The sequence below is a fragment of the Chelonia mydas genome, chromosome 15 (genome assembly GCF_015237465.2).
Source record: "Chelonia mydas isolate rCheMyd1 chromosome 15, rCheMyd1.pri.v2, whole genome shotgun sequence".
NCBI lineage: Eukaryota > Metazoa > Chordata > Testudines > Cheloniidae > Chelonia > Chelonia mydas.
Genome location: NC_057856.1, coordinates 31647527 through 31719615, shown reverse-complemented (window position 1 = coordinate 31719615; position 72089 = coordinate 31647527). Strand labels below are relative to the sequence as shown.

General features: G+C 47.6%; 1 long non-coding RNA gene across 2 annotated transcripts; it reads left to right on the top strand.

The window, feature by feature from the left end:
- The first annotated feature begins 14021 nt into the window (after nucleotides 1–14021).
- Nucleotides 14022–42903, top strand: LOC122463061. 2 transcript variants are annotated; one of them, XR_006286038.1, is made up of 5 exons: nucleotides 14022–24773; nucleotides 25176–25457; nucleotides 27542–27634; nucleotides 29804–29979; nucleotides 42413–42903. It is a non-coding gene; the product is annotated as an uncharacterized LOC122463061 (long non-coding RNA). The 2 variants fall into 2 exon arrangements; XR_006286037.1 differs by lacking the exon at nucleotides 42413–42903 and having other exon boundaries at nucleotides 29804–30748.
- Nucleotides 42904–72089: the final 29186 nt, after the last annotated feature.

Sequence of the window (72089 nt, the reverse complement as noted above, 5' to 3'; positions counted from 1 at the left end):
AGATTGGCTGTATACAACGGATCGTGTGGTGTGTCCTGGATTGAAGCTGGAGGCATGTAGGTAGGAATAGTGGTCAGTAGGTTTCCGGTATAGGGTGGTGTTTATGTGACCATCGCTTATTAGCACAGGAGTGTCCAGGAAATGGACTGCTTGTGTGGATTGGTCTAGGCTGAGGTTGATGGTGGGATGGAAACTAACTAGAGCCACACATAAGCAAAGGACTCTGGTTTGGGGTTTGAGGAGTTCCGTGAGGTTGGGATTTTCGGGTGTGGGGTGGCTGGGCGCAGGAACTGGCTGCCTCTTTGTTTGTGTTTATCAGAGGAGACTCCTTCCCCCTTTCATTTGCCTGTTTTAGTCTTGGGGATGAGTCCTCTGAGCAAAGCAAAGACAGATATAACATTGAAACAGTTTTTAGGGGTAGAACAAGCAGTGGCGGACATTTGGTGACATTTGAGCCACATTCAAGAGGGCTCAGGGACTCGCTGAATTTTGTTAGATCTGTAAAGATCTTTTCTTTCCTATCTGTCTCATTTCTTTTTCACTCTCTGTCCAAACTCTCTTCATCCTGCTGATTCGGGTCAACAGGTGGACATGTGCCTCAGCAACTGGAATGTACCCTTTGCCCTTCACCTCTTTCCCCAGCTCGGGATAACAGGAAAAGGTGGTTCCCTTTCCCCAAAACTGGGAGAAAGGAACTGTTCCCCGCAGTGTTTTTCCCTGTAGAAAAGTCGTTTTTGTTGCTTTTCCCAGGAGCTGCTGGGATCCCAGCTTTCGCAGCCCTGTTAGCGCAGTAAGTGCCTGGTGCAGAGCGATACTAGTGCTGGGAGAAGAGACCGGCAAAGGAACATGGAGTGCACTGAAAACCCTGCCCCAATTATCCAGCTGAGACTGTACCTCCATCTACAGGGCACAAGTCCTGACGTAGATTCTGTGGGGACAAGTTGAACTGACATCAGGCCGTCTCCTTATCACAGTGCCAGCTTTTCAGGGGCAGATCAGCAGTGGGGTCTGGAAGTGCAGTCAAAGCTGCAGAGAATATCAGGGGAGTCCCTGCACAGCTCTGGTGTGCTGTCTCATTGGTTTAGCACCAGCCTCCCCCACCACAAACCTCACCCCATCCTATTTCCTATGACATAGAATACCTCTCCCTGATTTCAGCCGAGGGAGATTAACATGCCACAAAATAGCCAGCTCTTAAAACAGGCATTGATCTGTACTGATCCTATTGTTTTACTTAATTTCTTACCTATTTTATCTCCTAATGGGGGTAGGTGTCAGAAGGTGGGGAGCCCGCTGTCCTGGAATAGACTCATACAATCATAGACTTTAAGGTCAGAAGGGACCATCATGATCATCTCGTCTGACCTCCTGCACAATGCAGGCCACAGAATCTCACCCACCCATTCCTGCGAAAAACCTCACACCTATGTCTGAGCTATTGAAATCCCCAAATAGAGATAAGTCGGTATCTTAAATAAAGGATTTTTGGAAGGGACAACACTCAGTCCAGACACCCCTAGGTAGATTATTAATTATTATTATTTTCAAAATGAAGGCATTTTTTCAGCAGTCAGAACAGAGCAGTTTTGCTATCAAAGCCAATCTTTCTCCATTAAAATCACAGATTTTCAACTAGGGTAAATTTCTGTTTTTTCCAGTGGGCTGCATTTCACCATATTTACTGTGAAAAGCCATGCTGGCTGGGCAAAATGGGCAAACTAACTGTGGGTGAAATGTTCCAAGAGAAAATGGGTAGTTTTGCAGAATTCTTTCTCCATTTACGAGCAGGGTGTAGACTGTATTAAAGACTCAACTCTGCTCTGATAAGAATCTCTGAGGATGTTCATGTTTGCATTGTTTTTGGCAAGAAGCTCATCCAAATGACCTATATTTATTACATAAAATTAATTTTTTTTGGCATACACACTATTTTTCATGGATTTTGGCTTCTTACCAACACAAACACAGTGATCTTGAGCAAAGCCATGCATTTGAAAGTCTTTATTTAGAGAATTTTCAGAGGAATCTGAGGTCATGAATTTATCTGCGCATTCACTCTTGCTGCATATAGCGAAGTGTTGGAAAGCCATATTTCCAACATGGCTGCAAGGTGCCAGTTGTTGGAATGATTGTATAGAATCATAGACTTTAAGGTCAGAGGGACCATTATGATCGTCTAATCTGACCTCCTGCACAACGCAGGCCACAGAATCTCACCCACCCACTCTTTTAACAAACCCCTAACCTATGTCTGAGCTATTGAAGTCCTCAAATTATAGTTTAAAGACTTTGAGGTGCAGAGAATCCTCCAGCAAGTGACCCGTGCCCCACGCTGCAGAGGAAGGCGAAAAACCCCGAGGGCCTTTGCCAATCTGCCCTGGAGGAAAATTCCTTCCGGACCCCAAATATGGTGATCAGCTGAACCCTGAGCATGTGGGCAAGACTCACCAGCCAGATACCCAGGAAAGAATTCTCTGTAGTAACTCAGATCCCACCCCATCTGACATCCCATCACAGGCCACTGGGCATATCTACCGCTAATAGGCGAAGATCAATTAATTGCCAGAATTAGACTATCCCATCATATCATCCCTTCCATAAACTTATCAAGCGTAGTCTTGACGCCAGATATGTCTTTTGTCCCCACTGCTTCCCTTGGAAGGCTGTTCCAGAACTTCACTCTTCTGATGGTTAGAAACCTTCGTCTAATTTCAAGTCTAAATTTCCCGATGGCCAGTTTATATCCGTTTGTTCTTGTGTCCACATTGGTACAGAGCTTAAATAATTCCTCTCCCTATCTCGTATTTATCCCTCTGATATATTTATAGAGAGCAATCATCTCTCCCCTCAGCCTTCTTTTGGTTAGGCTAAACAAGCCAAACTCTTTGAGTCTCCTTTCATAAGGTAGATTTTCCATTCCTTGGATCATCCTAGTAGCCCTTCTCGGTACCTGTTCCAGTTTGAATTCATCCTTCCTAAACATGGGAGACCAGAACTGCACACAGTATTCCAGATGAGGTCTCACCAGTGCCTTGTATAACGGTACTAAAACCTCCTTATCTCTACTGGAAATACCTCGCCTGATGTATCCCAAGGCCTCATTCGCTTTTTTCACGGCCACATCACATTGTCGTGCTTTGTAGTTCTTCTTTACATGCAGAATTTTGAAGAATTTGAAATTCAAATCAAAAAGTCACAGAAAGGCAAAAAAGGTGAAGTCAAGCGCCTATAAAAGCTGGCAGGGCCCAGCTGCAAATGCTCCTTGCTGCCCACATACTGACTGGCTGCTCTGCAAGAATTTCCTCGTCACTAGGACTGGCAAGCAGCTCAGCCAGAGGCCAGAGGTGGTTCAATCCAGCCCATCAGTGGAGGTGAATTCTGACAGTCTGGGCGGTAGCTCAGCAGGTGTGAACTGGTGGCTCATAGTGACACTACCCCAGGTGCTTGTGGGAGAGAGTCCCCAAAACCCTTTTCCTTCCTTGCTGCTCTGCCCCATGCAAGCAGCAGAGGGGTCAGATTCTTCCTCCCTGGATAAGAGTGAGAAGGGCTGAGCAGTGTCTGGGGTGCAGGGAACCCTGCTGCATTTGGTTCCAGCCCCATGTGCAGAGCGCAGACCAGTGCTAAGGATGGGAGTGTTCATGCGGTGAGTAGGAAATATCTGAGCTGGGCCTGATCTAGCCGGCCAGGGTTTGCACCTGACCTACCCCCAAGGTCTTGGAGGCTGGTTGGAGCTGAGGCTTTGGCCTTACCTTGGTCAGGGCTGGCATGGTCTGTGTTGAACATTTGGCCCCCTAGACCCACCTGCCCATGCTGCCACTCCTGGGTGGTATATATTTATTCAAATCAGTCATGGAGTAAGCCTCCTTTATCTGCATCCTCTGTGTTTGCAGGAAACACCTATCCCAGCTTTCTTGGCTATTGTTATGCTAAGGTGTGAATCCAGCCCACTAATGAATGCAACAGGCAGCCTGTCCTCCTGCTGGGTCCACTTCCCTCATGGGGCTCTGGAAAGTGGGCGCGCTGGGCACAGGGGCATTCAGTACAGCACAAGCGATTTAAAAAGCACCTGTCTCACAGTGCCAGGAGCCTGTACATTACTCCCCCATCCAGCTCTCAAATCCATGCACAAATAGCCACTAAACTCCCCAGCCTCCAGACAGAGATGTTGTAAGAAATACGCAGCAGTCTCAGAAAATATACTTTCCCGGGAACGGCGAACCACGGCCACTGGGAGCTGCAGGTGGCAGAGCCTGCGGAAGGTCCATGTAACCAAACTGTCTTGCGGCCCGCCAGCGGATTGCCCTGACGGCTGCAGGTTGCCCACCGCTGCTCTAGATGGTATCCTGCAAGGGCCAGTCCTGCCCCAATGGAGAGATGAGCCACAAGGCATAAGAAAGCTTTTACTGTAGGCTCATGGGACTTGCAGAGGGGAAGACTACCTGGCAGCTCTGTTTTCTAGGATTCAGTACAACGGGAATCAGTTCTCACTAGAACAAGGTGATTCATTCGTCCACCTGATTTTCTTTAACTAGTTCGTCGCTTGGAGTCCTTCGCTGAATAATTCCTGAACATATTGCTTGGCTCTGGAGGTATGTCAGGGGCTTGAGCCCCCCTGCCCCTTCCCCACACACACACACTCTGCACCTTGCAAAAGTATGGAGGCAGGCATCCATTCCCCTGCAGGGCTCCTGAGCCCCTGGCCCCTGGCCCCTTTCCGCTGGCTCTGTGCATGGCAGCAGCTGCCCAGAAGAGCAGTCTGACCCAGCAGACAGGTCAATCACATACAAAAATAAATGATGTCAAGGCTGTGACAGCCCAGAAAAGCCGGAGGATAATGCCACAGGCAGGGGAGCCTCGCCTAGAGTCTAGCTGTGTTTGCAGCAAGGACCGCAGTACAGCTCTCACGCATGTCGGTGTGTGTCCTTAATGTCTAACTCCTAAGTGAGGGGCAATAAAAAAAATAAAAAAGCCAAGGAGGCTATATGCTACGTGACCCTTTCCCACTGTACCAACAGCATGGGGGAGTGTGTGCCACTGGGTTTCTGTGTTGTCTCTCTCACAGGCTCAGTATTACTGAAGCTTTGCTCTCTCAGGGCTGCTTATATGATTTTGCAATTTAATCACCAACACACAGATCAGAGAATCATAGAATATCAGGGTTGGAAGGGACCTCAGGAGGTCATCTAGTCCAACCCCCTACTCAAAGCAGGACCAACCCCAACTAAATCATCCCAGCCAGGGCTTTGTCAAGCCAGGCCTTAAAAACCTCCCAGGTAACGCATTCCAGTGCTTCACCACCCTCCTGGTGAAATAGTGTTTCCTAATATCCAACCTAGACCTCCCGCACTGCAACTTGAAACCATTACTCCTTGTTCTGTCATCTGCCACCACTGAGAACAGCCGAGCTCCATCCTCGTTTGAACCCCCTTCAGGTAGTTGAAGGCTGCTATCAAATCCCCCCTCACTCTTCTCTTCTGCAGACTAAATAATCCCAGTTCCCTCAGCCTTTCCTCGTAAGTCATGTGCCCCAGCCCCCTAATAATTTTCATTGCCCTCTGCTGGACTCTCTCCAATTTGTCCACATCCCTTCTGTAGTGGGGGGCCCAAAACTGGACACAATACTCCAGATGTGGCCTCACCAGTGCCCAATAGAGGGGAATAATCACTTCCCTCAATCTGCTGGCAATGCTCCTACTAATGCAGCCCAATATGGCTTTAGCCTTCTTGGCAACAAGGACACACTGTTGATTCATATCCAGCTTCTCGTCCACTGTAATCCCCAGGTCCTTTTCCACAGAATTGCCCTTAGCCAGTCGGTCCCCAGCCTGTAGCGGCGCATGGGATTCTTCTGTCCTAAGCACAGGACTCTGTATGTGCCCTTGTTGAACCTCATCAGATTTCTTTTGGCCCAATCCTCCAATTTGTCTAGGTCACTCTGGACGCCTACCGTCCAGCGCATCTACCTCTCCTCCCAGCTTAGTGTCATCTGTGAACTTGCTGAGGGTGCAATCCACACCATCCTCCAGATCATTAATGAAGATGTCATTGAACAAAACCGGCCCCAGGACTGACCCCTGGCGCACTCCACTTGATACTGGCTACCAACTAGACATCGAGCTGTTGATCACTACCCCTTGATCGTGACAATGCAGCCAGCTTTCTATCCACCTTATAGTCCATTCATCCAATCCATACTTTTTTAACTTGCTGGCAAGAATACTGTGGGAGACCCTATCAAAAGTTTGCTAAACTCAAGACATATCACATCCACTGCTTTCCCCATATCCACACAGCCAGTTATCTCATCATAGAAGGCAATCAGGTTGGTCAGGCATGACTTGCCCTTGGTGAATCCATGTGGACTGTTCCTGATCACCTTCCTCTCCTCCAAGTGCTTCAAAATGGATTCCTTGAGGATCTGCTCCATGTTTTTTTGAGGGACAAATGAGAAAAATACCAGCACTAGCATCCAACAGACACAAAATGAGAAGTGTAATGGCAATTATAGCATCATTAATGAAAAATAATTAACTGAAAAGGCCACGTGGGCATTCAACTCACAGGCTGTGGAGTCACAAATGGCCCGGACGGGAAGAGAGCTCAGGCTGTGAGAAATGTGTGCTGACAATGAGGCAACTGTCATAACACCTGTCACGTGCACAGCACACGATGTTTCTGGCCAGGCACTGGATGGTCCCTAGTTCTAAATGATGATATATCGTTCGGAGGTTTTCATGAAAAGTTTCCAAAAATTAAAAATAATTTTCATTCTGCAGCTTTTGAAAAGGGCCATTTTTTGTTAGTTTAAATGTGTTTGTGAAAACTTTGGTTTTAGAAAAATAGGCGATAGTTTAACAAAAAAATTCTTTGTCTGAAATATTCAGTAGGCGCCGATAATGTCAATCTCTTTGAATCCCCTGCCTCAGGACAACGAAGTTATAAACATATGATGGTGTTTGTTCCTAATATGACAACGGCAATGGGCCATTACGAGATGCAAATGGTAGAATTATATATAAGACCAAAAAAGCGGCAATAAATATTTCTGTTCTATATTTAGAGGAAAAACAGATGATACAGATTCTTCATATGGTAATAATACTCTCTCCGTTCCACTCATGTTTCTGGAGGATGTTAAACAGCAGCTATAAAGTTAGACATTTCTAAATCAGCAGGCTCACATAACTTGCATCCGTGAGTTTTAAAAGAGCTGGCTGAGGCGCTCATTGAACCATTAATCCTGATTTTCAGTAAGTCTTGAAACACTGTGGAAGTTCCAGAAGACTGGAAAAAAGCTAATGTTGTCTCAGTTTTCAAAGAGAGTAAACAGGATTACCCAGGTAATTATAGGCCTGTCATTGATCCTGGGCAAGATAATGGAGTGGCTAATACAGGACTTGATTGATAAAGAATTAAAGGAGGGTAAAGTAATTAATGCAAATCAACATGGGTTTATGGCATATAGATCCTGCCAAACTAACTTGATATCTTTTTTTTATGAGATTACAAGTTTGGTTGATAAAGGTAACAGTGTTGCCATAATATACTTAGCCAATTTTAAATGCATTTAATGTGTGCCATGTTAATTTTATATCATTCTAGTTTTTTTATCAAAATATTGTGAAGCACCAAGCCTTTACAGAAGGCTAACTGATAGGTCTCAAAATGTAATTGTAAACAGGGAATCATCATCAAGTGGGTCTGTTTCCAGTGAGGTCCTGCAGAGATCGGTTCTTGTCCCTACACTGTTTAACATTTTTATCAGTGACCTGAAAGAAAACATAGAACCATCATCACTGATATATCTTGCAGATGAAACAAAACTGGGGGAGTGGTAAATAATGAAGAAGACATGTCTCTGATTCAGAGCGATCTGGATTGCCTTGTGAACTGGGTGCAAGCAAACAATGTGTTTGAATGTGGCTAACAGTAAAGGTACACATCTTGTATTCTTTGTTCCTAGATGAGGGACTCTGTCCTGGGAAGCAGGGACTCTTCAGAAGATCTGGGAGTTGTGGTGGCTAACCAGCTGAATATGAGCTCCCTGTGTGATGCTGTGGCCAAAAGAGCTAATGCGATTCTGGGATGCATAAACAGGGGAATCTCAAGCTGGAGTATTTTGCCTTTGTATTGGGCACTGGGGCGACCGCTGCTGGAACATTGTGTCCATTTCTGGTGCCCACAATTCAAGATGGATGTTGATAAATTGGAGAGGGGTCAGAGAAGAGTGATGAGAGTGATTAAACGATTAGCAAACCTGCCTTACTCAGTCTATTTACCTTAACAAAGAGACAACTAAGGGTAACTTGATCGCCGTCTGTAAGTACCTACCCAGGGAACAAATATTTAATACTGGACTCTTCAATCTAGCAGACAAAGGTTGAACACGATCCGATGGCTGGAAGTTGAAGCTAGACAAATTCAGACTGACAATTTTAAAATCAAGATTTGTCTAAATGCTCTGCTCTAGGCATTATTTGGGGGCGGTTCTCTGGCCTGTGCTATGAAGGAGGTCAGACGAGATGATCACAATGGTCCCAGCTGGCCTTGGAATCTATGAACCCTTGAGTGTAAAGGGTATTTCTGTCTTAGAATTAACAAACACCCCGCAAACATTACAGTTCTTTGTTTATTTTTTCTCTTGAAGTTGCATTTTCCAGGGTGACTTTTTCACTGCCAGCCCCTACTGGAGCCTTGTGCTGGCGGCAGGGACTGTCGTGGGCAGTGGGGCTCACACACAGAAGGCTGGTTAATGTCCAGTCTTGGGGGCTAGAGAGAAGGTGGAGTGCACCCATATTTATGCAGGGACAGAGCCAGTGCCTAGAGTGGGGGTCCCTCCTGGAGCAGTCCAGTGTCTTATATCCCTTCTTAGCCAGCCTACGCTCTTCTCACCACCTCCATCCAGGATCAAGTGCCGTTGTTCCAAGGTATTGAAAGATGCCAAGCACCTCCTTGGAAACCCACTAAGGACTCCCGCTGCTGAGATGGGCCTGGAGTGTAAAGAGCTCTTCTAGGTCTCCGGCACCATTCCCACTCCTTTAAACTCGCTGGATTATAATATGCATCAAAGCAGAGAAAATGTCTATGATGCACTTGAACCAGCAGATCCTCAATGCTGAGACTGGGGGAAGAGAGCTGGAAGAGGCCTTGTGCTGGGCCTGGGTTAACACAGACCTGGGTTACAATCAGCTTTGTGCTACCAGCTGGCATGTGAGCTGCCGAGCCACTGGTGAGTTTGCACAAGGTCACAGAATGAGTTTGTTCTGAAACTTCTCATCCAGTGACACATGGCCAGAAGTCACTTTCTAACTGCAGGGGACATTTTTCAGACTGGGTCACTAATACAGGACCCTATTCTTGCAGCCTTTACTCAGGCAGATTTCACATTACTCCAGGATCAGACTCAAAACCAGAGCTTTCCCTACAATTGATTGTAATTTTAGCCTCACATATGTGACTTTTATACCTTCCCCTTTAAACACTTTCTGTTTCTTTGTACAGCTGATTAGAATGTAAATAACATTTCAGTTGTCATTGTTTAAAAAGTTCAATGTCTAGAATTAGCATCTGCATCTGGGGCTGGGGATTTCCCTTTCCCCATTGATCACAAGCTCTCGTGAATACCAGCTTCTTTCTTCAAACTCTAGGAGGTTATTGAAGACAGAGGGCCTTGCCAGTGGAAACATTGAATCTTTTTCATATTTGGAAAGACGCTGCAGGTAGAAGAGGCTGCCTTCCAGGTATGTTATAGCCAGACTGTCCCAGAAAACAGTCTGCCTCTGAGCGCTGGGACGCTAGGTAATAGTGCAGACATGTGAGTCAATAAACAGCACTGTCAGAGAGCTGGCTCGTGGGACCAGCTGGGATTAAGAGGCTTATTCATAACTTTTTCAAACTTTTGTAGACGGGATAAAATAAACAGCATATTTTAAAATTGACCCCCCCCCCATACTCTGCCCCCACCTCTTTGGGGTGGAATTTAGCAGATATAAGCCAATTAGAGGGAAGACTATCAAATGCAAAAGGACAGTTCTATCAGAGATGATCTGCTCCGCCCATCCAGGTAAAGTAACTCAAGATGGCTGCTGATCAGTCAGTGATTTCTGGCTCAGATTGACAGGGGCTCACCTCTCAATGCCGCAGCTCCTTTGCCTCTAGTGGTCGTTTCCCAGTCGAAGACACATCACATTTACGCTCTGTGCATTTGCCTCTCTTTGAGTTTTTGTTCTCATTCCATCTTGGAATCCAAGCTTTGCAGAAGCAAAGGGAGTGAGAACGTACAGATCACGCAGCTTTTAGGGATCCGCTTTTCTACATAAGGAACAACGAACGGAGAGCATTTAACGTGCATACAGATAGATGCTGCAGCTAACACACGCCCAAACACCCTGATCCTTAGCATGGCAGCACTCTATACATGCAAAGTGTTGAGAAAAAAACCGTAACACATGGGTACTCCCCACCCACAGTGCCTGCTTGTGTCAAGGTGTGATGCTGAAAGGGGTCCTTGTTTCCGAAGCTGCCAGCTAGCCACCTGCTTCTTGCTGAGTTGTCCACGGCTCTGCCCTCTGCCCAAGTCACACAAACCTCGGTCCCCTCCTGGGGCAATAATATCCAAACTGACAGGAACAAAACTCTTCTATCCTGCCCAGAATCAATCCCCTGCACATATTTTGCCCTTCCCCTGGGATTTGCAGAGTTCCTCCTCACTCCATCACAGAGGGCTGCCTCTCAGGGCCTTGTTCCTGGAGGCTCTGCTGACCCTCAGGGCGTCTTCTCTGGAGCCTCTCTTCCCAGCCTTCTCCAAGTTTGCTTAGGAACACTGGGCTTGCTCCTCACTCCCTCTCTGTTCCCTGCATCCCCTTTCTGCTACACACTTCCTGGCTTTCTACTAATCAGCCTGCTCCTGCCCAGCTGGCTTCATGATCAGTTAAGCCTGGCTCCTGCCCTCCAGGTACAGCCTGGTCTGTTAATTGCCTCGTAGGCCCACATTAGTCCATTCAGGGCCTGTGTGGGGCACGCCTCATCACTGCATGACTATCCTGAGTAGGGTGACCAGATGTCCCGATCTTATAGAGACAGTCCCAATACTCGGGGCTTTGTCTATTATAGAAGTCTAGCACCCGCCCTGGTCCCCGTCCCAATTGTTCTCACTTACTATCTGGTCACCCTAGTCCTGAGCCTTGATTTCTCATGAGTTGGTCAATGATGCATTGACTTATGGGCACTTGGAGAAGTGGTGATTAATGAAGAGGACAGGTCACTGATACAGAGTGATCCAGATTGCTTGGTAAGCAGAGCATAAGCAAACAATATGCTTTTTAACAAGGTCAAATGGAAAGTCATACATCTAGGAACAAAGAGTATAGGCCATACTTACAGGATGAGGACCTCTCTCCAGGGTATCAGGACTCTGAAAAGGATTTTGGGGTCATGGTGGCTAGTCAGTTAAACATGAACTCCCAGTGCAATGCTGTGGCCAAAAGGACTAATGCAATCCTTGGCTGTATAAACAAGGGAATCTTGAGTAGAGAGGTTATATTCCCTCTGTATTTAGCACAGGTGTGACAATGACTGGAATATTGTGTCCAGTTCTGGTGTCTGCACTTAAGTAAAGATGCTGAAAAATTGGAGAGGGTTCAGAGAAGAGTCACAAGAATGATTAAAGGTTTGGAAAATGCCGTATGGGACTTTAGGAGCTCAATCTATTTAGCTTCTCAAAGTCAAAGTTAAGGGGTGACTTGATCACAGTCTAGAAGTATCTACACAGGGAGCAGAATCTGATAATCGGGGGCTCTTTCATCTCACAGACAGAGACATAACAAGATCCAATGGTGTGAAGCTGAAGCTAGACAAAGTCAGACTAGAAATAAGGTGCAAGTCCGAACAGTGAGGGAATAACTTACAATTTTCCAGTGATGGAGAATCCACCCTAACCCTGGGTAAATTGTTCCAATGGTTAACATCAAGATGGGATATTTCTCTAAAGGAGATGCTTTAGTTCAAACAGGAATTAACTCAGGGGAATGCTCTGGCCTGCGTTACAGGAGACCACATTAGATGCTCACAGTGGTCCCTTCTGGCTTTGTATTCTATGACTCTGAGTTACATGCAACTCTGAATAAATAAAACAATACAGCTCCAAGCAGATCAGCTGGAAGCTCTCTGGAGTGCTGTGACCCAGGGATCATTCAGGGCTGGTGGGAAGTGCTTGGAGCGCCAATCACAGTTCTAAACACTGCTCTGGAAAGTCCTTCCCTTGGAATTCCTTATCATCAAAAAATGTAATTTGCAAGAGTTAAAGAACTCAGTGGCACCTGGAAGGCAGCCCTCATGGGGACTCCTGAGCACTCTCCTTTTACAGTATTGTTTGCAGAAAGAGAAACATTTCTGCCACACTTGTCACATGTATTTGAAAAACATATTAATCATTTAAACAAATATTAGCTCCAAAAGCCTATAAATACAATCACAGGGAGGAATATACCCTTTGTTATAATATTACAATGAAAAATATGCTAATATAGTCGCCTAATTGATTGTGTTTGAATAACTTCTTTTGTGACAGTAAATGTTTGTGGCAGCATCATTGAAATACGAAATGGAGAGCCGGGCGTCCGCAAGGATTGCGTGTGCCTTTGCAACCGCTCCCGACTGGACGGGGAAGTGCTTTTCCTCCAGGGCTTCTGAGTCTGAGTTCACACAGTACCGACGTCATGACAGATGTCATCATGCTGGCCCTGTTCCCAGTCCTTGTACTCATGCGGCGAGAGAACTGCTAGATGGTCTGCTGCTCTGGGCAGAGATATTCCTGGCCTAACTGTGCAAAGGAGAGAGAGGGCTGCTTTTGTAGAGACCCTGCACTCTGGGATGGTCTCTTGATGCACTAAATGAGCAACATGAGTCAAAGGGCAACGACTGCAAACCTGGAAGACGTGAAAGTGTGGCCAAGAGTGATGCACAAAGAAATGCCAAATAAGGGATAAATCATAAAGGGCCAGATTCAGGCTTGGTGCAGCAGCTGTCCCTGCTGTGGTTGCAACCGCTTATACCAGCTCTGGATTCGTCCCAAATAACGTGCACGTGGAGACAGGCCGAGTGCAGCATCATATCAGCTTTTGCTCTGTTGAGGAGGACAGAGAAAACCCTGCGCCCGCAAATGACTTTGCATTTTTAAAAACTTTCTTTTTGTTCCGTTGCCATGGGACTATACAGAGGGGCATTTGATTTAAAGCGAGGTCACCAAAGGGAGGTAAGTTAAAGGGATACAGCCCATAGAACTGAGCACGACCAGGCTAATAAGAACATAAGACTGGCCATAGTGGGGTTAGACCAATGCTCCATCAAGCCCAGAATCCTGTCTCTGACGCTGGCCGATGCCAGATGCTTCAGAGGGAATGAAGAGAATAGGGCAATTATTGAGTGATCCATCCCGTCCCAGCTTCTGGCAGTCAGTGTTTAGGGACACCCAAAGCATGGGCTTGTGTCCCTGAAGATCTTGGCTAATAGCCGTTGATGGATCTATCCACCATGAACTTATCTTGTTCTTTTTTGAACCCCGTTCTACTTTTGATCTTCACAGCATCCCCTGCCAATGAGTTCCAAAGGCTACTGTGCCTTGTGTGAAGAAATACTTCCTCTTGTTTGTTTTAAACCTGCAGCCTGTTAATTTCATTGGGTGACACCTGGTTATTGAGGAAGGTCAGTGACGGGCAGCAGTGGGAGGGAGCAGAGAGCCGGAGGTACCTGGAAGCACTGATTCGTTTGGCAGTGACAGAGGACTCAGGCCTGTGAGGGACCCCTGCCTGGTCCTTGGAGGGCTCTGCAGAGATTCCCAGACTGCATTGTCAGCAAATGCAGAATGCTATCCACGCACTGCCAGGAGCCAGGGTCTGTGCACGAATGCAGACCGGCACGCACTGGCCAGCTAGGCATTTTGCTGGGTTTGCGGGAGGAGGAAACAAATCTTGTTCGGTCCCATTCGCTTTGCTTGCATGCAGCTCACCAGAAAGAAGGTTTTTATCAATGCTGTCGTCTTGTGCCAAGTGAACCCAGAGGCTGACATCTGGTGGGCTGGGGCAGAGGAAGGGAGTGTTGCACAAAACTCTTGGGTTTTCTGCCTGTTTTCTCAGCCTGCCACACCTGTGAGACTCATGATCTTCTGCAACTTTAGTCATAGGCAAAACTTTACTCTTTCCATTCGCAGAGAAGACAGCAAACTCTCCCCTGCCCCTGTTCTGCGAGAGACCCACAACTCTTTGCCCCAGCTGAAACGGTGTCATGTTTACTGCATGCCCAGCGAGCATGGTGCAGAGGCCTGGAACTCCGGACGGTACAGGTGCTTGTGAGTCAGCGTCGGCTGCCGCGCGGGAGCTGCACGGGAACAATGCCCGACTCACAAAGCTCCCTTTATGCTGCCGCTTCCCACCGTTTCTGGTTTGCTGAGATAAGTATCTGGACTATCTGGTTACAGCTCAGGCTGTTAGGCTTTCAGAATTGATCTGAATACAGTGGTGGGGGGAATTTTTCTTCAAGGCTAAATGGTTTGCGCGGGGGGGGTGAGTTGCAAGATAATAGTTTAATTATGAATGGCTTGTGTTTTTCACCCTGTTGCTTTGCTTAAGCTGGTAGCAATATCTGAAGATGAGGGAAAATCCATTTGTTGAGCCTTTGCTCCAGCACATACAAAAGGTGGGTTTGTTCCAGGGACTCAGAATGTGAGAGAGAATGAACACTGGGAGAGCATACAAAGTGGGGCTCTTAAGCCGCTATCGACAAAGGAGGCACAAGGCTACCCCCAGCCGGTTACCTGGCGATAGTTGTGTGTAGTGGTACCTGCTGGGACAGGGAGCAGGAAGGAGCCGAGATGCCGTGATGGGAGGTGCAGTAGACAGGAGATAGCTAGACGGAGCAGACGGGTTCAGAGCACATTGGGGCGAAGGGGAGAGAACAGAATGAAAAGAGGAGACAGCAGCTGTGGAATGAGGCAGAAACCTTGGTTCCACAGGCGGGGGGTTTGGCTGGAGAGTGGTGTGTGTCCCCTTGGCTCCTCGTGTCCTGCCCCGCGTGGAGTCATTTACACCTAGGCAGAGTGGGTGTGAACTACGGCTGTTCTGGGTTGGCGGCATGTCACCCCACTCGGGGCTTGCTCTGCATGGGTTTAAATGGCGACCCAGGATGCAGGCCAGAGCCAGGCCCTGGTGCCTCTCTTTTCTAACACATCGTTTGTCAAATCATTTCCGAAAACAACAGAAAATCTCCCCACTGCTCCCTGATCGCAGCAGCTGGCGGCCAGGCACGAAGGGAAGGGAAACATGCAGGAAGGATTTCAGAGTAGCAGCCGTGTTAGTCTGTATCCGCAAAAAGAAAAGGAGTACTTGTGGCACCTTAGAGACTAACCAATTTATTTGAGCATAAGCTTTCGTGAGCTACAGCTCACTTCATCGGATCCAGGAAGGAGTTCAGCATAACAGCACTTAAGGAAAATACTGTAAACCCCTCTTGAAATACCCATCAAACACAATTAGCAGGGCACTGATATACCTAAACAACTGGCATGTGTCTCCTTTTATGCTTTGCTGGATACCTTCCAAGCTGATAATTACACTGTGCTGGGTTTCGAGATGAGTGGCTGCAAGTGTCTCTTCTGGAAGGGGTTCAGGAACGGATAGCCTAGCAATGCAGACCCTGCACTTCTCAGTATAGCTGTCCTTTGTGGCTGGACCCTCCTGGGGACTTTTCTAGAGATGGAACCTCCTGTCCAGTGGCTGGACCAGCTGTATGTGTGTGTCGGGACTGCTGCCAGCAGGATTTCATCTGGACCCACATGCCTGTAGGATGCTGCTCCACCAGGTGAGACCAGAGGGAGCCTTCTCTGGGCAAGATGGCAGCAGCTGGAAGCCACTGAAGCTGCAGCTCTAATATGGACTTGGCCATAGCTCCAAAGCAGTGAGATCACAAACAACAATGCGATTGATGGGGTGAAGTAACCCTGTGTGAGATCATGACTGTCCCTAGCGCGCTCCAGGCTCAGCGTCAGGGAGCATGCTGTGAACTGGAGCAAAGGCTCCAGGATTCTCCCTCCTCTCCCGTAGCGCGCGTGTGATGTCCTGACCTGCAGAACTGTCCTTGGTGGGGACAGCCTGGTACCCTTGCTCACAAATAGCGTTTTTCCTGGCTTGTACCTCTACGTGGCGGGGAGACTGATTGCCTTTGGGCTGGTGGAGGGCTCATGGTGCCTTCGCTTGTGGAGTGGCCTGGCTCACTCCCTGGGGTTCTGGGAGCGGATGGTCAGGTTTGGGCTCTGATCCAGCCCCTAGCAGTGGCAAAGATCTTGTGTGGTGGGTGAGTGCTGAGCTTGTGTAGAGTGGCGCACCCCAGCACCTGCTTTATTGCAGAGGTCCCTGCAGGTAGGGGTGCAAGGAATAAACGTCTGTCAGACAGGAGCCAATGAATCGCCGTCGGGAGCGCCTCTGCTGTGGCTTCTTGTGCCTGCTCATGCCGGTGCATGATGCTCGGGAGGAAGGAGCACCACCTGCTAGTGCTCCAGGCTACGTATGTGGGGTTCCTTCCTGATAACCGGAGGCAGGCAGTTTGTGGCCTGAAGCATGAAGGCTGGTAAAAGCCCGTGGAACATGCGCGCTTGCTCAGCGTAGCGGTTTCTCTGAAACATGGCAAGTGTCTCCTTCCCAGACTCTTTCAATCCTTCCAAACAGTTTGTCTCCATGAATCCCTTGCAGTGACTACGTGCTGCTGCAAGGACGTCCCCTTTGTGCTGCAGACAATGTTGTCGGTGCATCCTCGTCGCTTGCTGCCTTTCCATGGCTCGTTTGGCTCTTGCAGCTCCAAGACCCCCATCTATTATTCCTCCCACATCCCATTATCTCCTTCTTCCATTCTCTGAAGGCTGGAAGCTGCAGAGTTCAGCTGTGAGCTGTGGATGCCGTCTGAGTGCGGTGTCTCATCTTGCACATTTGGGTAAGTCAGCCATGGAATTATCCTATAATGTGGAAATCATACAATTTCTCTCTGATCTTCCCTGAGCTTAGCATTTCATCTCGCTTATACCAAATGCAGCATGACTAAGTAGGCAAGAAAGGGATTTGAGCCCTTTTGTTACTTAAAATGTGAATTAGACGTTCCTGAGGGAAGTTTGTGTTGCATTTGCAAGTTAAAAATGCATCAATTATCTGTACATGGACCCTTCTAACGTGATGGTGAGAGAGGTCGCGGTGGAGCTGGCGGCCGGGGACACGCTGCAAGGAGGGGTAACCTGCTCAGCACATTGCACATTCCCTGCTACTCTGGGCTAACGTGCGTCTGTCCATCCCTTATGAGCTGCACATGCCAGAGCACTGCAGACAGGCCAGGAACCCTGCCCAGCCTCCCTGCAGCCGCTGCGTCTCTCATGCTCAGCTTCTCCCAGGAGATTTATCCCTCTTGGGTCCTGGCAGATAAACGATGACGTAGGGACAGACAGGAAAAGCAGCAGTGGGAAGGCCGAGGTTCTAACGTAGGGCTCCGTCCCCATGCCGGGCAGCCTGCCCGTGGAGCGGCTATCCCAGATGACAGCTCACTGGGAGGATGGCACATGCAGGCAGGGAAGAGCCTTGGCGCCCTCCATGGGACTGTGCAACCCAGCTGTTAACCCCGCTGCATGCAGCAGCACTGGGAGTTTGGAGGAGACGCACAAATGCTGTCCCAGCCGTTGGCATTAAACTACAGTGGAACACGGTCTATGTCGGTGAATATTTCTCTCTCACACACTGATTTACCTCTTCAGGCAGCTGTACAAATATTAACTAACTCTCACATCTCGGTCAGCTAAGCAGGGCGTTAGTCCTATTTTAGGGAAGGGGAAACTGAGGTAGCAGGGGAAGTGACTTGTCTAGCGCAAGAGAACAAGTCAGTGTCAGAGGCAGGACTGGAACCCAGGAGTCCTAGCTCCCAGGGCTGTGGCCAGGCCACATGTGGCTCTGCCAGAAGAGTGGCACAATCCAGGTAAACTGCTTCCCTCCCTCATGCCTCCTCCTTTCCCTGCGCTTGTCCTGTGTGCTGTGAGTCCCCATATTCAGAGGACACTGACCCAGCAGCGGGGCTGAGATGTGAACAAGTGGCACGTCTCCTCAGGTGCATTGGTGTGTATGCTCCGTTTTGTGCAAACCCTAGAGGAGATTGGGGCAAGGCCTGGCTGGAAATCTGGGCTACCACCACAGCAGAGAGCAGTTCTGAAGTAATGGCTGCAATGTAGAATCATTCCGATGTTCGGGTTTATCAGTAACGGCCAGGGCCTGCTTTCCCCCCATGTGCTGCTCCTGCCAGTGCCCCCAGACTGTTTGGTTGATTTACGAAGAAAAAGAAAACTCTTGTAAAGAAGGTATTAAAGGGGAAGCCATCTATCTGCTTTATGTAGTCGGTTCTAATCTGAGAATCTAAATGGATTATGAACATGAGATGCCCGACGTGGTCTGAGGAGATAAGGCCAGATAAGACCACACACATAAAGAGGCAATTAGTTATTGGATTACGGGTTTTTTCATGTACATAACTTGGTAGGTAGGGAAAAACTCCACCACTTTTTCTGTCTGCTGATTGGCAATGGCCGATGGGACCGAGGTGTGTGCCATGAGCCGTAAGAGCGGGCACCTGGAGATGTTCATGTAAAGCAGAGTCCGTGCTGGGCCGGGCTGCATGGGTAAGGCATAGCCCGGAGGAGCTGTGCTGCTGGTTGAGGTTGGCTGAGCCTCTGGTGCTACCAGGCCCCAGGGGCTGGTGTTCAGGTGACATCGATGGGGAGCCCTGACTCCAAAACACGTGGTCCCCTTGCGAGCCCAAGGCTGCTGGCATTTTCTGCGCAGAGCCTGGCTTGCTCCTGGAGCGGCCAGTGTGTAAGGGAGGGTGGGTCTGTACACGAGGGCCTTTGCTTTCTGCTCCTCTCCCCGTGGGGACTGTGCTCTGTGCTCCGGGCTGGACACTGCCGCGAGCCGTGCTGACAGGGGAGGCGCATCAATCGCAAACTGATCAGCTCCACCCCGCAGAAGGGTGAGGACATGGGGGCCCCCATCACGCTCTGATGCTTGTAGCCCACAGACGGGGCAGCTCCCTCAGAGCCAAAGCTTGCAATGGGGGTTGGATTGGGGACTTTCATCACTGTGCAGCATAGCAGCCCGTTCCAGGGGCCAGCTCCTGCAGTCCCTGGTTCTGGGGCTGAGTAAGAGTTTGTAGGGTCAGGCCCAGGCTTTGCTTCTTCTGTTCCAGCTCCCTGCTAGAGAGCTCCATCTAAGACATTTCACTGACATGTCTATAACAAGGGCCCCACCGCTAAGCAGAGGTTAGAACAACCTGCTGCTGGCTCTTAGCCCTCCCTCATTTTCTCTTGGCTAGAAATTGGATGAATGCAGTGCTTAAAGGCACTCTAACTTGCAGTATAAATTGCATTGCCTTATACTGCAAAAGGTCAAGCCGGATGACTTGATGAAATGGATTGACCTACTGAACAGCACTTCAGTCTATTTAAGGACAACCAATCGCAGCAAGACAGAATGGAGAAGTTGACCTAGAGAGAGGGGAAAATATGAATGAATAAATATTATTTCCTGCCCATGGATTATCCATCCTGGGTGGATTTGCAAACACAGCTAATGTACACCAAAGCCACGCGTTATCTGCACAGGTTCCTGCATTCTTTCCTCATGCACCAAGTTAATTCCTGTTGGCTTTCCCCAGCTTTAACATAAGACTGTAAGAATGGCCATCCTCGGTCAAGACCAAAGGTCCATCTAGCCCAAAATCCAGTCTGCTGACAGTGGCCAGTGCCAGGTGCCCCAGAGGGAAGGAACAGAGCAGGTAACTGTCAAATGATCCATCCCCTGTCGGCCAACGGCCAACCTATGGCCTTCACTGTGTTCGTCTCCTCCACTCCACTGTGGGGGTCACTATAGCTCTTGTTAAAGGTGTTTCTGGCCCTACCAGCCCCTAATATGCAAGAGAGAAATGAAAACGCCTTGTGCAGGTTACACTTTCTAATACCAGGCCCCAAACCGTATGGCTGCTCTTGGAACGGCATGGGCCTGGACGGTGAGCAGAGGGGCTCAGGAGCAGCTGACACAGGGAGTGGCAGCAGGTGTGGGAGGAAGTGGTTGAATCCCCACAGGATCCCCTTTGCTGGAGCTCCGAGGGAGGGGACATGGGCAGGATAGGAGGGGCAGGGCATCTGTCTCTCTCTCTTTCTGGCACCATCCTTAACGGATACCTCTGTCAACAGGCAACACTTGCTTCAGCATTAACTTCCGCTGGGCTCCCCGGCAGGTGATACCCTACAGCTGCTCAAGAGACACAGCACACAGCAACAATTGTTCAGAGGTGCTGATCGCCCACTGCTCCTCTTGGGCTTCAGGTGGAGTTGTGGGGCTGGGTACCTCTGGAAAGCAGGGGCTGGCAGCCTGTGCCCTTGGCTACTTCCTTCTCCTAATGTGGGAGGATCACTGGGAAGCTCTGTGAGATCACCTTTGGGAAGTTGGAGTTGCCTGGTCTCTCTGTGGGTTTCTCCATGGAGAAGAGGTAACTAAGTAGGACTTACTGGTAACCACCTTGTAGCTGCTAAATATGCATAGGCTCTGGAATGCAACAGGGCAATTACAGAGCTCTGCAAGGGCTGCAAAAATATCCATGAACTGTTGGGTTGAATAAAACCATTAACTTGGTTCAAATTGTATTTGAGCCCTAACGTCCACACCAGGAGAGTTCTTCTCAGAACAGCAATCCTGGGTTGAGCAAGCGTGTATGAATATCTAGTCACATGGAGTATTTGTGCCTGACTTGTTCATGGGACCGTCAAAGCTCCTTGCAGGTTTTAATCATCTGTCAATCAGATCAGGGAGCATAAAAATACCATGTGACTTACATGACCAGTCACACAGCATGCATAGCAGAATGCTCAAAGCAATCGTTACAATGCAGAGTTCATGAGCCATCAATGGGCTGAAATACGTTCTTATGACCCATTTTTGAATAAAACACACAGACTTTGAAATTGAAGTCTACTTGTGCATAATTAGCCCTATTGCTCTTTGCAAAATTTGTGGTTTAAATTATTCCCTGCAAATAGTTTGGATCTACTGAGCTTAATTACTACACTCCAGGCAAGGAAACTCCCATGTTCAACTCTCTTAGATCGGGTTCACTGGGGGGGGTTTTTACAGATCACAATGTGAGCCCTGTGCTCACTGGGACCTCTAGGTGCTACTGTCATTTAACCACCATCCAAGCCAGCGTTCTTGTCCTCAAAACTGCCGTACAGGTTGTTTGTTCTGTCAAACTCTCCCTCAGAAAGTGTAGGGCATTATTCTACATTCATGGTCCAAACGGAGAGTTATTAACAAGGCACTGTGACACCACCATGGAAAGCTGTTGTGGTTCTGAGTCAGTGATGGCCAGTAGCATGCTGTAGCAGGATGCATGTATTACATGGTCGTTATTAAGTCACAGATAACATCGGTCTCTCTGTAAATTACCACTGGACACAAATATTTACGTGCTATCTATTTTTCCTCACTGGAGCTGTATCTGCAACTTTTCTCAGCTGAGCACATGTTACAATGATGCTGAAGCTGTGCAGAAAATGTCACACACAAAGGGGAACCGGTAACATTCAACATTTTGCCACTGCCTGTTTGCAAATTTCCTTCAGGCACAAAAGTATTTTTCACACCAGCACAGGAGTCCCTCTTCCCTATTCCTCTACGTGTCAAATCTCATTTGCTCTCAAACACCTCTGGTGATGGAGCCCTGACAACTTCCCTGGATAAATTATTCTGTTGCCCGATTGACCTCTTCATTACAAATGCTTTGCCCTAATGGAGAACTTGAATTTTCCCTTTGCCAGTTTAAGGCTGTTATCTTTGACACAGAAAAATTCCACCCCTCCCCCTTTCCTATTTATGTTACCCACCAGCCTTTTGTTGCCTCTGGGCTATATCTTTGTCAAGTCCTCCATGTCAAGGCAATGACTGGCTAGAAGCACCTAGTCTGCAGCTTGTTTCAGGGAGGAATTGCTCTGATAGCTATGGAAAGGAGTGTGGGGGGGTCTAACTGCTGTTAAGTCTAAACACAAAAAATGGAAAGTGGTAAGGGCCGCACCTGGCCAGCTGCAGAAGGGAACTTTCCCTGCACAGAGTAAAGGAAGCTCAAGCAATTCTCTCCCCAACCCTGGTACCAAGATGGAACTAAGACAGGCTACAGCTGGGCCAGGGAACCATGCAGCTGACACTTCTCATGGCATGACAAAATAAAATATATGGAACAGAAAAGGGTTACCCGCACCCGGATCCTTGGACATCAGTCTTATTCCTAAAAAACGTTGGAAAGAAATGTATGCACAATCCATTATTTTCTGGTAACCTTTTCAACTCCATCTGTTTGTTTTCATTTTGACAGACTCTCTCTCGGCTTCCAGCACAATTTGCTTTGCTCTGGAAGTTTAGCACAGTGTCGCTTTTCCTGCTGACCTATGTGTTCCCTGTTACTGCACTTCCGGAGTGCAAGCTGATCTAAGAAGGACTTCACTTTGCTCCTGTAATCATTGTATTACAGCCAGACTCCTTTATAACTGATAAACCCCTTGTCTCTTTGCAATACAGCTGTGCTCCACAGAAGTGTGAGGTAGGGTGATTCCAGGTTAGGTACCAGCCAGCCAAGCTGCCAAACCTTGGTAGCCAGGCTTAAGCAGGGAAGCAGAAATGTCTCTTTGGAACTCAGCTCCTCGTGCTCTGTGAGCAGCCGACGGGATATGTTTTCCCTCCAGCCAGCCATGCTGCTCAGCAGCTCTTGGGAAGCATCCCAGCTGCTGCAAATGACAACGTGACTCAAGAAGCAGAATCGGGAGCTCTTTCCAGCTCCTAATTCACTTCCTTCAGTGAGATGAAAAGTTTAAAGGGGCCCAGCTGGCTTCAGAGTACAGCAGCTGGGCTGGGGGAGGGATAGGGTAGAAGAAGCTACCACTTGCACTGCCTTTTCAGATCAATATTACATGGGTGTTGTCTTTAAACTATTAGAAATCGGGCGTGAGATATTTGCATGGTCTTTCCTCACATTGGCTTTGTTCCCCGCCCATTGAACCCACTAGGCACATGCCGGGCTCTAGGGAGCGGCTCAAGCCAGGAGGCAGTGAGCCAAACTCAACCCTAGTCGTGCCATCAGGCAGAGAAAATTGCTGTGGCTTTATCACGTGCCTCACAATGCTGGGAGTTTTCCTTTCCTCAAGCGCCTAGCTCCTGGAGTCAAGTGAACATGCAAGACTCTCGTCTCCCTTGAAAAAATGTTTCTTGCCCTCCTGGGCATAGAGAAAGCATGATGCCCTCAGTGGGAAGACAAATTAAAGGAACCCGGCGTTTACTATTTAGAAAACTGGTATGAAACAAGGATGTTTGGGGGCTGACCCAGGATTTCTGATCGTGACCAGCGCTGCCACCAGCCATTTGCCGAGGTGCACAGCAAGCCATTTACATGCTGCATGAAGCTCGCCAGCTTGGAGAGTTTCTCAGAAATAAATGTAAGAGTGAGCCTGCTTTCCAAGTCCTTCCAAAGGGAGCTGCTTCTTCTCTCATCTTTAGGAGCAGTAATGCACGGGGGAGAATGCTAATTTCATTCCAAGGGTGAAGCAGAGTGGCAGTCAGACACTGGAAGTTTAAACCAACATTGATTTTCCTAGTGGCCCTTTAAACCTGAGCTAGATACAGTAGCATAGGGCACTCCTGGGACAGTATCACTGCCACTTAATTGATTTTGATTTTATTTTCACGGCAGCGGTGTAATTACGAAAGCCTGCCGTAATTATTGAAACACAACTAGAAGTATTTCATTATTAAAATACCCCTATGGCTTATTATTAATTCATTAAATAAATTTGGATTATATCTCTCAATAATTAATGTGCTGAAGTTTATTCTGTGAACTCTCCCTTTTATTAGAACTGTGTCAGTTGTTGGTTTGAAAGAAAAAAAATCCAAGTATTGGAAAAATATACAACCCTCTAAGTATGAAATAAAGTGAGACTGGGGAGACTTTGGTCTTGTTTGAAGCAGGTTATCCAGGAAACTATGTAACTGAGCTGACATAATCATTCAAGCTGTGTCTGTGGTTGGGAAACATTTCTCAAGCTGTCCAAAGATGAATGTGAACGGTATTTCAGGGGACGCAGTCTGGGATTGTGTCAGCGCCCAGCCTAGTAAGAAGTAGCTCCAGTGCGAGAGGCGGGGTTACCAGTCTGAAGGAGTCAATATTTAACTTTGGGCTTCAGTAAATTGGGAGAAAATGTGAATGTTCTGGGGCCAGATCATGGGGCAGTTAGTGGGAGTTTTGCCCAATGACTGAGTAAAAGTACCTGTCCAAGTATGGTGCCCAGGATCCGGACCAGGGTGCCTATCTTCCCCTGGCTGTTTCACTTTCCCTTTTGTGCATCCTCAGGTGAAGAGACCTGCAGATGTCACCTGCCTCCGAACGGCCTGTAATGATGTGCTGCACAGTACACCATATTGCTCCGGGGCTGCCCATGGAGCATGGACATCTTCCCTGCGAGTCACACACATGGCGCATCAGTGAGTACAGCTCACGACTCCGTGCTCCAAAATGGCACCGCCAAGGTGGCTAGCGGGAAATCCCCAGTAGATGCCAGCAGCCGTAGCACTTACCTCCACTTTTCAGATCTAATGGCACTTCGGCAAGAGCTGGAAAGGGCTCTCAAATAGCCAGGATCAGCAGCACCGTTCTGTTTTAAGGTACTTTCTCTGTGCTTTCTAAGGGACACAATTCTAAGGGTGGCATCACTTTTTGTGGACACAGTTTCCCACCTGCAAATCAGGCATTAGAGGCACACGTCTCCAGCGTTCCACCCCCAGGTCACATTGTGGGTGAAAACTGCATCCACAGAAAGGTAGGCCAGGCCTCAAACAACTGGAAGCGTTAGTCAGATAGTTAACGAAGCTCCAGCCACGGAGGGGAGGCAGTGTCTATACTAAGTTGGAGCACGAGTTGTAGCTGAAATCCTGGGATGTCCTAACCCTCCTGCAGCTCAGGAAATCTAAGTCTTATCTCCCCTACTGTTTTTCTCTCTGCCACACTATGGCGCCAGTATGGAAACTGTGAAATAATGCCATGTTTGTGGTATTTGTTTCCCCCAGCGAATCTCAAGAAGAGCGCTGGAAACCTGCCGGGAGCCTGTGCTTCCGAGAGCCTCAGACCCGTCTGATAGGTCCAAGTAGTGGAGTGACTTTGGATGCTTCTGTGCACCCAGTCTCCAGAAACTTTGGGGGCTTGCTCAGCACTCCTTGTCCCCAGGGATTCCTCAATCCACAGAACATTAAGAAGGTGAATGACACCAGGAGATACAAATATATAGCTGTCTCCCTTTACTGCTGCAGTTTGTAAAGGAAGCGTCCACCTTCGATAGCAGCAAAGGGAAGGTCAGTAAAGCACTGTGCTTCTCATTTACCAGGTCTGATTTTGTGAATGTGTTTTGTGCGTTTTCTGTGGGTGTTTATAGAAAAATCAGGCAAAATATAGTTTGAAAAAGCGCTGCACTGTCCTGCCCCAGAGCCCATGTGCTGGGAAGGAATTCGTACACACGGTTGCACCCAGTTGTTATGGTAACTGAAATGGGGTTTAAAGGGAAATACTTTGTCTTGTCTCCTGGGAATGTTCCTGTTTGGAATAATTTGAGAAAAGCAAAACGAAGATAACTCCCAACAGAAGCCTCAGGTTTCCTGCAAGTGCCTGGGCTGTGCAGAGCAGGCCCAACGGGCAGGCACGTCACCACGCACGTAGCAGAGGCTTCACCTGGCATTACGAAGATTAGGTAGAGGCATGGTCCCTTAGTGAGGGTATGTCTCAAGGGGCTTACTCTGAAGGGCGCAGGGTGTAAACAGAGCAGGGAAGGCAGGGAATGGGAGTGGCTAAGGAGGCCTGGGCTGAATGTGATCCGTAGCAGGCAAATGAAGCACTTAGCTATGAAATTGCCTTATGCCTCCATCTCTGCATGGGGCAGGAGTCACCTTGCAGCAGCGCTCTCATCCATACTGGCTCCTTTCTGATCCCCTCCAACGCAGCACTTCGTACCTGGCACTAACCCACACAGGTCTCGGCCACGCACTGTGCAGAAATCATGCGGAGTTTATCACTTGCACATGAAGCTTTCTCCCTGTGCCAGCCCCAGGGCTGCAGCTGCGGGCAGGAAGGAGAGTCTGTTGGGGTGTGTGTGTACAACACAAAGCACAGCCAGGCCCTGCTCCCTGACAGGAGCCCGAGGTGCGACGGTAGTGCAATAATACACACCAGCAACATGAGGCGCTGCCCACTACAGAGCACTTGGGTAGTTGGGCATTGCCTCCCGACTCCAGACATGGGAGTGGCGAGCATCGGATGGTTGTCTGTTGTGCCTTGGATTCCCCAGCTTCATCTCCACGGTTGCTCATCTCCCTCCACCCCCAGTACCGGTGCAGTGTGGAGGAGCCTGTCTGAGCCTTGCGTGATGCTCTTTCAACAGGACCAGCGCTGGCTGGGTAGTGGGATGTTTTGCCCTGCAGAAAATGTCTATGAAAACAACACATTCATCGTTTGGTGAAATCGTCAGTGGAAAAGCTTGACTGTTCATCAAAAAATTCAAAACTCAAAACCCAAAACTTTATTGGTTTTCTGAAATTATTGACGAACACAGCCACTTTCCATGAAAATGTTAGTTGAGATGAAACCGCAGTTTTCCACCCCCCAAGAAGTTCGACAGAACATTTGCAATGATCCCCCACCAATGCCTCATTTGCGAATGCACACTTGGTGTGACTCTGATGACTGACATAGGGTCAGCCGGAGGCGTCCATACGGGCCCGATATGCCTCACACTCTTCGGACTAAGCAGGTGCCAATGGTTTTAATTCCAACGCAAGGATGGTTAAGGATCCTCACTGCTGTGCAAGGCTGCTTAAACCTGGGCAAGAAGGAAAAGACAAGAAAAGGCATGTTCCTATTAGCCAGCTGCATTCTGTGCAATGGTCTGTTTGGCATCTCTGCTCCGCTTACAACCCTTTTGCTTGCTGCCTTCGTATTTAATGCTGACACTCCACGGCAGTCCTGCCAGAGGGCTGTGGGAGAGCCTTTCCAGGATTTTTTTTTTTTTTTTTTGGATTAATGGATAAAAGCGTCACCTATTGTTAGCAAAGACAATGGGAGCATAGAATGTGGTGCAGATTATTTTGGCATTGTGCACTGGGAAATCTCTCCTCTGTTTGACACAAACTGCTTTGTGACACACTGATCATTAATATAGGATCTAAACTGCCCTCCTTCATGGAGAGCAGTTCAACACTTACACTGGAGGGATCACAAGGGCCTGCTTAGAGTTCTTTGTCCATATTGATCATTAGGGGATGTTCCCTTTGTCCATTCACTTGCGTTCTGTTTGGAAAGGGAGAGGAGGTTGACATTCCTGCGGAAGCATGTCTGCGGCATTGATAATCCTGACTCAGCCTTTCTGATCCTTTGCTTTCTGCCTTAGGCCCTGATCCAGCATTTGCACCCATTGGCTTTGCTGCCTCTCCTCCAGCTCCCTCTTCACTCCTGCAAGATCCACTCCTCAGCAAGGGAGAGGGTAAGGGCCTTGTCACCATCTCTTTCTCCTTGGTCACTGCGTGGCCATTTACATTGGGAATCACCTCTCCTCCTTGCCACCCTGCACTATAAGGTGGGTAGAAAGCTGGCTAGATTGTCGGGCTCAACGGGTAGTGATCAATGGCTCCATGTCTAGTTGGCAGCCGGTGTCAAGTGGAGTGCCCCAGGGATCGGTCCTGGGGCCGGTTTTGTTCAATATCTTCATAAATGATCTGGAGGATGGTGTGGATTGCACTCTCAGCAAATTTGCGGATGATACTAAACTGGGAGGAGTGGTAGATACGCTGGAGGGGAGGGATAGGATACAGAAGGACCTAGACAAATTGGAGTATTGGGCCAAAAGAAATCTGATGAGGTTCAATAAGGATAAGTGCAGGGTCCTGCACTTAGGACGGAAGAATCCAATGCACCGCTACAGACTAGGGACCGAATGGCTAGGCAGCAGTTCTGCGGAAAAGGACCTAGGGGTGACGGTGGACGAGAAGCTGGATATGAGTCAGCAGTGTGCCCTTGTTGCCAAGAAGCCAATGGCATTTTGGGATGTATAAGTAGGGGCATAGCGAGCAGATCGAGGGACGTGATCGTTCCCCTCTATTCGACACTGGTGAGGCCTCATCTGGAGTACTGTGTCCAGTTTTGGGCCCCACACTACAAGAAGGATGTGGATAAACTGGAGAGAGTCCAGCGAAGGGCAACAAAGATGATTAGGGGTCTAGAGCACATGACTTATGAGGAGAGGCTGAGGGAGCTGGGATTGTTTAGTCTGCAGAAGAGAAGAATGAGGGGGGATTTGATAGCTGCTTTCAACTACCTGAAAGGGGGTTCCAAAGAGGATGGCTCTAGACTGTTCTCAATGGTAGCAGATGACAGAACGAGGAGTAATGGTCTCAAGTTGCAATGGGGGAGGTTTAGATTGGATATTAGGAAAAACTTTTTCACTAAGAGGGTGGTGAAACACTGGAATGCGTTACCTAGGGAGGTGGTAGAATCTCCTTCCTTAGAGGTTTTTAAGGTCAGGCTTGACAAAGCCCTGGCTGGGATGATTTAACTGGGACTTGGTCCTGCTTCGAGCAGGGGGTTGGACTAGATGACCTTCTGGGGTCCCTTCCAACCCTGATATTCTATGATTCTATGATTCCTCTCTGGCTTCTGGGACCTGCCCTGGTTCTCCTCTTGCCTTTGGTGGATTTTATCCCCCTGCCCCTTGTCCTCTGCCCGCTCCTCTTCTCTTGCAAACTCACCTATACTGCACCTGCACCATAGGCTCACTGCAGGTGGTACATCATCCCCAACACAGGATCCATAGGTTTCAGCTCCCTTAACACTGGGGATTCAAAGCCCCAGCCCACGTGCTTTCCTACACCCCGCTTTTCCTGCAGAGCTGACAACATGCCACAGCCAGATAGTGTTCTTGCTTTCCTTCATTGCATGTGCCCCTTTGACACTTCCCTTCTGCAACAGGAGACCGTACGGGCTCAAAGCATTCTGTTCAAACCCAGCCCAGGCCAAGCAGTGACCCAAGTGATTATCTGCTGGCTTCTTGGCAGCTTGTGTGTCATGTGATGGGTCCCCGTCCAGCTACTCAGAGCAGGTGTCTGAACCACATACATTACCATCTCAACTGGCACTTTGTTAGCAGCCGCAGTGGAAAAGACTGGTACAGAATGGGCCTTGGGGGCTGAACTCCCTTCTCTGTGTGAAAGGAGGGTGCAGTAAGGGGAAAACCTGGTGCCCTGTCTTGGCTGCTCTTTGCCTAGGGAGGACTGGGAAGTGAATTACGGGGCTGTCAGATTGCACTTTGCATGAGCACAAAACACGTTCAAAACCAAATGTTCAGCACCAACATATTCTTGGCATCTGCAGCATGCGTGTCATGCAGGCAGGTACCAGTGCACGGGTGTCAGTTTAAGTGGACTGCATGATGGAACTTCAGCTTGGATTGCTCCAGTCAGGTGGCTGTAAATTAATTTCTGCACATTCTTGTCAAAGAAATCTTGCACTGCGGTGCATTTTTAATGAAACCACCCGACACTTGTGCATTCCCTGCTTTTCCAGACTTCCTCACTTGTGTGTTGCATATTTTGATAATTAAGCTACAAAACACAGTAACAGTGATTGTGATTTTTTCCTCCCAAATGCTTTTTTTCAGCCTCCGATGATTCTCTGTGACCTCAGAGGCGAAAGCACTCAAGTTGCCCTTGAAGACAAAAAGAGAAAGTCTTGTCTGAGGTGAAGTCAGTATCTATCCAATTTTCAGCTGCCGTCACATCGAAATGAGAAATCTGAGGCAGAGCCAGGCACAAATGGCTGATAACAGACTTTCAGGTGAACCTCTTCACTTATCACTTCGGGGGTCACCTCTGTTTCTAAAGACTTGTTTTCCTTAAAAAAAAGATTGCTTAGGACATTTAACGGTGTGGCGTTGTGATAACAGAACCCAGCAAGGCTTTCGTTTGCTGTCTGGGCTTCTGCAGAGATACAGAGGCTCCTAATGCCGCAACCCCAGAATTTGTTTCTAAAATTACCTCATGAACTGAATCACCAAAAGCTGAAAAATATAAAATTCTCTCTGCGGGGTTTTTCCTGTCCTTCCCCTTGTGTGGGCATGCCAGGTCAGGAAAGGCACTCTGGCTCTGCCAGACAGGAGGAGAAGTGGCATACAGAGATTTGGATGGGCCCAATAGGGGTAAGCAAATGGCCAATGGATCCTTGTACTAATGAATTTCCTTGCCGAAAATCGAGGCTGAGCTGGGCCACAGCTGCCACTGAGGTCTGGAGTCTGCATCTGCCTCAGCCACGCAGTGGCTTTTGGGGGAAAACTCAGAGTGGCTGCTCCATCCTTGGCTCCAGGTCTGGGGTCAGGGTCCGCCCATCTCCACCCCACCCTTCCCCCGTTGCTCCCCCATTTGGGATGAGACTGTTGTCCTCAAGAGGGCCAGAAGCAGAGATGGGAAAGGGGAAAAAGCGTGATGAAATGGCTGTGAGGTGATTTGTTTTGGAACAGGGCACTTGGCGCATGCACAGACGGGCGCACAGATTTGTTTAGCAAACAGTAACCTGTGTTTTGTGTGTGAATAAATAATTAATCTTATTTAAAAGAAGAAAAAAGTTCCACTCTTGACAAGCCTCCCTCCATTGTCTGGAGGGAGACTGCGGTGCCGCTGCGGGGCCTGTGAGCGCCTCCTGCTGGCAGCGTCTCTGTATTTCTGAACCTCATTTGCTGGGGTTGATAATTCGGTCAGGAGTGTGGACACTGGGCCCGCTCACGGTAGGGAGGATGCCACATCCGAATGTGATTTAAAATGTCTAGTTCTGCCAAAAGAATGTAACTGTGGCCTGGCTTATCACCTCGGCCAAGTGACTCCGCTAGGATTGCAGGTGTGACGCCACTGAGGAAAGGATGAGGGTCAACCCCTGAGTCCTCAGTGTGGAAGACACCAAAGGACCTCTCTGCTACAGCTGGCCACTGACTCCATCCCCAGCCCAGGGCAGGATTGTTTCCTATGGTGTTTTCAGGGCTTAAATTCAGCCGGAGCTGTCCGGAGTAGAGCTCTGGTAAATATTTCCCACAGGGGCTCTGGAGCCTCCCACAGGGCTAAAACCCTGAGCCCCAGCATCTCCCTGGGGCCGAAGCCATGAGCCCGGCACCTCCCATGGGGCAGAAGCCCCAAGCCCTGGTGCCTCCTGCCGGGCAGAAGCCCTGAGCCCCAGGGCTCTGGGAAATACTCGCTGAGAATTTAAGCCTTGGGTGTTTTCGAGTGTCTGGTCCAAGCCAAGTGTCAGGTGCACAGACAATGAGGCTTCCCCTACCCCAGTGAAACCATTCAGCAGTCTAACAGGCCTTACTGATAAGATGATTTTTTGGATATTCAGTCTAAACATTCTCTTAGTTTCATCCCATCACTGCTGTTTAAGCCCAATATCCCACAACACGCAGTGCTTTCTGTATTCTGCAAATACCGGACAGACGCTGGGACTCAGTGTTTGCTGAGCTGAGCTAAAGGTACTTCGCAGTCAGCCAAATCCATGGGAAGAGGAACTGTCCCCTGCTGACTCTGAGAGGGGAGGCCTCTGTATATGCCACCCAAAATGGCATTGGTCTCTTTTGGTACCATAGTATATTGCAAACTCAGGTCTGCTTGGATGCCACCTTTGACCCTGAGATCTCTCTTCACACTATGACTTTTACCTCTCATGGACCCTTTCATCCCTGAGTCATCATTGACACCATGGGCTGTAAGAGAGGAACAATCACCCAGCCCATCTCCCTGCCCAGGCAGGGTTGTGCCCTAGTACAATCTCTAGGCTAAACTGTGGATTGAACCACAGCACTGGATTGGGGGCAAAATAGATCAGCACTGCCCCATGGAAGATCCAGGAGGCAATGCTAGAGTTTAGTAAGACAATTCCTCGGGTTAGCATGCCTGCCAAATTCCACTGACAAAAAGGCAGGAGATTGCAAATTAGCATAAATGTTCATTTATTTGCATAAACTCAGGCACAGACAATCAGAAACATGTGTCTTCCCGTTTTAAAGAAACCCCTGCAATGGGGAGATAATTGCATGCATTTGTGGAAGCTCAGAGCGCGAGATAGGTGCCATATATTGTATATGAAACCAATCACTTCCATGTCATGTTGTTCCTACATCCTTCACAGTGTCGTGTCCCAAGCAGACAATGGGGGAGTCCCATTCTTAGCTTGTTATCTCTTAATCAGCCCCCACACACGGAAAAGAAATGCAGAAAGTCAAGTATTTGAAATAGCTATGTGTTCTGGTAAAGACATCTCAAGATCCTGTGCTAGAAAGCCAGGGATGAAAACAAATGCATTCCTCGTCTCTTTTTTCCCTGCAAAAGTGTTTGCTCTCTGATACCAGGGAAGAGCCAGGAAAATCCACACGTGGCCCCCAAAAGTTCCCCGAACACACATGAAGAAGTTATGAGAAAGAGGGATCTGAGCAATATGGATGTTAACGGAAGAGAAATATTTGCTTAGAATGACATTATCCAAGAAGCCACGGACACAGAAGACAATTCTGAGACTTTTCGTGCCATCGCTATTTTCTGAACACACATGCATCACCTGGATTCTACATGATCTCCCCAGACTGAGCCTGGAGCCCAGAGCACTGGCAGATTTCTCGTGTTTCCAGTTAGCCCTGGAGAAAAGGCCTCAAACCGGTAACCTGCAAGGGAGAACAAAGGCAGCCGGTCTGGGTCAGTGAAGCTCCTGTTCCTCACACTGCTGAACCAAGTAGCTCCTGGTCACTGGTGCTGAAGTGCCACTGTTCTTGCCCATTGTCAGTCGGGCTGTTGCTAATTTGAATGGTCTTTGTTCCTTGGTAGGCTGAGCAGCCTCCACAGGGTCATAGAGACAACTCCGACAATGACACTAGAGGACCCGCCAGAAGCAGAGGGAGGATGCATCTCTCAGTGTCAAAGAGGCTACACTAAGTGGGGTATTTCATTGCACACCATGGCTCTGTGCGGTCTGTACCTCCCCAACAGTGCACTGTCTAGGAACAAACACAAGTTAGGTTAATGACACACGTACTCCTACCCCTGAGCTTGCCAGTGTCTATGGCAGTTAAATCCAAATTTGCAGGAAAACCCCAGAAATGTCTAAATTGGAGCTCTCTGGATTTCGGTCAGTGTCTGGCGGTTTCTGGGAGGTTGAGACTAAACGGGCCGACAGAGCGACCAGCTGATCTCAAGGCTATTTTCCCATTTGTTCCATCGTTCCGTAGCTCCATGGCCAAGAATGCTGCAGAGGAAAGGATCCTCCATATGTGCTTTGCCAGCAGCTCACAGATGCAAACCCAGATGGCAGCTCCCACTCCACAATACCTTATCCCTATTCTTTTCACAGCACTGGGGGCCTTCTCTCATATTGGAAGCTGAGCAAGTGTTTGCTGCTTATGCACAGAGAGACTGGGATTTCTATTTTAGGAAAAGAAGGGAATGGAGGAGCAGACAATCACCTGCTTGTCTGGCAGAGTATTTTGACTAACCCATTCAGAGCTCCAGCATCAAAGATCCATTTGTCTGAGAAAAAGAACAGTGACACCATCACATCTGTTTGAGTGCATATTTTAACAACCAGCTATGTTTTAACTTGGGCTAATGAGACTGGACCCAACCCTGCCCTGCCTGGAACTCCATCTTCAGCTGAGCACCTGTTGGAAGACGGCTCTCACTCGTTGCTTTGGGAGCCAGTTCTTCCTTCACAAGATGGGTCCATCGATGCTCAGTTTGCTCAGTGTCTGCAGAGCTGCTGATAAAGCTTCCTGCAAGCCCAGGCAGGTGAGGACTTCCCACCTGTAAGTCAGGCCGACACACTGAGGGTGGGGGTAACACGATGATCCCTAGTCTATGGGGTGCGCCTCTGCTTATTCTGCAAGCCCTTGGCCCCTTCTTTCCCAGGTAATGGCCCCAGCCCCTATGTACCCATATCCTAGTAGGGGTGATGGGCTGGGATGGAGCTTTATGTGGGATGGGCAGGCTGGGGTCATAGAGATGAGCAGTTTCTGGTTAATTTCCTTTCTATGGGTTCTTGTTTCAAAACTCAAATGTGGTTTCTGATACCCAGTCCTAGAGGGGAGCTCCTAGCTCTTGCAGCCTGTTGGCTTCCTCTTCTGGAAAACATCTGTCCATCACTGGCCACTTCATTAGCTGCTTTGATGAACACTGATTTAAAGCAACAATCCAGGTCCCTCGTAGTTCACAACCTCCCCTGTAGCTGTCTCATGTTTCCCTTCTCATTGTGGAATAGACCTGTCTGCCTCAACAACCAGACTCCTAATGCCCAGGGAAAATTGTCTGTGTGTTTCTAAGGGTACGTCTACACAGCAAAGAAAAACCCACAGCTGGCCTGGGACCAGTGGTCTGCACAGCAGTGACCAGTTTGCAGTCTGAGTTGGCTGGCACGGGCCAGCTGAGACCTGAGCTCCTAAGTCACATTAGACAGCAAAGGGGATTTCGCCAAAAGAGGAAAGTGAGTGCTGGGGACCCTGGCAGCTGGTGCAGGACCTGCCCAGTTGTGGAGAGTCCCTGCGGCTGGGCGGATTACATGGCGAAGGTGCAGCGAGTTCGGGGTGCAAAGAGGCAGCTGGCAGATGGACGTCAGTTTCAGACGCGACCGTGGATATAGCAGGGGAATGGGGCAGCTGGGCTGACAGGGGCTGTAGACTCAGGTACGCTGACATAGCTGTTTGGCTTCCCAGGACGGGAAGGGCTGCAGGGCTGCTGTGTGCACGTGCGGGGAAGGTCCGCGTCTGGAGTAGCAGTGGGATATGGAGGTCAGGGATATGGAGGCATGCTGGCAGGACTGCGTGGGAGAAGAAGCTTACGCAGCACCTGCCTTCATTCTGCCCAGCTTCAACCGCGGCTCTCATCCCACGCTTTCAGGTGAACCAACTTCATCCGATGTAAATAAACCAATCCTGACACTAGGGGAAGGTAATTGAAGTGCTGCAAGACCCTTATCTATGGTATCAGAGGGTGCAGTGCTGTAATAAGCATCCCTCTCAGTTGCAAGGAGTTATTGAGGTTGATCCGTATCTATGACAGTTTAATCAGAACTTGAAAATCAGGGACATTATGTTTTGCACCTGCTCATGGAAAAAATGGATTGTACAGCTCCCCGGTCATGGATCTTTTATGCACAAGCCAGGACACGGAGAGTACATAATTCATGGGGGGAAGGGGGAAGAATTAGACCATGAATGAGGCTGAATGTCATACTGGTTATGGAGAACACCTCTTCTCTTAGCCAGCCTCATCAGATGGCATGCAGATCTTCCCAAGTCTAAGGCCAAGCTCTGACAATGGTAGGGGCTCTTGCCATTAACACACCAGGGGCTTTACAGTGAATATGTCAAAGGACGGAAGGATGCCCCTGCCCCCGCCCCCGCCCCCGCCCCCACCCTCACCCCCGGTTAACAAGCATTATCGGGGAAAACTTTTCTCTTTTCTACACTCCAGTTCTGTGTGACTCTCTTGCTTATGCTGTGCATTTGTTTACCCTATTTTTAGCCTTTTAAATGCATGGAATAAATATAGCCAGAAGGTTTAGCATACAAAGTCATTAACTTTTAAGTGGCCTCAACATCTGTGCAGGGGCCCAAGTCCTTAGTCATAAAGGGAAATAATGGACTGATCTTCGATTTCCCAGGCACTGAACAAAGCTAAAGAGTGAATTCAGCAGAAACCGGAACACGTTGACTTTCATTTTCTTGTGGAACAACAGAGGAAAGGTGCCATAAAAAAGAGTGCGTTTATTATCTATCCCCCCAGGAGGAAGACGTCTCAGTCACCAGGCCATTTACATGCAGCAGAGTAGTAAAAAGCTCATGTGGATGCTGCACAAGGGGTTATTTACATCTCAACAACTCAGTCTCTACAATTTACTCATCACAGTGATATTAAATGAGTATGTATTTTTAGGACTTCCAAGCATGAACACATACACACACACACACACACACACACACACACAGACAGTAGTCACCGTCATAAAACAAACATTTACCAAATATACCAACATTGTTTTCTCTTATTAATATAGAGGGTAAAACATGAATAATATTATTTTAATGGCAACTGCTGTGTGTGTTTGTATAAACGTGTGTGTGTGTGTGTCGTGTATATTCATTTCAATAGTACGTTAAACTCTTGTATACCTCTTGTACAAAATTAATACACATTGTGTTATTCACTCATCTTTACTTACTGACAAACAGCTCTCCACAAATATTTTCTCAAGTTTTTAACTGACTTTGCTTTTGAGCTGCTCTCATCCATCTTATGTTTGCTTTCCGCAAGCATCCATGTGCACCTGGCACCAGCGTGTGCAGAAAGTGCATTTCAAAGTCAAATGGGAGAGTATTTACAGAAACCAGATTTTAGACTCGCCTGCACAAGTGCTTGTGCTCTTATCCAATCAGGGAGCAGGAGCAACACCAGGTGACTTGAAAAAGTCTGAATGGTGAATCCTTGCAGAGAACTTTTGGCAACCAACCCCCAGAGTTAAAATAAATTCACAAAAATGGGATAAATGTTTCTGAATAAAGAATAAATCTGAGGAAGTCGTGATCTGTTCATGGATATTCCACAGGCAGAAAAAGAGGATTAAATATTCATGGCAAATTATTTGCTCAGCTCTGCTGATAAGAAATGACCATGTTGAAACAGACATAAAACTTCTGCAGCTTTTCTTCTTTTTAAAATTCAGACGGCAACCCTTCACTTCTCTCTTTGCTCTGCTCTGGCTAGGGCCAGATCAAACAGAGAGCAGAGCTGTCTGAGAGAGATTTTCGTACAGCAGCAGGCTCCTTCTTACCTCTAGAAAGTCTCCAGACTTACTAGCAGTGCTTCCTAGGGGAGTAACATTTACATCCCTGCCACCACCCATTACCAGGGCTTGCTGACTGCAGCACTGTCTGCTGAACCCGCTTCACTCCAGTGAAATTTCACCACAATGCCATGAAAAGGGAAACACTTTTAAAGACACAGAGATGCTGAGACTGTCACATCTGCTGCTGCTCTGTGCCAGTGTCCCTGGGAACTGTTTGTCAGCCTCCAGAAGACCAGCATGGTCTCAGAACTGAGCAAATCAACGATACTATTGAACAATAACCACAAACCAGCAGCGTACTTCCTCCTCCTCCTGCACCAACAGGGGGGCTGGGAAAAGGCTGAGAGCCTTTGTTGAGCCAAAGGGAACAAAAGGACCTGAAGCTGCTGGCCCCCTCTTATCTGTTCCAACCCAAACACCTCGCCAGCTCAGAGAGAGCAGGCTAGGACCCCATCAGGGACCCAACAGGCAGGGGAAGTAGAGGCTCACATCCAGAGCCTGGCCTGGAGGGTGCTATTGTTTCTCTTATTGACGTCAGTGGACGTGGGGCATTTGCTCTCTTTGGCCAGCACGCTGCATCTCGAGTCAGGAGGGGGCTGCACAAAACACTGATGCTACCATCAGCTTCCTGGCCCACTGTTCTGCCCATGCAGCCTCTTGGCATCCCTGCACTGGCTCCCGCGTCACCAACACACGGGATTCAGGCTTCTTCGCCCCACCCATTAGGCCCTTTGCAGCGCTGTGCCCCCCTGCATTTCATTGCATTTCTCCCCCCACCCCACATGCAACCATGCCAGCCTCCATTGCTCACTCTTCATCCGGCAGGGCTGCAGGGGCTAGGCAGCTCCACAGTCCAAGTAGGTGAATTGTGACCTCCTCGAACCCAAACAGTCAGCTCTCGACACAGGAACACGGGGTGGGGGTGGCGGGGGGGTCACAGAAGGCTTTTGTAGCACTCAGCAGATCTAATTCCCTCTCTCTCTGCTGAGCCCTTTCAGTTTTCCATTGCTGCCACCAGTGGTTTTACTTCCATCCATCCCACACTGGCTTCTTTGTGCTCCAGAAGCATTCTCCTGTCGGCTCTTTTATCCTCCCCAATGGGCCATGTTTCTCTTGGCATTTTTGCCGCCTGCCACTTGGGACGGGCGGTGGAGAGCTTGCCCTCTTCCAGGATTTCACGCCTCTAGGAAGAGCATGTGCATCCCACTAGAGAGCGTACACTGCTGGCAGAAAGCGCCTTCTCTGAAGAACCCTGTGGACCCCATAGGATTCTCTGTAAATCTCTTCCCATTGCTGGAGAGATGTGATAATGCTTGGACAGGCCCTCTTGTAAAGAACTTGTCACTCGGGAGGATTCCACTTTGAAGTCCTTATTACCATGAACACTTCCTTTTGGAAATAAGCTTCCTAAGAAACACTCGGAGAACAGCATTTCTGTGACACTGTTTCCAAAAGAACCGTCTGGCTTACAATATTCTTCCGAAATACCGCAAGAACTTCGGGGGTTTGAAACAGGATTTCTTTTTTCAAAGTATTTTCCACTCTAGTTGCTGGAGCTCATCCCAATGTACAGATGCGCATCACCACACCAGGGTAACGACAGCCACTGATGTCTAGATCTAATCAGTGCTATTTTGAGTAAGATGTTTGGCACTTGGCTCTAGAGCTGACCTTTGTGGCAAATCCTGAGTCTTCTTCATGATTACAGATGATCTGTGTCGTGCTGATTTCACTCCCCGCATCTTAGCTACAAATACCAGGATTTCCTGTTTTGTTTGGGGGTCAGAGTTCTGACAGGTTTCATGTTGGACACTGTCCTTTTTCATGCCAGTGCTAGCATGGGGAAGGGAAACTTGCTAAGTTCGGAACTTAAAACAGACCCACATTTAAACAACAGAATGCACCGGCTGCCAGTCAGCCACAGACTTGGTTTGTCCTACTGAGGGATGGGTCTAAGACGGTTGCTGCCTTCTCCTAAAATTTAAGCAGCTGATTCTACAGAAAGCCATAAAGAATTCCAACACATACAGGCCAGGCTAAGGGTGAACGACAATGGAGTCCACAGCTGGAGAAGTCTGGTGCTCACTCACACCATGGTAACTGTCTTGGTGAACGTGGATAATTGGGAAGCAGGAGGAAGGTGGTAGCACAAAGCCGTGTGTAAGCAGACAACAGAATGAAAATTATGGAGCCCTTTTTTTACCGGAGAAGCTCAAACTGCAATCCCAGATCCAGTTCAAGTTTGGGTTGCAAACACCCCAGAGTTCAGGGACATTGGCTTGGCCCATCTTTAAGCTTTACAAGATACAACACCCCCTGTCTTTCACAGCTTTATTTGTTATTACTTTGAAAAACTCAGGAGCTCTTAATTGTCCCACAGAGTCCCCACCAGTCCCTGTGTGTCTGTCCTGATGTAAGGACGCAGCTCAGAATGAACAACCTCACTTCCACAGGCATCCGTGTCTGAACACAATGATCTTGAAAGTCGCCCTGCCATTCGGGCCGGTGGAGTCCTGTGGCCTGGCTGGGTCTCCCCTCAACCCCTTAGACTCTTCCAAAGTCAGTAAAAACAGACTATATAAAACACTGTCACGGCGACTGTGCTGGGCGAGTGTATGGGCTTGTCCTCTGTCTACCACAAATGACGGGCTATGGAATATACTCAGGATGGTGGCATTACCCAAGCCTCTCCTGGGGCAGCTCTCTACTGGTTCCGATACATAAACTATTGCCTTGTTTGATTTCGCAGTCTCTCCTTCCTGAAGCGTTTTGCCCTACCAAACTAGACTCTGCTCCAGAGCCCCTTTGCATCAATGGGAGTCCCTCCAATGGAGCAGATGCTTCGTGTCTCCATTTTAATGGAAGCCAGCAGCCGCTACCACCTTTTCTTTGTAATCTAAGACAACCCAAGCAAGAGCCCACTTCTCTGTGTGCGGAGGAGCAGGAAGGCCCAGCTATGGACACTCTGGGGTCTGGTGGGAAATACGTTTCAGGTCTCAGGATCACAGTGCTGGTGGCCTGTGTGAGTGAGACCTTTTTCAGCCTTGTGAGTGACTGTCACACAATCGTATTGTCAGTCTGGCCGTTTTCACGCTGAGAAACATACATGAAATGTCTCCAGCTTTACACAGTCCAGCCGGGGGACACTGAACAGGATGGGAAGGGAAGCCATCTAGAATGATGAATTCTGATGCAGGGCAGAGGAACATGGCAGTCAAAACGCTGAGGAGCAATAGTCACGTTTGATGGCAGTTGGGACTCTTGGTCCTGGATACATTAATATGTGCATTTTCCGTGAGCGGATGCATCCATCTTGTCCATAAATATTACCTTAATTTAAATCCAGGTGGTACAGCATAAGAGACAGTTTAGAAATTATGTCGCTTTCTGACTGATGAGCTCTATTACTGTTGCCATCATTCCACTAATAATTATGCCCATGCACAGCTCTGCATTTAATCGCGCTGGAAGATGGATTCGTGTTTCCTGCAGGCCTGCTGGATAAAATGACTTCCTTTCACAGGTCTGTTTGCAAAGTTCCCTTCGTTCGTTACTGAAGCAGCTCTATCGAAGACTCTTCTGAGCAGCACCCAAGTGGGTTCCCTGGGTCATGCCCAGATTGCTAGCGGGATTACCGTCGGTCTGGCCATTCGGGCTGCTGCAGCGGCCACTGAAGTAGCTCAGAGAATAACGTCTTCTTTCTTACAGTCTCGAAAGCAAGCTCCCGAAGTCCCATGCTCTGGCCAGTCACTTACCTCCCAGAACACATGCATGGTGGGGCTGATTCTGTGCTTACATACACTGGTGTAAATCAGGAATAACTCTGCTGAGGTCAATGGAATTGCCCTGGTTGCAAATGAGAGGAGAATCAGGCCCCCTGTGCCCCTCGGACTCACACCGTAACTCCAGAAAGGGGTCTGTCCCCACAAGAGGCTTGGTGTCTGCTACGCTCCTGGGGAATCTGTTCCACATCTCTCCTGCTGGGATGCAGAGCTGGAGCTGCTTGCAGGCTCCTGCTGGCCCAGTGAGGGAAATAGGCCTCTTTTTTTACTGTTGGCTTTCAAGCATCTGTCTTGAGGACTGTGGAAATCTGCATACAGCTGTCAGTGTCTGCTGAGTGCTGACCAGCCAGGGCCCAGGAATTGTCTGAACTGCTGAAGCATTATGGCCTGAGAGGCTTTACGAAATACTTAAGAAATTTAGAGGTAAGTGCTCTTCCACTGCTGAATAACCATACCACGGTGTCAGACGGGGAAAGGGCTGTTTTGCTTCCCGTCTGTGGAATTGTTTCACTGTCACACTGCTGCTCAAGGCAGTTGTTGGGAGGAGCATTCCTTACTGCCATGCCATGATTTGATTCCTGCAGTCGTGCTGGGGAAACACTGGTAGGGACTGTGAACATATTTGCTGTTATTTTAAAACATGCTTTTGAATCAAGCCTTTGAGATGGGCCTTTGAATGGATTTCAGTATCAGAAGCTCTGCAGATGAGATGATATTGGAAGCACAACTCTAAGAATAACTTACTGATAGCAGCGAGAGAATTTTTGGGTCAGCAGGAGTGATTCCTTAAATGGCACTTAACCTGCCACAGCTTCGAACGGAACACTCCTTTGTATTGAAATCTGTCCATCCTCCATTCCTTGTGGGATTGGATGAGGCAATGTGGTTTTGCCGGCATGCCGAATGATTTTATCATAGTCGGAGAAGCCTGGAGTCCCTGGGCCCAATTTTTATCTCATCTAACCTGTTCTGTGCTGGTGTCCCACTCCTGTTATGCCTGATTTGCACCTGGGTGAGGGAGATCAGAATCAGGCATTCTGCAGGTCCTGGGCTTTCTTGCATCAGCACGGGTAAGATCCACCAGAGACTGTCAACATCGCTACTAGCCAGCCCGGGTTTGTGAGGGACTACAATACCATTCACTTGAGATAAAAATTAAAACCCTTTTTGTGCTGAAAATCTTTGGCCCTGAAGTGACTCCTGGGAAGAGTGAGGGTCGGATCTGCAGATGATTTCACAGCAACAGTTCCACAAACCCAAGCCCTGATTGCTATACAGAGGGAGTCCAGAATCAACGGGCTGGACTGCTGCCTGAAATCAAAACACAGATGCTGCCACCTCAAAGCCTTTGTTGTCCTATGTACTCTGACATCAGGGCAGTAGCCACACTGTGATGATTCGGAGAGAGGTGGAACTTTAGCCTACTATTCAATGAGGTACCAAGGCGTGGGGGTTGGGGGTAGAAAAGGAGTGGATTGCTTTCTAAATGCCACTGGTGATCCATTTGCTCTGGCCAGAAGTATGCGGACCAGCAACAGCCCTGATAGTCTTTTAACCTAGTGTGCATCACTGCAAATTATTCCCATTTTCAAATACTGAATCATTTCTTAATCCTGCAGATGGATTTGCCGCAGTGCTAAAACCCAGCAGTGAGTTCCAGAGGTTGAAATGACATGACTTTGTCACACGTTTCCCCTATTCTTTGGCTCACATTGCAAATGGGACGTTCAGTCAGCAGGGCAGTTAGACAGCATGGATGCATTGTTGTTCTGAAGGTGGCAAAAGGTCAGTAACTGCCTTTGATTTGCTTGACCTGCACTGGGGTATGAGACATACCATGGAGGAGATCAGGAAAAATATTGGATTGATGCTGTTTATCCTCAGTAGCGCACAGCAAGAACAGGAACCCAGGCATTGCCAGAATGGGTCAGACCAGTGCTCCATCTAGCCCAGAATGCTGCTAGAGCCAAGGGCTTCAGAAAAAGGCACAAGAAGCCCTGGGATGGAATAAGTTTCCCAAGGTGGACGTTCCTGCCCATCCCCCATCAGCTAAGGGTTGGCTCATTCCCTGAAATAGCAGGGGTCTGTAACCTTTATAAAATACTCTCATTATCCTCATCAATGTCTGATCCTCTTTGGAATCCTTCTGAGCTCTTTGTCTTGATGATATCTTCTGGAAGTGAGTTCCAGTGGTTAGTTACAATGCACATTTGGTTCCTAGTTGTGTGTCACATGACTGATATTTTAGTGAATGAAATGAAATGGAAGCAGGGCATATTGGGCATATATGTGAAAAAAATGAGAGCATCACCGGAAGCCTCATTATCTGGGACATGTCTCCTGCATGAACGTTAATCAGCAGAGGGCTTAGAGAAGTGCAAAGGGGGTATGCTCCTTTCTGGCTATGACAGTGTCTGTCTTACGTTTCTCTAGGGCACCCATGTTTGTAGCCTCTGAGCACCAGCCGGACTCGCCTTGTGCTCGGAGATGAACAGTAGCTTCTAAGAGAGCAGCGGTTTAACACATTTATAAATTCTCTCTATTTACACAGCTCCAAAACATGGGTGGCCTGCTATTCTAGCCACTTTAAAAAGCCACATATCAGACAAATGAGGCTGAGCTCACCTCACAGAACAGCACTGCTGGAAAGTCCTGCCTGCAACAGAAAGGTTGCAGGAGATGGGGAATTTAGGACAATTGGGACATTTTGTAACCAGCTCCCCTAGTCGTTTCCAATTAGTATTTTAAACTGTTTTGGTTAAACAAGACTCCTGGATCCTGACTTAGGACTCACTTCTGCCGTGCAGCTACATGTCCAAGCTAATCAGGGCTTGATTTGGGATTACTGTACTAACAGGAAAAACTGCTAAACCCACCACCTTGGTCATTATCCAGCAGCTCAGAAGCCTTAACTAATCACTGATGGGAAATGTGTATGTCAGAGTTTTGTGAGCCCCACGGAGCTTTGGAGCTGCCCTCTTGAGTGGAAACGAGAAGGTGCAGGGGCCCTCCCGCACTGATTCATTTACAAAATGATTAAATTAAAGTTGCACTTAAATTCAAATCAGTCATTTGAATTAACAATTCTAATGCTCCTGATCTATTGATCTGTCGGCTACAACCATTTGGAGCAGCCTGTCATTAAACCACAAGAGTCAGGGCTCCAATAATGTTAAGGGAGTGACACAAAAGCTAGGAAAGATTCATGAAACTCTGGCCTTTACCCCTTAAACTGCTTCTGGAGGAGGCACGTATCACAGCAGCAGCTTCCAGTAGAATACTTATGCAACCAAAGAACACATCAGGGTCTACCTGCAAAGTGCACCCACTAAGGGGCATGCCTTGTCCCAATTCAGCGGTTAGGGGGGAGAGTCACCCCGCTGTACCCAGGCCTTGCACTGCATCTGAGGGTATCTAACCCCTTCTCTAAAGGGGGGAGAGTTAGATTTATGGGGATAACTCCCATTTGGGCTGAATTTTCAAGAAAATTAAGTACAGTCTCCAGCTGCATTTATTCTTTGGCCTCTCCGCTGAGCCTGCCAACAAGGGATGAATATGGGGCTGGTGGTTTTTGTGGTACAGAAATGGACTAAGACCTACCCACTCATTTCACACTGGTGACTGAGCAGCCATCAGATGGTAATGGCTTTGGGTCACCACTGCCTTCAGGATTTGAACCAGTGATCTGGACATCACAGGATCTGTCTTGTGTTCTCCAGCCCTGAGTTGCTCGGTACTCTCACCAAGCCCGTTGTAGCCACAAAACAGCATAAAAAACAGGCCCTCTCCTCTGCCCTTCTTTTAACTTGAACTGGCCATGTAGGATTATTTGGTATAAATATTCCCTCCTGCTGTGAGACCAAATAGCACATGGAAAGTTTCAGTCCAAAGCAAACTCTTTAGCTGATTTATGAACCCTGAATGCAGGGTTTTTCAGTGAAGCTCACCCCCACAAGACTTAATTATTTCAATGCTAGCAGGAATCACTGGCGTCTTAAGATGGTGTCTTAAGAATGTTTATATGGAACACAAGTGGTGAAAAGAGCCAGCACCACCCCAACAATGTCACTTGCCCCCCCGTGTAAATGCAAGATGTTTGGCACGTTACATTTGCATCTAGTTCTCTGAGATTCATAATTTTTGGGAGTGTGTCTACAAACTTCTTCAAATGCGATTTCATGAGCGTTTAGAGAGATGCCCAGACAATCCAGGCCTGTCTAATATGCCCATTACTAGTGTGTCTACAAGCAGATGGTGCCCCAGACAAGATGGTACCAAGTGTTTTCTCCAATGGGACATTTGGATGCTGCATGTTTAGCAGAGGCAGATCTTAATTTCCAACTATGGCTCGTTTTTTGTGTTTTAATAAGAGCAGTAAATTTTTCCACAACACCTAAGACCATTTATTGATACGAGCTTTCCCCAGTGGGAGCCTGATTTAATAGCACTGTGCAGCCCGGACAGGCAATTTGCTTGAGAAGGAGAGTAAACTCCAGAGGTAAAGTATTTCACTGGTGTAAATGCTGGGTACCCCCATCGACTTCAGCAGGTTTACACTAGTCTAAATGTGGAGTAAGAGCAGAATTTAACTTCATTCTTAGCAGCTCTATTGATTTGGCTTCTTAAATTGTATAAACTCCTAACATAATTTCTGCACAAATATCTATCTAGGTGGAGACAGAAACACAGAGTAATTAGAAAATGGTTTATTGCTCCATTATATTTTGGTTTTAATTACAAAAGGCCAGAATATTCCATACAATTTCAACAGAAATGAGAGAAAAAGGTCAAAACACAAGGGGCCCACTACATGCCTAATCCCATAATGGAGAGCAATACACAGCTCTAATATTTGAACCATCAACACAGACTTTTGTTATGAAGACCAACATGTGATGTAAGAAGGTAAGAGGCTTTTAGATCTATTAGAAAACGGGTGTGCTGGGAATGGCAGGGGAATGATGATGGGAAAATTAAAATTCAGCTCCAGCAGAAGGTTGTAGTGCTTCAACTTGCAGCTCAGTGCATCGATCTGTTCCAGCATTTGACTTTCAACCATGACAAAACTGTGGGCAAATTAATTGTTCTCCAGGATATTAGGCATCAGAGTCTATTAATCCTCTCTGGAGTCGGATGCTCCATGAATACTAATGAAAACGGAGAGCTGCAGTCACGTCTTTCCTAGTCTGACTCAAGGCTGCTGCTTCTGCTGCTGCTTTCATGAGAGGGGGGGAAGCCCCGAGCACTAGTCAGCCATTTGCTGCTTTTATTCAGATTTAAGGCTGATTACAATTGGAAAGAATAGTGTAATACGGCAAATCCTCCTCTTCCAGCCAGGGAGGATCTGAACATCAGACCGCACGAGAGGCAAATGCTAGGTATTTTCCAGGAGCAAACAGTGAACAGCATAAGCTATTTATGCAAATTCCATACTGTATTCAGACATGTTTAAGAAAGATCTCAAGAAATCATTACTTAATTACACACCTAGATTGTACTTTCTTTGCCCTGTGTCCAGATTTCCCCACAAGACTTTCAACATGTGGATTAAATAGTTAATTTTATTTATTGTTTTTCAATCATGTGAAATTTCTGTTAGCTCTTTGGAGAAATGGAACCGTTCCCCTCCTATTTGATTTTCCTTTAAAAAATGCCACAATACTTCTTCAGGTGAAAGAGCCATGCTTCCTGGAATCTCTGCAGATTACAGAAATATGCAGATTAGTGCTAAGCATTAAAGGAAATGGAGGCTGCAGGAAAGGGATACTGAAGGTCTTTTACCTTCACTAATGTTGCATGGTAATAATCGTTTGGAATTCCAGCCTAGCTTTAATTGTGCAAACGGAAGTCAGACCCACAAAATGTTGCCCAGTTCAAGTGAACACTCTCTCAAACATTTGGCCAGCTAATCCAGTCTGTGTTATCCCAACTTCTTATTTTCTTTTAAAATCAGGTTCCATTTAAGCAGCAGAGTGAGCATCAACATTGGGGGTGAAAAAAAAGAAGAGATTTTCATTGATAACCTATTGGTATGTTCTTATCTAAATGTCTGGAAGTATCCTGTGGATCAAAATGAGAATATATTATAGCCACCATATTGCATCTCTTTGTCTTTCCTTTTCCCTTGCAATCACACAGCATTGTATTTGCTGCTTAAGGAATGTGGCAATGATTTAATTTGCAGCGAAACAGCCGGTCTGAAAAATTTGGGTAATGGAGAAACCCCAGACAGGTTGCCAGGCAGTTTGTTTGTTCAATGGGATAATCGGTAACGTATGAATCACTGCAGAATGTTTGCCCTGTGCTGACTCAGACAAACATCAAAGAAAAACTCTGCAAATTGCTCAGCCTTACAATGTTTGAAATCCCATATGTGAGCAGAGCACATATGGGGGTACCTGGCCCTCACCCACTTTACTCAGTATTACTGGAATGCACGCTCACTTCTCCTGAGGTTCCTATCTTCAGCAGAATGGAAATACTGCAATGCAAAGAGAGCAAAGCTATTAGCCTGCACTCTAACTGAGAAGATATTTATGTCTGTGCAAACACAGCACGCGCCTTCCGCATGATTTGGAGCTAAATGCAGTGTTACTTAATTAATGCATATGTAACACACAAGGCTATTACACCTATTAGAGCTCTTGGACAATTAAAATTCCAGTGGTCTTCTCTACAGATGGGTCCAAGACAAAGGTCTGAAATTCTCCTCTGTTCATATTAAGTCGGATAGGGCTTTAAAAACAAAACAAAACCCCACCATGTTTTTCAAGTTAGCTTCAATTTATAAGAGTAAACGTTAGAGGCTTTCTACTCAGAGTGTCAGGCAGAGCATAGATTCTCATCCCGGAGAGACAATGAAAAACACATCACATTCTTTTGGTCTCACAAACCTCCCCCTTGCTCCGTCTCAACAACACACAGTGCCTCAAGTCACAGCCAAAGCAAGAGGAGCAGGTACTGAACTGGGACAGCTCCCTCATGCCAGGACAATGGTGGAAGACTGGGGATGCTGTGGAATTTGGAGGGAAATGTCACAGAGGAATATAAATGACCAAGTTAGATCCCAGTCCCTCTCGATTTCTCACTTGCAGCTAGTGGTCCATCAGGTCCACCTGTGATAACAACTTGAAAAGCAGGAGAATATTGGGCAAGCAAATGTCCTAATACCTGAAATGCCCCTGGCCATACCATTTTAAAGGTTTGTTTTAGGACCATTTTAATAAATTGCACCAGGCTGGTGGCATCAGGCTAGACAAACCAGTGGAGAGGAAATTTCCACCTTTTTTGAAGTCTGAAACAATTCACTGGACTTTATTTTGTTGTTATTGTTTCCACTGCTCTTCCTGGATTTGACCGGGGTCAGAACTGGAAATCCTGTGAGTGACCAGGAAGCAGCGGAAATCTTGTGCCAGACCTTCTTTCTTGAGAGGGTTTCAAACCAGACAGATTCATCTCTCAAGCTTTTCGATGCTTGTCTAGGCCCCCGGTAGTTCACGTGGCACCTGCAGCGCTTCACATCACAGCAATAATGATCAGGAACTCCAGGGAAGGATATAGATGCTGGTCTGTGATTTGAGAGTGAAAAGCCACCACATCGCCCCTTAAAATGTGCATTAAGTGAATGTAGTCCCCTGGTGAGTGCATGTGACAGGTCCTCCTCTGAGCTGATCCACAGATGAGATGAGTTCTCACAGCCCTCAGCTACAGCGGCACGGCCCTTTACCTCGAGCTGTAGCAGCTCATGCTTTTAGTTCTCAAGTGCCCCATTTCACCCATGGTGTGTCGCCCAAGATGGCCACTGTCACATGAACACCCGTTTCGTTCTTTTCCGATCGTCTCTCCTTCTCAGTTCCTGCCCTGTTACTACGGTGAATTTGCATATCACGTAGCCTCTAGCCAGGGCCAAGTGAGAACAGGGCCCCATCGTGCTGGGAGCTGCAGAGAATAATACACAGCCCCTGCCTCAAAGAGCTTACAGGCAGAACAGACAAGGCAATGCGACATGCAGAGCAAACGCAGGGACAGGGGCGGGGGGGGGGGGGGCAAACGGCATGTGAGTGCCACCATATTTCTTCCAGGGATCTGGGGTTGTTTGTTTGTTTTTAATCCTTTGGGTGGAGTTTGTGGGGGGAGCATTTTCTAAACTGTTAATCATTCTTGCGGCTCTTCTCTGGACCCTCTCCAATTTATCAACATCCTTCTTGAATTGTGGGCACCTGAGCTGAACTGAACCAGCACGGAGGTAAAACAACCTCTCTGCTCCTACTCCGGGTTCTCCTGCTTATGTATCCCAGGATCGCATTAGCCATTTTGGCCACAGCCTCCCACTGGGAATTCATGTTCAGCTGATTATCCAACACAACCTCAGATCTTTTTCAGTGTCCCTGCTTCCCAGGAGAGAGTCCCCCATGCTGTGAGTACGGCCGTATTCTTGGCTCCTACTTGTACATGTTTACATTTAACTGTATTCAAACACACTTTGTTTATTTACACCCAGCTTATCTAGCGATCCAGATCGCTCTGAATCAGCGACCTGTCCTCTTCATTATTTATCACGCCCCTATATTTGTGTCACCTGCAAACTGTATCAGGGATGACTTTCTGTTTTCTTCCTGGTCATTGATAAAGATATTATATAGTGTAGGGCCAAGAACCAATCCCTGCAGGACCCCACTGGAAACACACCCACTTGATGATGATTCCTTCTTTACAATTACAATCTGAGACCTATCAGTTAGCCAGTTTTTAATCCATTGAATGTGTGTCATGTTAATTTTATATCATTCTTGTTTTTTAATCAAAAAAGTCATCTGGTACCAAGTCAATACCTTACAGATGTCTAAGTATACTACATCAACGCTATTACCTTTATCAACCAAACATGTACTCTCATCAAAAACAGGTAGCCAGGGAGTTTGTATTGATCTACAGCAACAGAAATGACCCCCCAAAGAGCCTCCAGCGCTCCCCAGACCCAGCCTTCTGCTGGGCACCCCACTGTTACCAGCCATTGGCACCAAGGGGTCGTGCACAGTGGGAGCAGCGCACCTCAGCAGGTGCTGTGTGTATGTGGGTCAGGATGCCTAGTCCAGAAGAGAGAAGTCGCTCTCGGAAGGCGCAGTGGGAGACGCTTTTTTCTTTTTCATGTCTCCTGAAGTGGCTGGCATGATGTTTCTGTGGCCCTGGGGCATGATGCAATTAACAGGGTTGGTGGACTTGCTCTTCGAACATGCATAGCTCGGCTCTCTGCTCAGGAGTCTTTCCAGACAGGACGAAAAGGAATGTCGCCAGCATGACAAATGGAAGCACCTGTTTCCCATATACATATACCACACTCTGAGATACCGACGCTTGAAAATCAAACATTGCTCATTATCTCCTGTGGCATGGGTCTTGCTGGCTGATTGCAGAGCTGTGAACGGGCCCAAGATACAGTGCCCCATGGCACTCTCTAAATCAGAACCCTTGATTAGCTGTCTAATAGAAGGAGTGTCACTGGCACTGAAGTATAAATAAAGTTTCCATTTCTGTGGGCAGGCTATTTACACTTGTGTAGTGGCAGAGATTAAACCCAGAGGCAGTGGCTGAAAGAGGCTACTTTACAATAGCGCTACTGGGACCTGCTTTGGACGCTCTTTGTTGAGAGTGGGAAAGGCGATTGGCTCTGGCCGTCATCTGACAACAGGTTTCCCCCTTCCATTAATCCGAGGTGAGGCACAGTAATTGTTTATGGCGGGTGGAGGAAGCCCTGGCCTGCAGAAAGCCTGGCCTTGGGAGCCGAGAGCCGCACGAGTCCTCCGGTGGGGAAAGCAGTTGTTCTGGTTCAGGAGGCCCTGCAGTGAAGCACGGCACGCGGGCAGCTGCCTCCCTGCTCCGGGGTCTGCATTCTCTCCAGGCTCTGTGGTCCATTTTAAAAATCTGACTTCAAATAAAAGAACTCTCTTGAAAAATAGTGAGGCATTTTATTCCTGATTAGGTTTTGTCCAAAGCATTTTGACAAGAAAATAGGTGATCCAGCTCGGAAAGCTTTTCTTTTCTGGTGCATAAGAAACCCATTACACATCTTTGAAAAAAAACAAAACAAAACCTTTCTTATTCTCTTGGAGAGAGTGTGGCCAGCTGTCATAGGAGCAAACTCAGCCTCCAAATGGACTTAATGCAAACCAGATCCCAGGGTTCACTTGTGCATTGTTTAACCATTGCTTCAGCTTCCCCTCAGCTCCTTTGCTGTATCAGGTACTTGCCATTTAGAGTCATAAATAAATCCCAAAATACGTTAGATTTTAAGCGTTAACAAATGTAATTGTTTCCCCCACTCTCTTGCTGCTGGACTCCTTATGACTGGAGTATTCTGTCAAAGAGTCAGCGAAGCAGGTTTCAAACAGGGCCTGTGCCCCATTATTCTGCGCAGCACGCTGCTGCCTCTGTATCCCTCCTGCTGACTCAAGCTACTCCAGCAACCTCGTACTGGGATTTTTCAGGTTCCTTCTCTTGGGTTTTTCCTCTTCAGATCATCCCAAGCCTTGCCTGACCCACTGTCCCTTGTGTGCAGGGTGCTGAGGAGATCTCATAAGAACTATTCTCATGGCCACTGGGGTGACTTGTGAGCAGAGAAAGACACGACACAGCCCAGCCCCCTCCCCGCCCCCCCCAACCCCTGGGCAGCCTTTTAACATTCACAGAACATGTCCACCCTGAGGTGGAGAATAGCTCCTAATTTCATGAATGCAAATGACATACTGACCATACAAATCCCAATGGGATTTAACGAGCACTTGGTGGTTGCGCCCACTGTCTCCTTTAGTTCGAAAGCAGCAAACACTAGGGCAGTGAACAAAGGACCCTCCCCAAATACGGCCAATGCATGAAACAAAATCTGCTAATGGAGACTGGTGACTATGAAAATGAAATTGACATAAGACTATAAGAACGGCCATACTGGGTCAGACCAAAGGTCCATCTAGCCAAGTATCCTGTCTTCCGACAGTGACCAATGCCAGGTGCCCCAGAGGGAATGAACAGAACAGGGAATCATCAAGTGAATTCATGCAGTTCTTTTTTGAACCCTGTTATAGTCTTGGCCTTCACAACATCCTCTGGCAAGGAGTTCTACAGGTTGACTGTGTGTTGTGTGAAAAAATACTTCCTTTGGTTTGTGTTAAACCTGCTGCCTATTCATTTCATTTGGTGACCCCTAGTTCTTGTGTTATGAGAAGGAGTAAACAACACTTCCTTCTTTACTTTCTCCACACCAGTCATGATTTTACAGACCTCGATCATCTCCCCCTTTAGTCGTCTCTTTTCCAAACTGAACAGTCCCAGTTTTATTAATCTTACCTCATATGGCAGCCGTTCCAGACCCCTAACAATTTTTGCTGCCCTTTGCTGAACCTTTTCCAATTCCGATATATCTTTTTTGAGATGGGGCGACCACATCTGCACCCAGTATTCAAGATGTGGGCGTACCATGGATTTATATAGAGGCAACATGAGATTTTCTGTCTTATTATCTATCCCTTTCTCAATTATTCCCAGTATTCTGTTCGCTTTTTTGACTGCCCCTGCACATTGAGTGGATGTTTTCAGAGAACTATCCACAATGACTCCAAGATCCCTCTCTTGAGTGGTAACAGCTAATTTAGACCCCACCATTTTGTGTGTATAGTTGGGATCATGTTTTCCAATGTGCATTGCTTTGCATTTAATAACATTGAATTTCATCTGCCGTTTTGTTGCCCAGTCACCCAGTTTTGAGAGATCCTTTTGTAGCTCTTCACAGTCTGCCTGGGACTTAACTATCTTGAGTAGTTTTGTATCATCTGCACATTTTGCCACCTCACTGTTTACCCCTTTTTCCAGATCATTTATGAATATGTTGACCAGTACTGGTTCCAGTACAGACCCTTGGGGGACACCACTATTTAACCCTCTCCATTTTGAAAACTGCCCATTTATTCCTACCCTTTGTTTCCTATCTTCTAACCAGTTATCAATCCAGGAGGGGACCTTCCCTGGAAGCTGATTACATTGCCTGCAAGCTGATTATTTTGCATGTTTATCACAGTAGGGCCAGGAGGCCTACAGAGAATGGGGTCCCATGGTGCCAGGTGCTGTCCCTGCTCCAAAATGTTTAAATCTAAATAGACAAAATGGACCCAGCGTAGAGGAAAGGCGTAGGGCAAACAGGCAACGTGATGGCAGCAAATGTCATCTTAGGTCTGGGCTGTTGTTTTGTAATCTAAATCCTTTCAGTGGCGTGGTTTGTTGTTTATTTGTCTCACCATAGCACTGAGGAGCTCTAGCCATGGCCCTGGATCTCATTGGCTAGGAGCTGTAGAGACACAGAAGAAAAAGACGGTCCATGCCCCACGGCCCTTGTGCACGACGTGTGCTAGGAGGGGATTAGCTAGATCAGAAGACAAAGGAAGGGAGGGAGTCAGAGCCCATGAGGTGGGGAGGGTGGGCTGGAGCCGATCAGCACAGGGGCAGAATGCTCAGCATGAAAACAGCAGAAACCAGTCTGGTGACATCACGTGTACAAAGCCCCAGTCACCCTGTGATGTGGGGAAGGTGGAGTAGATGACCCAGCCCTAATTGCTTTGAATCCAGGATGCTCACACAGCTCACACACACTTCTATGACACGACATGTAGCGGAGATTGGCAAACCCTTTGGCCTGCGTTTAAACACACTTCCCCTCCTTCCCCAGCTCGTGAGCACTTCGGGGCAGGGACTGTCTTTTACTGCATGTCTGAACAGCACCTGGCACTAAGGGGCCCTGATCCCATATTAGTGCCTTTGCTGATACCATACTGACAATTAATACAAATCAAATACTGAGGGTTCAAAAGAGCCACTTGGACTGAAATGTTATTAGCTTTGGATTCCACGCAGACCATTTCTGTCTCTCTCTCTCTCTGTGCTCCTTTTCCAGGAGATTTCCTTTTCTCCAGATTCGTGCTCTCATTAAACATGTCCCTTCCCCATGTATATTGTACCTGCTTAGGTCAGCTATTCTTATAATCTCACTACAGAGCATAGGCTGCCCTTAGGGTAGGGAAAACTTTAAACAAAAACCAAAAATTCTTAAAATGATTCCCCTTGGCAGAAGGAAAAGGGTTAAATACTTAGGGAAATAAATATTCATGAAGTCGAAGATGTTTTATGGATACTGCATGTTTAAAAAGAAAGCTGAAAACTTCGGGTGAACAGCAGCAGCCAAGAGGGAGATTGTGAGGAAGTCTGGAGAGGGAATGCAGTTGCTTTTGTTCTAGGTAGGGCTCTATTCCACGTAGCAGATGTGGACGATGAGGGAGCAGCTGCTGTGAGCTGCCTTTGATGTGCTATGTTCTCCTTTCTGCTGAAGGACAGAGTTCTGTTGTAGGGAGCACAAGCTGGTGGACACTCTGGAGGAGAAGATAGATGGTCTGGAAGTGCAAATTTCAACACCGTGTAGCTTCCAGAAGACTGCTTCGACAGCCAGTTTCCAAAATCATAGCCACAGATGCCACAAGGGGAATAATCACTGTGACGGGTTGTCCCCCCTCTCTGGGCTCCCACGTGATATGCTGGGGTCCCACTGAGCCCGCCCATTCCACCAGCTGTACTCCCTCACCCTGTCCTGCTGAGCCAGGCCCTCAAGCCTCCTCTAGCACCCACACAGGTAGGGACCCACCCAGCTGCAAAGGCACACAGACACTGGGATCAGCTCTGTGTGGGAACACTCAGCTCGGGGACTGCCCAGCACTCAGGTGCACACCTCCTTTGGGGTGCAAACCCCAAATTATATTGTCTTGCACTGCACAGAGAACTGTGCTGTGTAAGCTCATGAAATCTGCCCCCTCCCTCAATATGGAGGAAGATATGCCCAGCTTCCCCGCCCCCCCCAGTTATGAATTACACAAACTGGTTATAGAATAAACAAAAAACTAACTACAAAAGGTAGGTTTTAAGTGATTACAAGGGATAAAAAACAGATTAAAGCAGATTACTGAGCAAATAAAACAAACACACAAACTAGGCTTAATACACTAAAGAAACTGTCTACAAATAGTATTTCTCACCCTACACGTTTTAAGCAGGTTGTAGAATTTCTTTGTGGCTAGACAACTCTTGCTTGCAGCTTAAAACTCCAAATATATCCTTCACGAGCCAGACACCATTCCCAGCCCAGGTTTAGTACTTCCCCCGCTTCCCTTTTGTCTTAGTTTCTTAGATGTCTCCAGTAGTCATCCTTGGTGGGGTTTTAGTGAAGACCGAACCAAGATTAACTTACTCCCCAGCCTTAAATAGGATTTACATATGGTGGGAATCCTTTGTTTCCTAGTTTGACCCCCATGCCCTACTCATGGAAAAATACTAGCTGTTCAAGATAGTGTCCAGTACCAGGTGACATGATCACATGACCCTGTAGTGTCAAAGCAGAATCCCAGAAAGCTTCTCAGGAAGGCAGGAAATTAGCATCCTTAGAGTCCGATTGTCCTTCCTAAAGGCCCATTCAGGCTGACTGCCCGCTGACTGGTAGGCGTTCCCCAGGTGCAAACACTTTTGTAACTGATACATAGTCCACGTTCCTAACGTTAGATACAGAAATGATACATGCCTACAAATGGGATAATCACATTCATCAGATTATAACCTTTCCAATGACATCTCACATGACCCATCTTGCTTCAAAAATACCTCTTAGTTATGCCATATTCATCATAAGCATATTTCTATGAAGAATATGGGGCATAATGTCACAATCACAATAAAGGAACTAGAGAGGACAGAAACAAAAGAAGCAGTCCGGCAATTTGTGACCAAGACAGGAAGCAGAGCCAGAAGGCACTGAACCCAGGTAGAACAACCAAGCAACCTGTCCTTGGAGGAACAGAATAGAAAATGGCAGGGACATGGCTGAAGGGTGTCCTTGTGGTATGAAGCAAACAGTTGCCAAGAGAGGTTCTCAAGCATCCTAAGAAGGCAAGCAATCATCAGTGACTCCATCTTAAAATGAGTGGACAGAGCATTCAGCAAGGGACACAAGGTCAACAAGAGGATGCACTGTATCCACGGTGTGAAAATACAAGATATAACTGCAAGATTGGGAGGGATTCTGAAGTTGTGTGGCAAGTCTCCATTGGTGAGGATACACATTGGAACCAATGACTTGGTATCATGTGGAACTACACAGATTATCAGGGACTTCAGGGACCTTGGCAGAGAGGCAGAACAAGAACCAATGGCTGGAAGCTGAAGTCAGACAAATTCAAATGAGGAATAAGGCACTTTTTTTTTTTTTTAACATGGTGAGTGTGATTAACCATTGGAACAAACTCCTACGGGAAGTGGTGGATTTTCCATCTCTGGCTGTCTTCGGATGGAGGCATTTCTAGGCAAACACCAGTTATTGGTCTCAATACAGGGGTAACTGATGAAATTCTCTGGCCCGTGTTGTACAGGAGATCGGACCAGATGATCTAATGGTCCCTTCTGACCTTAGGAATCCATGTGTCTCAGAGCCTCCAAGAAGCTTCTCCGACCCAGGCCTTCTGACTGATGGGGTACAGTTGTGGGTGACATGGAGTTTCTGATATGGGTTTGATGTGCTACGGTGCAGAGGCCAGTATGGGAGCTCTCCATGATTTCCATTATTATTGCAGCTGAATGTTTCCTCCCTAAACTATTTTGTAGCTTCCTGAAGCAACACAGACAAAATCCATATGCATGAGTTGAAAGTGGCAGCTTCAAAGCCACAGAGGAGCTGAGAAGCTCACCCAGCAAGCGAGTTAGTTTCACAATCACATCCCGCTTGCTTCAGCCTCTGGAGGACCCACTTAAAGCCAATGATGAAATTAAAAGTGGGAGAAAAACTGGCTCAGGAACAAACTGAAAAAAAAGTGCTTGGAAATATGAGCTCTTGGCGACAGGTTTCAAAACAAACACAAGAAATTCCCCTTTAAAAGAAGCATTTAGAAGTGCTCCTCTGGGGCTGAAGAAAATCTCTTACTTGTAATATTTTGAAAATGCTACAACTTAGTGACAAAATAATGCATTTTATTTTCCTAGCACAAGCAAATTGACATAATCCCTGCTTTCCCCCTCCTCAATACGTCTGATGGATCTCTCCCTGCCTTTAGCAACCAAGCAGCCTCACAGAGGTGTGTAGTTCTCAGGCCAAAATACAGAGCACTCAGTCAAACAGCATCCTGAACCACACACCAGTGCAGGCACTAGGAAAGCAAGAAATCAGCAGGGAGATGGTGCATTGGCACACAAGCCTCCAAGGTTCCTGAGTGTCTGTTCACAACTGGCATGAACAGAGCTATGCAAATTTCTCCTTGCCCAGCCCCATGCAGAAAACATGCAAAAGTCACATTCATTTCACCAGTGTAGGAAGAGATATTTTGTCCCCATGGAACTTCCTATCTCTGGATATCAAGAGGAGGCCTGGGCCTGCTAAATTGGGCCCAAACGCTGAGGTAGGAAGAACCTTCTTTAGAATTTTTGCACCATCCTCAACAATCTCCAGCACCTGGCATGTCGGGTGGCCTTGGATTCCTTGGCATGTTTGTAGCGTGACTTGTGGAATCTTCTCACCTGGTGTGATGGAGATCTAAAACTGCAGCAGCCCTACAGCAGCCGATGGATGGGCTTTAAAGAGCTGGTTGTGCCTTCTCCATTCTGCGTATTTTTATTTGGTTGCTCATGGGGGGATGATTTTACAGGCGTTTATTTATTTGAGTGCTAATCCATGCTAATCCCCAGTTTTAAATTGCTCTTTACTTTCCAAAACTTTCCTCTTCTAGTTGATATTCTCCAAGCTTGGAGCGTGAAAAAGTATGCTTTTCCCACTGTAAACAAAGAAATGTTGAGAGATTTTTACTTTTAAAAACCAGCTCTTGTGTTGAAATGCTGAAGGAGAGAGTTTTAAATCCAGCCTGGAGGAGAAGTGCCTTTGTGTGTTCCGGTGGAAGCTGTTTTTGATTTGACTGAGTTATGGCTAGTTGAAAATAACACTCTGTGCGCATGCACAGTACATCTTGCACAGAAAGGAGTGTTTGCTAAAGAATAAGGTGATCTGATCTATTGTACTATTTGAGAAAGTATGTGATCATCTAATTTAAGGCTGCAGGTTTCAGTCAGGAGCGACCCCACTGATGTTGATAGAATACATTATATACCCGTGTTTCAGAGGAGCAGCCGTGTTAGTCTGTATTCGCAAAAAGAACAGGAGGACTTGTGGCACCTTAGAGACTAACCAATTTATTTGAGCATAAGCTTTCGTGCATCCGATGCAGTGAGCTGTAGCTCACGAAAGCTTATGCTCAAATAAATTGGTTTGTCTCTAAGGTGCCACTAGTCCTCCTTTTATTATATACCCATGAAACCCGCGTGTGAGTGAGTGTAAAAATCAGGCCTTGGATCATAATGTAGATACACAACGGGGCGGGCGGAATTAAGGTTGTGCAGGCAACCTCAAGTCTGTCACTTGCTGCGTTCTGGATGCTGTGCAAGCTTAGCGTGCTTCTCCTATAGTATTCCTGAACGACAGTTAGCTCTGGACAGGCAGATGGGGGTGATAAAGGGTTAATCAGCATGACCGTGGGACTGCCGCATTACCTGCTCTTGGCTTCAGCATGTCAGAGTTAGGTGGGCACCCCCGCAAGTCAGTAAATGTTAGAAATGATACGGTGACTTCTGAACCCATGGAAGAATATTCAGGACTGAGTACAGCAAAAAAGTATCTACAGAGGGTGAAATTCACCCCGGTGCGAAGGCCCAGCACCAGGTCTCAGCGCGACATAAGCTCCACAGATTGATCTGATCTTCATAAACAGGAAGACAGAATTATCCTTGAACATTTGCGGTTGTTGGATGGCTCTCCGTGTACATAATAAATAAGTAAATACAATAATAAATATTTTTTCTCCAGACTAGCATGAGAGCACTTCACGTAGGAATGCCCACGGATGTATATTGTTTGCCCAATAATTTGCAGCACTTCTTTGTTTTCAAAAATATTCTTGTGAGTTAAAATTTTCTCCACAGATTGTACATGAGAAAGTGAGTGAAAGGAATTGCCTGTCTCAGGGAAGTGACTCATTGAATTATAGTCACAGGAATATTTGGAAGAAATTCACTCCAGCCTCAAAGTCAGCACAAGGCCTATGCATCAACCTAGATCCACCCCTGAGCTTAGTGCCAGGAGGAGAGAGTCTGCAGAACCCTGGTGAATTGTCACCATCTGTACAGCACAGCCCACTACACTGAAGGAGACAGTAACCACGTCACTTCATTGACACCAGGAACTAAACTTTCACTCAGGAGCAAAATCCTCCTGCCGAGTGACTGGGCAGCATGGAGAGTGCGGGGCCAGCTCTCTCTGCCCCTTATCTAATGCAGCCGGCACCGGCACCGGCACGGGGAGAGCAGCTCTTTCCTTGTTCTCTTGAGGAAAGCTGCTGCTCTTTGTGGCTCTGCAGGGAGGTTGGGCATCCTGTCACGCTCTTTCTTCCTGCCCCTGGAGAGCCACAGCCCAAGTGACTGCTGGCCAGTGATGACCTGCTGCCAGTGACCGGTGTGCAGATTGTGACTGATGCATGCACAAGTTTCAGTGGGGATGTGCCAGGAGTCATGCAGGCCTAATGGGTGCATGCTGTGCCTGAGGCCTCCTTGGCGATGTGTTTGATCTTTTAATCGTCAAGTACGGGCCAGTTAATGCAGAAAACCCCTCTGTGAACAGGAGAGCTCCTTCCCCAGTGATTCTGGCCCCTGACGGAGCCTTGGGGCTGCAGGTGAAACCTGCTTATGTTGCCTTCTTTGCCACCAGAGCTGATCTCTCCGGCTGCCCCGGGAGCGGAAAGGAGGCTGTCCTGGCATAATGGCAATCTGCATCACAGGAAAGGGCATGGCAGCTAGGTCCTCCAGCCAGTTCCTGCTCCTGTCCCAGTCTGTAGAGTCCCTGTAGCAAGGCCTGGGGATGGAAGCACCCCCAGGGGCTGGCAGAGTGCCGGAGAACATGTCGGAGAATGATTGGAATTGATTCCCGCCCCGGGCAGCGCTGGCATTGGAAAGGCAAATAATGACCCGAGTGCTCGAGGCCTGTGGAGGGAGCACTGGGCGGGGCGTGATTGATGAGAAGAAAGGCTAAATGGAGACGTAACGGCACCTAGCTCCTGCCAGAGCTATTTACCGTTTGCATCCAGCGCGCCAGCTATTCCTCCAGGACACAGGCTCCATCCCTCAGTAATGACGACTCCTCCTCCCTGGGACATGCCCTCCTATGCTTCCAGCACTGTACTCCCAATGGCACTCTTGTGCGAATTGCAAATCTGTCCCTGGGGTGCTGCATCTCCCCTGAAATCCTTGGCTGTCTGGGCATCATCGGTGCAGGCCTCCTTAGACAGTGATCTTCCTGAGAACATCCCCTTCCCCTCCAAGCCAGACATCCAATCTCCCCCCTCCCCAGCTCAATGATACACCAAACAAAACAGGGCTTTCTTAGCCCCTCAGCTCCCCGTCATGGATCCACTGACACTCAATACCCTCCATTGTAGAGAGGAGCCATTCAGAAAAGAGCAGGAGTGCTTTCCGGGAACTCTGACTTTCATTAACAGACTCTAATTTCTCTTATTTTTTTGGAGTGCTGGGGGACAGGTCATAGAAAAAACTCTTCTCCCTCTTCCGTCCCTTTGTCTGGAGAGAACCAAAGGCTTGGTAGCATTTAAAGTTTTAGGGTCTTTGTGCTTGGTCATATAATTATTTGTTAAGTGCTGACAGCGTTCTTGTGTTCAATGTTCTTGACACTTCAAATGACTGTTTCTTGGAGCAGCTAGTCTTGGAACCCACAAGAGCAGAGGCAATTCTTGATTTAGGCCTAAGTGGAGCACAGGATCAGGTCCAAGAGGTGAATATAGCTGGACCGCTTGGCAATAGTGACCATAATATAATTAAATGTAACATCCCTGTGGTGGGGAAAACACCCCAGCAGTCCAACACTGTAGCATTTAATTTCAGAAAGGGGAAAGACACAAAAATGAGGAGGTCAGTTAAACAGACATTAACGGGTCCAGCGCCAAAAGTGAAATCCCTGCGAGCTTCATGGAAACTTTCTAAAGACACCATAATAGAGGCTCAACTTAAATGTATACCCCAAATTAAAAAACATTGTAAGAGAACCAAAAAAGTGCCACCGTGGCTAAACAATAAAAGAAGAGAAGGAGTGAGAGGCAAAAAGGCATCCTTTAAAAAGTGGATGTTAAATCCTAGTGAGGAAAATAGAAAGGAGCATAAACTCAGGCAAATGAAGTGTAAAAATATAATAGGAAGGCCAAAAAAGAATTTGAGGAACAGCTAGCCAAAGACTCAAAAAGTAATAGCAATTTTTTTTAAAGTACATCAGAAGCAGGAAACCTGCTAAACAACCAGTGGGGCCACTGGACGATCGAGATGCTAAAGGAGCACTCAAGGACAATAAGGCCATTGAGGAGAAACTAAATGAATTCTTTGCATCGATCTTCACAGCTGAGGATGTCAGGGAGATTCCCAAACCTGAGCCGTTCTTTTTAGGTGACAAATCTGAGGAACTGTCCCAGATTGAGACTTCATTAGAGGAGGTTTTATCACAAATTGATAATCTAAACAGCAATAAGTCACCAGGACCAGGTGGGATTCACCCAAGAGTTCTGAAGGAACTCAAATGTGAAATGGCAGGACTACTGACTATAGTCTGTAACCCATCATTTAAATCAGCTTCTGTACCAGATGACAGGAGGATTGCTAATGTGACACCAATTTTTAAAGAGGACTCCAGAGGTGACCCCAGCAATTACAGGCTGTTAAACTTGACTTCAGTACCAGACAAACTGGCTGGAACTATAGTAAAAAACAAAATTGTCAGACACAGAGATGAACATAATTTGTTGGGGATGAGTCAACATGGTTTTTGTAAAGGGAAATCATGCCTCACCAATCTACTAGAATTCTTTTAGGGGGTCAACAAGCATGTGGCAAAGGGGGATACAGTGGATATAGTGTACTTAGATTTTCAGAGAGCCTTTGACAGGGTCCCTCAAAGGCTCTTAAGCAAAGTAAACTGTCATGGGTTAAGAGGGAAGGTCCTCTCATGGATTGGTAACTGATTTAAAAGATAGGGAACAAAGGGTAGGAATAAATGGTCAGTTTTCAGAATGGAGAAATGTAAATAGTGGTGTCCCCCAGGGGTCTGTACTGGGACCAGTCCTATTTAACATATTCATAAATGATCTGGAAAAAGGGGTAAACAGTGAGGTGGCAAAATTTGCAGATGATACAAAACTATTCAAGATAGTTAAGTCCCAGGCAGACTGCAAAGAGCTATAAAAGTCTCTCTCAAAACTGGGTGACTGGGCAACAAAAGGGCAGATGAAATTCAATGTTGATAAATGCAAAGTAATGCACATTGGAAAACATAACCCAGCTATACATATACAATGATGGGGTGTAAATTAGCTATTACCACTCACGAAAGAGCTCTCGGAGTCACTGTGGATAGTTCTCTGAAAACATCCACTCAATGTGCAGCAGCCGTCAAAAAAGCGAACAGAATGTTGGGAATCATTAAGAAAGGGAGAGATAACACGACAGAAAATATCATATTGCCTCCAAATCTATGGTTTGCCCACATCTTGAATACTGCGTGCAGATGTGGTTGCCCCATCTCAGAAAAGATATATCGGAATTGGAAAAGGTTCAGAAAAGGGCAACAAAAATGGTTAGGGGTATGGAACGGCTGCCATACGAGGAGAGATTAATAAGACTGGGACTTTTCAACTTGGAAAAGAGACAGCTTAGGGGGGATATGATAGAGGTCTATAAAATCATGACTGGTGTGGAGAAAGTAAATAAGGAAGTGTTATCTACTTCTCATAACACAAGAACTAGGGGTCACCAAATGAAATTAATAGGCAGAAGGTTTAAAACAACCAAAAGGAAGTATTTTTTCACACAACGCACAGTTAGTCAGTGGAACTCCTTGCCAGAGGATGTTGTGAAGGCCAAGACTATAACAGGGTTCAAAAAAGAATTAGATAGATTCATGGTGGATAGGTCCATCAATGGCGTTCCTAGCCTCTGTTTGCCAGAAGCTGGGAATGGACGACAGGATATGGATCAATCGATGATTCCATGTTCTGTTCATTCCCTCTGGGGCACCTGGTATTGACCACTGTCGGAAGACAGGACACTGGGTTAGATGGACCTAGAGTCTGACCCAGTATGGCCATTCTTATGTTTTTATATTCTTCTACAATGTAAACAGCAATACTAAGAGAAACAATCTCTCCCTGAAAGAGTTTATAATCTGTGCAAACCATCCGCAAAGCCCAGAGGCACTAGGAAATCTAGTGGAGGAACTCACACGGAGGGAGAGTTTTTTAGTTTTATGATTGTTTTCTCACTGCTTTTGGGCATCCCAGAAGAGTCTTTAGGAGAGCCCTGACTGCAGAGAAAGTGGTATCATGGTGACCTGGAATTGGGGGGCAGGGCATTCCAATGAATTGTCCCTAGCTATCATCTCACACTTTCATCAGCAGGTCTCAAAGTGCTTTGCAAAAGAGATCAGTTCTGTTATTCCCATTGGACAGATGAGAAAATAGGGGAGCTCATGGAAAAAGGCACAGAGATGGGAGGGGGAAAGGCGGCATTGGTAGAGGGGGTGGTCAGGAAGCTAGGGGACAGAATAAAGGACCAAGGCTCTGTTGTGTGAGGTCTTGGAGGTAACTGAGAACTTCTCTTCAAGGCCTGTTAAAATTCCATGGCAAATGGCACACTGTGGCCACAGTGATTTCGTAGTACATACAATGGAGGAAGGACCTGGTTATTTCTAAACCAGGGGGCATCTTACCAGAGAATTATACATGGATTCACGGCATGTGACTGCCCAGCAAGCTGCTGTTGCCGTGCTAGCCCCATGCCCTGGGGCAGAGGGAAGGGAGCCAGCGGTGTATGACTGTGTTCCTGAGGAGAGCACAAGGACTGTACTGGCCAATGCGCTCACCTGCCAGCAGAGAGTCGTGCAGCAGCAGGGCCGTCTGGTGCCTGGCTCTGCACAGGGGAGTGGGTGGGTGGGGACAGGACAAAGGCACAAGGAACCTTCTCCCGCCCTGCACAAGACAGAGCCCAAGTCACCACGGGGAACGGAGCCCCTCGCGGGAAGGGGCAGGACAAGAGCTCCTCTGCTCAGAGTGGTGGAGCTGTGGCTGCAGCGTGTGCTCCCTGGGAGGGCCTGCGGAGTCAGCCAGAACTGCAGCGGGTGGGTCCTGCGCGGCATGCCCCCTCCTGCACCTCCTCCAGCACCGCCTGTGACTTTACCCCTGCCCTCAGGGACAAGAACAGGCATGTGCCTAGCAGCCGTCTCGATTCCCTTCTGGACTTGGCTTAGGTGCGTAACTACCTCAGGGTGCCCCAGGTGGCAAAGGAGCAGGGTGACCAGATGTCCCGATTTTACAGTCCTGTTATTTGGGGCTTTGTCTTATATAAGCTCCTATTACCCCCACCCCGGCCCGATTTTTCACCCTTGCTGTCTGGTCACCCTACGAAGGAGGGGTGCAGCTGAGCCAACCCATGTCAGGATCTCTGTGACATTTGATTGCTCAAGGAGGCAAACAGCTGGAAATCCTTTCTTCTCCTGTTCCCAGACGAGACAGTGAGCGGTAAGGCTCCTAGAAGAGCCGCTAGTTCCTTCCTCTGCCTCACCCTGGCTGAAGAAGCGGCTACCCGTCCTTTCCACACGTTGCTTCCACCACATCCAGGGAAGCACACTCTGAGGCTTTCATTTATTCTACAGCATTAAATCTTGAATGATATCTCTGGGAAAATACAGGAAACGTAGACTGTAAATGCAGGAAAAGAATTCCCCAAAGTACTTCTAGTGAATGCCTTTTTTTCCTCCCCAGTGGTAATTTGATCCAACAAATCTACAAAATGGGGATAATGCTCCCAGCCCTCTGGGAAAGTGCTTGGATCTCCACAGCTTTACACAGGCGCAGGGCTGGGCCCCATTTCAGCCTTACAAATCTCGTTGAGAGAGGCCAGCTGGGTCCTAGCCCACTTACCGACCAGCTGCAAATCAGTCAGTCACTGGGGAACTTTCAATACTACCCCATTGGCTGAATTTGGGGGGAAACCCAGTTGGAAAGAGCAGGGCAACAATCTTTAGCCTGCTTTTTAAGATTATTTGTTCATATTTCCCTTTGTTCCATACCCACTCCATAACCGGGCACAGTGTGTCATTGGCCCAGGAGGTGACTCGTTTATTACGGAGGACAAAAGGGAATGATTTGCTGTAGCAGCTCCTGTTTGTTTCACATTCTAGTGGCTGAGGAAGTGCTTTGATTGTCTCCAACCCTTCCAGGCCCTTCCTTGCCCGTGGTGCTTTGACTCATTGCTGCTGCCCTTGAAGGCAATGGTAAAGCCCCCTAATAACCCTGAACATCTCCATTGGTCCCCGTAGCACACCAGCGATGTACCTTATTTACAGCCTCTTGGAAGTTAACATGCACCAGAAAGACCCATTGCATTGTGAGACAGCCAAGCAATAGATAGGCTGGTGTTTCTTTGGCTGGATGATTAGTGTGAGTGGCCAGAGCAACCCCATTCACTGTCGTGTTTCTCATTCCATTGATGGGCACCGGGCACTAGAATTACTGCAGCTCTTTCGTGGGCCTGGTCCCCCTGCCATGGAAGTTAATGGGAGTCTTTCAATGGAGTTTAGCAGGCCTGGACCATATATCCTTGTTCCAGCCGTCAATGATCCGTTCCCCATTGTAAGCACAGGGCAGTATGTGGGCCAGGTTTTATTTTCCTGCCCTGTATCTTTTTGTGAATGCATTGCTGCTGAGTAAACACTCATTCCACAAACAGAAGGTGAGGACATTTATACAGAGAGTTCAGTTTATAGCCCCCATCTGAAGAGCCTGCAGAAATGCAAGTCTTTTGTAAGTCTAGATGACCAATTGAAATTCCCTTTTCATTCACAGGATAATTTCGCTCCAGTGCCCAAAATCTTCTGCATGCAGTATGTGTAGCTCTGAGTAATTCTCAGGGCCTGCACCTGACAGTTACGATAATCATGAGCTATGATTTTAAATGGAGCCCTCTTTTTACCTAGAACAATATTCTTCCCTTTTGGAGTTATTTGTTTGCACATGTTCATAAGGAAACAGTTTTAAATATGGTAATTAAGAGCATCCAATCAATTACCATAGTGTTCAGGGACATGACCATGGCAGTCAATCTGCGATTGCAAATCTGCATATTTATACCATTTCATTAATTATGTATTAGGCAGCATTAATCCCAGTAATATGTGTATGCTTGTTCAGTAGAAGAGAGAGAGAAAGGACCAGCCTTGGAGAAGAATTGCGCAGGGAGCCAGTCTCATATTCCATATCGCTTTAGGTTGCAATTACAAAATTTTGATTTAAAAGGCTTTACATTTAAAAATATATCTAGTTGTGAAAGATTGCACAGTCTCCCTGTACCCACATGTACAGTGGGCATTGTTTGAATGACCCCATCAATAAATGGTCCCTTCATGCCTTTTGGGAGTGAATGCGGTTGTGCAGGGGAGTGGCTTCTGCTAGACAATTTGCATCAAATGATTCGACTGTCAGAAGAAACTCCCATTCTTCTATTAAGATCCGGTAATTCACGATCTGAACATATACAGTTACCTTCTATCTTGATCACACAAACCAGAGAAGTTATCAGATTGGTTGCAATGAATAATAGCAAGTTAGGAAAACTTCTGCATCATGCTTTGTATCCAACCACAGTGATAACTGCAAAGGCACCACGAAGATACCACAGATACATAGTTGTCAGTCCAGAAACCTCAATGACATTTTGGTATCTTCCCAGAACCACAACTGAGTTATGGTCTGGTGCACAAGGTCTGGGAAGAATTGCTCTTCCTGCATTTGTAATTGATTGGAGAGGGAAGTTAATAAGAAGAAAAATGAAGAGAAAAGTTGGGACACGAGTTTCAAAATTAAAAAAATAAACTGATGGGCAGAGAGGTGAAAGCAGAGGCAAAGGATAGTATCCGAGAGGAATAATAGCCCATGTGTGCTTTGGGCCTAGGCCTCGCACTGACAGCCTGTATTGTAGGAGAAGTTACAGATGGGATCCAGGAGAAAGTGTTCTCATTTCTGCCAATGCCCAGTGCTCTTTGTCAGGAAACTGGTGAAAATGTACTCTCTCCATCGGCAAAACCAGCACCCAATGGAAACTTACCATTTTTTGCATAACTATTATCCAAGCAGAAAGAACAGCTTTACTGATGGGATGACAGATCTTCACTGGCAGAAACTACATGTCTATATTTCACTCTGACCAACAACTAGTGAAAATGTGAATTGAAAGGTTTTCTTCATAGACAGTTTTCTGGGTTTGCTATGTTCTGTGTGTATAGAAAGTGGCCATGCATACCTCCTGTGTCTTTCTGCACCTGTACATGCACTGTATGTGGACATAAGATGACAAGAGACCAAGTGATATTTATTCTAGAAATAATGACTGATGTATAATACACCAGAAATACATGTGAGGGATGTAATAAAAAACATATCCAGGATATTTAGCACAGAAAAGAATAGGCAGAAAGGTAACTCCTCACCCTGTTGTGACATTGATTTCAATGTGTTTTCATTGGTGGTTTGTTAATGCATTTATTAGCCATTACATACATACTGCAAAATGATGAGGTTTCCATATCTACATATGCAAATATAATGTCTGGCACATATATTGATAGCCTGGGTAACTATCAAGTTGGTTCTCATTATCCCCATGAGGCTTCTCTGGATTTTTGGGGGGGTTTTTTGGACTGTAATAGAAAGACCACCCACTTTCTCTAGTGTATTTTATTTCCTGTATGTGGATAGCTGGTAGAGTGCAAGAACACAGGGTCCTTCAGAACAGCCTGAAATACACCAAGAGCTTCGAGCTCTGACAAACTCTTTAGAAAATAGGGTGATTTGGGCCCAGCTGTGTAAATGTTTTCAGTTTCGCTGCTGAGGCCCTGATTTTGATTCTGTGCCAAGACAAGCCTTGCTCAAGTTGTTTTTGGCAAAGCCTCCCGGCTCAGGAATGTCAGCATCACTTTCAAAATATGATGGTTTGTAATTTGGACCACGGAATGAAAACCGAGCTTCTGGTACATTTTGCCATCTAATTACTACGTCCCCAATTACAGTCAAGCAACACGCTCTGTAGCCTGGTGTGCGGGAACGTTATTCCCATTGTAAGAGAATTCTGCATGCACATTTCCCTTAGCACATTCCTGAGACAGTCACAGGTTTCTAAATTAGCCAGCGTTGTTCTGTCAGGGTAAAAGTGAGCCTGCTCACAGGCCCCTTCCCAGGGAACTCGGGGTGTAAACATGCCATGGAGCGATGTTGTGATGTCACTGAGCCGGCTAAGCTATTGCTCCATCTGTGCACATCAGCCAGCAGAGACAGCACATAACACGCAGGGTTTTGTTGACTGGCAGAGTCTACTGAGGCTTCACCACGTTCTCTTCTCACCACGCTGTTTGTCTTTTGCCTTTTCTGAGGCTGCTGTTAGACCTTGGGATGCTTTGCTTCGTCCCATTCTCTGAATGGCGCAGGATATTGGTGAGATTTTTTTCACCACTCGACTGCGTCAGAGACCTCTTCAAGTTGCGTGGCCCTTCTTATCACTGTCTGATGTGTGTCCTGCCCTGTTTGTGATAATGGGAATGCCCTATTTCCTGGTCTCCTGGACAGAATTCTGCATGCATAAGATAGGAAACGGTACAGGATACCACGTGGCCCCATGTGCTGATTTCACCGTCTTCCCACTGGCTCCCTGTTGGATTTGCTTTAACAGCACAGGGCAAAAAGCCAGATTCCGCCCCAGGATGAGCAGGGTTGGTTGATGTTTTTCAGATCCCTTCATAGGTATGTTTTGGGCTCTCAGAGGGATTTAAAGCATCCTTTGATGGGGTGTCCTTAAAGCACACAGCAGCGGCGGTGTTCCGGACAGCAGTGCTTCAAAGTGAACTGTCCAATTGCGTGTTCTGGCTTGCTTGGCCAATGAGAGATGGCTGTGAATAATTTCAGTGTCCTCCCCACCTCTGTCCTGCCTTGCACCCTGCATGGGGCACGGGGCACCTATGTTCTGACACGAGGATCACGTGACTCCCATTCGTTCCAGTAGCAATAGCATTGTAGGGGCCCACTAGCTTTACAGAGCAGGAGCCAGTTGTATTAACCAAAATAAAGCCCTGCTCAGAACTAATGGACGATTCAGTCACGGGGCTCTTTCTGTTCATCACATTTTCTTTCTTTCTTGCTTAGCTCAACAAGGAGGGGGTGGCTCTCATCGCCGGTGACCTCTTCCCGCTGACAGTGGCTAGCCATGGGGATTTCAGACAATCCCTTTCGGTGGCTATTTTCCTTGAAGAGGCCAAAGGTCGGAGGGACTTTGTTTGATGTCCCCCAGCCCGGCCCATGTGTCTCTCGGCATATCTGGTGCGGAAACGGTGGCATGACTGAGTATGACCACCATGGCCTTGGGCCGGGCCATGATGGGTCAGTCCATTCCAGAGGTCAGTTACCTGGTGGCTGAGGCATAGACAGAAGCTGAGATGCACCAGTGGAGCACGGCCACCTGCCCTCAAACCCTCTATTTCATGGTACATCCCTAAGGCAGAGCCACGGCCACTCAGCGCAGAGGTAGGGGAGGGCAGAGAACCGGTTGCCGAGGTGTCACAGCCTCCTGGCTGCCTGAAGAACAAGTATGTCATCGCGATGCCGAAAGGAGAAGACTTATCCTGCTGGGCGACAGCCCCTTGAGTCAGAGCCCAGAGGTGCCTGGGAACAGATGAGAGCGAAGCAAAGGGAAGGGACGTGCGAGGCTCATGCACTCGGCAGCACGGCCTACCGGCCTTTGGGGACTCCATCCCGATGTGTTAGCTCCGGCATGATTACGGGGCTACCGAGGGTGTGCGGCTGGAAGCTTCTCCTCCTTGCACTGGCACCCGACTGATCGCACACCACAGGCTGCTGGAGCTCCTGGTTCTGTGTCAGCTAGCGAGAGGGCAGGACGGTGCCTCGTCTCTGCAAGGGCGAGGTGGAGCAACTCTTCTCACCGCAGGGAGAATTAGCCTCTTCTGCAGAAACCGACCCTGGAGTGCTCACTTGACCAGAGCCCTGGGAGACTACCTCTGTGGCTGCTGTGGAATCTGAACACAGAGCACTTCCCACCAAGGCCCCTGCATCCGTAATGAGCAGGGAGTTAGCCGAGAGACGTGCTAATTTCATTATTCATGCATATAATTATGGCAGAGGGGCTGGGCAGCTTTTTAAGTAATGACAGCTGAGAGGAAGAATTTCCCTAACTTTTGTAACACATGTGACAGTATTTAACTCTTCAGCTGAAAAGCTCTGCCTAATCCATTCAAAGAGACAGGAGAGTGGCACAGGAACACAGGCTGGATCTGCCACAGCCAGGATGTAATGGGTGTGTTTGTTGCAAGTGGCTGCCGCAGTCCAATGTGGAGGAAGCTGAGAAGACCAAGAAACACAGCATTGTTGCAAAAAGAAAAGGCGTACTTGTGGCACCTTAGAGACTAACCAATTTATTTGAGCATAAGCTTTCGTGAGCTACAGCTCACTTCAAAACCTGAGTATTGTTGCAGTTATTTGATCTTTGCTGTTATCAAACATTGAGATATACTTCTCTGAAAAATAACGAGAGGGTTAACCCATGCCAGTGGCTTAGCATGGGACTGACATCCAGGAACACTTGATTCCTCTGTGCTACTGACTCGTGTGGCCTTGTGTAAGCAGTTTTAAAGTCCCCTCGTTTCGGAGGTGAGTGAGAGCAGCGTGTGCTCAGTAGTGCGGACAATCAGGCCCAAAGTGTCTCAAAAGTTGGACACTGAAAAATGAAGGTGCCCCAAATTAAAGCCTACTTGGTTTTATTTTGGTCTTAACCGAGCTGCTGTTTTCCTGTCTGTAAAATGGAGTAAATACTGTCTCCCTGTCTCCAGGGGGACTGCGGGGCACACTCAACATTTGCAAAGCATGTGGGAGTTGAAGAGTGCTGTGAAAGTGCTGGGAATTATTAACGATTTGTATTACTGTAGCCACGAGGAGCCCCAGTCACAGGTCCCCACTGTGCTAGGCACTGTACAAACACGGAGTGAAATGATGGCCCTGGCCCCAAGGAGCTGCCAATCAAAGTGTTAGATGGGAGACAACACATGCACCCAGACCGAAGGGGAGTGCACTGAGGCAATATTGCTAGGCCAGGTGCTCAGCATGCCAGGAAATGGCACCTGCCCCTCCAGTGTCTTCTGCGTGACTCTGTCCAATCTCTCTCCCTTTGTGAACCAATACACGCTGATAGTATTGCCTGCCTGCGACTGCCCTGACTGGACGCGGCGTCTGGGGAGCTTTGAGAAGAGCCACAGTCTTGACTTCCTCTGTTTTTACGGGAGTAAGCAGCATGCACGCAGTGGGGGACACAGCTGTTCTGTGGCACACATGGCAGGATCAAAGACATTGTCTGTTGGGAGCAATTATCCTGAGACCAGCCGCAGGGGAAGGCTGGCTCTGATTTCAGCACCACACAGAAACGAGGGGAACGAGGAGTTAGCCTAAACCCCCGGATTCCCCATCCCCACGGCACTCACAGAGCTACCTGACTGTGCCTGGGGCTGGGGCTCGCTTGCCAGGGGGTCTGGTGACTCCACTGGCCATGCCTGGGCACGGTGCTCCCTCCTGCCAGATGGGAGAGGTAGAGGTCAGGCCTTGGTTGCGCTCTGCTCTGTGCTGTTGTATCACTCATCTGTCTCCAGCCCACACGCTATCATCAAGCAGCCCACACGGTTTCCCTCTCCACAGGGGATGTGCCTTTATCCCAGCCTAAGCCTTCCAGTGCATTAACCTCAACCTCATTCAAACACGCTCTGCTCTCAGCTGCTGCACCAGGCTCCACTGGCTTCTCCACCAGTCAGCTGCCGCGATCCTCAGCCCACAGACCCCAAAGCTTCCTGTATCGCAGCATTTCACCCGCTTTCCAAGCGACGACCTCAAAGGGAAAACTCTGCCAGAGGGAGGACCTGAGAGGCACCCAGCTTCAGCGGGACGGGTGCCAATGAACAGACAAAAAGAGCCGGGATCCCAGCAGGGCTCCCAGAAACGAGAACTATCCCTCGCCGCTCACACAGCATAATCACCAAAGACAAATCTGGGCACCCCATCATTGCAAACGCCTCTTGCTGATGAGGCTTAA